The 63213-nt window shown below is 36.8% G+C and overlaps 1 pseudogene; it reads left to right on the forward strand.

Annotated features, from left to right (window-relative positions):
- Window positions 1-35784: 35784 nt before the first annotated feature.
- On the forward strand, window positions 35785-37445 carry LOC140963125 (spermidine hydroxycinnamoyl transferase-like; annotated as a pseudogene).
- The last annotated feature ends 25768 nt before the right edge of the window (window positions 37446-63213 follow it).

Consider the following 63213-nt stretch of genomic DNA (forward strand, 5'->3'; position numbering starts at 1 on the left):
TTTCACCTTCATTTGTTCCAACAGATAGCTGATAGAGGCAACGAATCCTAGTGATTGGCCTCCATTCTTCGCCATGATTACGAAGGTCTTGAAAAAGATGTCAAACCGGTTGAAAACCAATTAGTAGGCGATGGTGCCCATGAAAAAAAAAAATTCGTTGTAAAATTATCAAAAGCTCATGCTTTGGCCACCAACGGCTTGGAAAAAATATCTGTCAGCAGCGTATACTCCACCTTCAGATCTTTTTTTTGGCTGGTAGGAGCAGTGAGTGGAGATCCGGACAATGAGAATTCCACCTTTCAATAGGCAGAGTTACCTTATGGAAGACTTGAGAAGGATGTAATTCCAACCGTTGGCTGATCAAACATTTCCGCGAACAGCTTCTGGATAATACAGAGTGAAGTTCCCTAAACTGAGCAAATGATGGATCCATTTTCCATTATGGCTATAAATAAAATTTCATTTAGCATTGTCTCTGAGTATCTTTCACTAAATCCCAGAAACTTCTTGAGGCCTGAAGCCTCGAGCATCTTGAACATGGTGACCATGGACTCATCTTTCATTTTTTAGTACTAAGACAAAGTTCACTGCTAGAGTGTTTTGTGGGAAGCTTTCCATTTGATAGATTTAAAGAAAACGACTTGAAATTTTTCTGCAGAAGCGGTTAGAAAACAAGAGAACAACAATGCTAGAATTCCAAGAGTTTGATTATGCGAGTGTTCGGAAAAAATAACGTTGATAAACTTGAATCATATACACAGTCCAATGTGATAGACATGTCGGTCCATGTGTCTGAATGTCATTAGTGTGTTTTAAATTTTGAAAAGTCAAAAAATAACTTTTAGGCTGTTCATATCCGATTAAAAAAATCATTTAAAATTGGATAATAATCGTCAGAAAGTTAAAAATACACAATATAAAATCATTCAAAAATTTAACTTTTTGAAATATAAAAATCGGACCGTTCTATAATTGATTGATATGTATTGAGAGGAAACAGTCAGAAAATATGATAATATTAAGTTTACACAAATTCGAGTCGAACCGGTTGGAGTTGTGTACTTACTTAATACACTGTACATCAGTTCGACTTTCGTTCCCCATAAATTCATGCATTAATTTAAATCAACTAAACCGAGAATGTTCTAAAAGTAAGAAAACTTAGCGTATAATAACGGCTTAGTGAAGATATCAGCAGCTTGATTGTCTGTTGAGATATACTCCAACCGGATGTCTTTCTTCATAACATGATCCCAGATGAAATGATGTCTGATGTCAATACATTTTGTAGAGCCCAAATTCAGTACACGTAAAACCCATTCATTTATTTAAATTGTTAAATTATTTATTCAAGTTTAAAATGATTTTAGTGATGCATAATTTGTGAAATTTTATTAATTTAAATTATTCATGTTCATGTGATGCACGTTAAAATATTTTCTTGAGATTCATGTTTCATGCGATTATTCAATACGGGATCGAGGAATAGAGACCGAATACGATTTTTGGTAATTTTTAAATGTGGTAATTTATTTTAAGTTAGGGTTGGGGCATTTTAAAAATTTTATTTAAGTTTTAGCATTTTAAAAGTATATTTTAATTTATTAGATAATTTTGAGGTATTAAGCTTTTCAGAATTCAAAGTTTAGTAATAGGGAATTTTAGGTCTTGAAAATGATTTTTAAAACTTTGTTTGGATTCAAATAAGTAGTTTAATATTATTTTATCACTAATTACCTAATTAACCCATTTATTAGCCCCTAATTATTCCCCCACTAACTCACACACACACGTTACAATTTTTACACTAAACTCACGCACACACCCATTTCACACACACACATTCACGTTAATTACACACACCTTTCATTCCATTCCCTTTCAATTCTTTGAGAGCAAAAGTAGGGTTCTTAGAACAAGAGCAGCAGCCGCCCCTCCCTCTTCAAGAATTTTAGCAATTCTCGTTGAGTTTTCTTCAAGAAATAAAACCACAAATCGTCCCGGATCAACCATCGCATCCTCCCCGCTTCTGTGTCGTCGTTTCGATAATTTTAAATATCAAAAGGCATGTATATTCTTTCATTCTTGCATCGATCTCCTCATATTATACGTATTGTTGTTTATTATGCGTGAAAATTCATGTATGTTGTGCAAAGTTTGAGCAAAAATTTGCTGGATCGATTTTTAAACGCTTTTGGATAAAAAAACTCAAAGTTTGCTGTCATTTTAAATACTGCGACTTTTTTGTCAATTTTTTGGAAAAACTTCCAACATATAAAACGTAGTAATTTTTGATACCTTCGATTTGACAGTAAATTTGTAATTTTGGATAAGAAACGAGTGAATTAAGATCGTTTTTGTGAGACTGCTCAAACTGCAATTTTATGAAAATATGTTCTTGACACGTTCTTGAAGTTTGTTTGTTGCAGACTTCGTTGAGAATCACCGGTTGATCACTGATGCATCTAAGTATGTCAAGTGTCGTGTTTAGATGATTTTTGGTGCTTCGCTTCGTTTCTTTAGGAGCTTTGTTGCATTTGTAATCGAAGGAAGCATTTTGTGTCAATTTTTGGGTTTATGGGTTATGTTGCGTTGCTTATGGTGCGTCTTTTTGGGGATGTTTGGGACGTTTTGTGGAGTGGAGTCAGTGCCATAGTGTCCTAGGACGAGTCTCGAGGCATTGTTCAATGTCCGAATAATCGAATTTGAAGAATTTAAGCTTCTAAGTCGCGGAGTCCAGTGCACTCGACGCCCGAGCGGTAACATGTTACCGCCCGAGCACCACCTTCACTGTCGAGAGTAAAATTTTCGTGGGCTCGGTGCCCGAGCGGTAATGTTTTACTGCCTGAGCGCCACTCTTTCTGTCCGAGTGCAGGTTTCTAGAAGACCTGGCGCTCGAACGGTAATATGCTACCGCCCGAGCGCGGCCCCAGCTGGAAGAATGTTTGGTTTCCAGTTATTTTCAAGTTCAAATAGTATGTCCATGTCTTTTATTGTTGGAAAATGTTCACACATCTTTTTAAAGGTTGTTCGGGGTTCGATGTCCTGGTTAGTACGATGATTAAAAGAGGTCAAATCCCGAGAGATCTAGAATGTCATAAGCTATTTATTTACTTCGGTGGTGAGCGCGATTACCTACATTTAAGTTATGAAAGTTAAGTGCTTGAAATGTGTTAGTATGTGGAGCAGTGGCCCCAAGTGAGATCCAATGAAACCCTCAACGCCATGTAAGTATGTTCGACGTGTAAAATGAGAAAATGTTTTATTTTTGAGGTATGCTAAAAGTCTTGTGACCAATTATGAACGGGTTTGGAAGTCGGTGAACGTGGCCGAGGACCTCTCCACCCCGATAAAGCATGACCGGGTTTAGATCAGGATTGAAAAGCGGTAAAACATGACCAGGGACCAATCCACCCGGTAAAGCATGACCGAAGATCTCATGTATGTGGTAGTGGACTTTTCCTGCCAGCCCAGTACTGTGGTTTATTCTGATCAGGCGTATTTATGAATGGGTCACTTGTTTTGAAACATATCTCTACGCAAAATGATGAAGTTTATGCATGTTCAAGTATGTATGATGCAAGTATGTTTATGAAAAGTTTTATGATGATGGCATATCTATGTTTATGTATGTATGTTCAAGTTTCTAGAATGTACGCTCTATTTTAAAGATGCATGTGGTTTTATTACGTATTACTTGTTATCTCCAGTTTAAACATGTTGAGTCTTTAGACTCACTAGACTTGATCGATGCAGGTGAGGGTGACTTTGAAAAGACGAGGGGTGGGGACCAATGAGCCTGCTTGGACTGCACAGGAAGCTAAACCCGAGGACCGCCCATGTTTTAAGACTTTATGCATGTTCAAATACTTGATTTTTATGAGTTCTGTTGACAATATTTAAAAAGTTTACTTTCCGCAACTTTGTTGGTAGTTGTTTTATTCCAAATATTTTAGACGATCAAATGTTTGTTAACGCATGTTTATGATTACGATTTATTTAAAAAAATTTATATTTTCCGCAAATTTTAAAGTAGTTCAAAATACGGTACGTTATAGTTTGTATCAGAGCCAGGTTCTTGTAAAGGGTTACGCCTACTGCCAGTTGCGAGAAGCTCACGAAGCCACACCTCAAGTCTGTAAGTTTTAAAGTTTTAAATTATTTCATGTAGTAAGTACCAAGTCAGGATTTAAGCATATACATGTTTTAAGTTCAAATTACGTGCACCTTATGATATTGATATTATGTTCATGCATATTGGGTTTACGTGTTGGGTAAATTTTGGAACAGTATGCCTCCTAGACGTATGGTTGGCCGTGGAGCAAGGGATGAAGAAAGGGAAGCTCAGGATGGGGAGAGGGTCATTCCTCCTCGTCCACCCCTAGATATTCAAGCTCAGATGCTTGCATGAATGACTCAGTTCTTCGCACAGTTTGCGGGGAACCAAGCTGCAGCGGATGTAGGGGCGAGGCCCAGACCAGAGGCTATGTATGAGAGGTTCAGGAGGATGGACCCAAAAGAGTTATCGGGGACTACTGACCCAATGATAGCTGAGGGATGGATTAAGTCCATCGAGGTGATCTTCGCTTTCATGGAACTGCAGGATGCAGACAGGGTTAGATGTGCCACCTTTTTGTTGACAGGGGATGCCAGGCTGTGGTGGGAGAGCGCGTCTGTGTCGGTGAATCTGCAGACTCTGTCATGGGATGGCTTCAAGGATGTCTTCTACTCCAAGTACTTCACTCAATAAGTACGATCCAGACTGACCAGTGAGTTTATGACACTGCAACAGGGAGACAGCAGTGTTGCTAAGTTCGTGAGAAAGTTTGAGAGGGGGTGTCATTTCGTGCCCCTAATTGCAAATGATGCCCGGGAGAAGCTAAGGCATTTTATTGATGGGTTACAGCCGATCTTGCGCCGTGATGTGAGGGTTACTGGCCCTATTACTTACACAGTTGTCGTGTCTAGAGCTTTGGTGGCAGAGCAGGACCAGAGGGACATCGAGAGTGATAGACAGGACAAGAGGCCCTATCAGGCACCTCAGCAGCAGCAGCAGCGACCCTAGTTCAAGAGGCCCTTCCAGGGGCAGCAGGGGAAGAGGCCATATCAGGGACCGCCGAAAGGCTAGGGTCCTATTCCTCAGCAGAAGGCTCCATAGAAGCCTGACGAGTACCCAGTGTGCCCGAAGTGCAACGGCTAGAATCCTGGATAGTGTTTATGGGGATCAGGCAAGTGCTTCAAATGCGAAGCCAGTGACCATATGCTGAGAGATTGCCCACAGTGGAGGCAGCCGACCCAGGTGAGAGTGTTCGCCATGCAGGAAGAAGAGGCGAACCCAGACACGACCCTGTTGACTGGTAACTTATTTAATTCAGCACCGCATTATTTTGCTATGCATGTTTCAAATCTTTATTTGGAATTATTAATGTGCTAGTTAGTATTTTGGGGGATTTGGGTAGAGATTTTCTACTATGCTAGTGGTTAAGATTAGAATTTGGGATGAAAGTTTGTTTGTTGTGCTAACGTCTCTCGGGAAATATTTTCATAAAGAGGGTAGCCAACGAAGGCCTTGATAGAATCAGGGGCCACTCACTCTTTTATTTCTGAGACGTTCGTTAATCATTTGGACGTCAAGTCCATTGGGCTCAACGTGAACTATTCAATGACAGTCCCATCAGGGGAAGAGTTATCAGCTACTAGTGTGGTCAGAGACATCGATCTAGAACTGCAGGGCCACCTAGTGTATGTCAATCTGATTGTGTGGCCTATGCCAGAATTTGATATCATTTTGGGAATGGACTGGCTGATGAAGAACGGAGTTCTTATTGATTTTCAGAAAATGTCAGTGCTGGTAAGACCATTGGGCATGGATCAATTTCTCTTTGAGCCAGATAGATGGAGAAGTTTTCCTCGTATGATCTCATGCATGCAGGCACAGAGACTTATTCGCAAGGGGTGTCAGGCTTTCTTGGCCAGTATTATTTTCGCACCTGTTGTGCCCACTTCGCCTATATCTGAGGTACCAGTAGTCAGAGATTTTCCAGACGTCTTTCTTGATGACGTCACAGGCCTTCCACCAGAGAGAGGTGGATTTTGCTATTGATCTTATGCCAGGCACTGTGCCAATCTCTAAGGCACCTTACCGTTTAGCTCCAGCTGAGATGATAGAGCTCAAACAGTAGATTCAGGAACTTCTTGACAAGGAATTCATCTGCCCTAGCTTCTCACCATGGGGCACACCAGTGCTCTTTGTAAAGAAGAAAGATGGGAGCATGAGCTTGTGTGTCGATTACCAAGAGTTGAACAAGGTAACGATTAAGAACAAATACTCACTACCAAGGATCGAGGACTTGTTTGATCAGCTGAAGGGAGCTACAGTGTTCTCTAAGATAGATATGCGATCAAGGTATCATCAGTTGAAGGTAAAAGGTGCAGATGTTCATAAAACAGCCTTCAGAACCAGATATGAGCATTACGAGTTTTTAGTGATGCCGTTTGGATTGACAAATGCTCCGGTGATATTTATGGACCTCATGAACCGAGTATTTCAGACCTACCTAGATCAGTTCGTCATAATGTTCATTGACGACATTCTCATTTACTCGAAGAGCCATGAGGAGCACAGTCAGCACTTGGGTACAGTTTTGCAGGTCTTGCAGAGTCGCAAGTTGTTTGCAAAATTTAGTAAGTGTGAATTTTAGTTGGAGAATGTAGCGTTTTTGGGTCATATAATATCTAGTAGTGGTATTGATGTTGATCCAGCTAAGGTAGCAGCAGTTAAGGAATGGGTTGAGCCGAAGAATGTTTCAGAGATCGGCAGTTTTCTAGGCTTAGCGGGATACTACAGAAAATTTATTCAAGAGTTTTCTTCGATAGCAGTGCCACTCACTTCATTGACTAAGAAGAATGATAAATTCTTATGGAGTGAGGAATGTCAGAAGAGCTTTGATACTTTGAAGCAAGCTCTTATTTCAGCGCCAGTGTTAGCCATTCCAGCAGGGCAAGGGAATTTGTGTTATACACCGATGCTTCTAAGCTCGATTTAGGTGCAGTTTTGATGCATCATGGTCGGGTTATAGCTTATGCATCCAGACAGTTGAAGGTGCACGAGAAGAACTACCCGACTCATGATCTTGAGTTAGCCGTTGTTGTCTTTGTGTTGAAGATATGGAGACATTATTTGTACGACGAGAAATGCTAGATATTTACTTATCACAAGAGTCTCAAGTATTTCTTCAAGCAGAAAGAGCTGAATATGAGGCAAAGACGGTGGCTGGAGTTAGTGAAAGACTACGATTGTGAGATTAACTACCATCCGAGAAAAGATAATGTTGTGACAGATGCTTTGAGCAGAAAAGTAGCAGTCGTAGCACAGTTGTCAGTGCAGAGATCTCTTCAGTCAGAAATTCAGAGGTTTGGGTTAGAGGTTTATCCTAAGGGCAGGACTCCTAAGCTATCTAATCTGACATTCCAGTCTTCTTTGGTTGACCGAACCCGTAGAGGCCAGCCTTCAGATGAGCAGTTGCAGAAATGGAGAATGAAGGATGAGGCCAAGGACAGTGTACTCTACACAGTGTCTGATGGTATTGTGAAGTACCGAGGAAGGATGTGAGTGCCTAGTGTTGATTAGATCAGAGAGGATATTCTGACAGAGGCACATACATCTCCGTATTTCATCCATCCAGGAGGTACCAAGATGTACAAGGATTTGCAGACTTTGTATTGGTGGCCAGGTATGAAGAGAGACATCCGTCGATTTGTGTCTGAATGCCTCACTTGTCAGCAAGTGAAGGCAGAGCACCAGAGACCAGCAGGATTGCTTAAGCCGCTCCCTATCCCCGAGTGAAAATGGGAGAATATCACCATAGACTTCGTTGTTGGTTTACCGAGGTCGGTCAGATGATCCAATGCCATTTGGGTTATAGTGGATCGACTTACTAAGTCGGCACACTTCTTTCCAGTGAAGACGACTTTCTCCATGACGCAGTATGCGGAACTCTATATCGGGGAGATAGTCCGATTGCAAGGGATCTCAGTTTCTATTGTGTTTGACAGGGACCCGAGATTCACATCGTCCTTTTGGAAGAGTCTACATGCAGCCATGGGGACGAAGTTGCTATTCAGTACAGCATTCCACCCTCAGACAGATGGCCAGTCTGAGCGAGTGATTCAAATTTTGGAGGATTTGTGGAGAGCTTGTGTGATCGACTTCCATGGGAATTGGGAATCAAAGCTACTTCTAGTGGAGTTTACCTACAATAACAGTTTCCAATCGTCTATAGGTATGGCTCCCTACGAGGCACTGTATGGAAAGAAGTGCAGATCGCCGATTCATTGGGATGAAGTCGGAGAGAGATCAGATCTTTGTCCAGAGATCTTTCAGCAAACTGCAGATGTGGTGGTCAAGATTCGAGATAGGATGAAACCGCTCAGAGCTGTCAAAAGAGTTATGCTGATAAGAAGAGGAGAGATCTTGAGTTTGCCGTAGGAGATCATGTTTTCGTAAAGATAACACCTATGAAGGGTGTTATGAGATTTGGGAAGAGAGGCAAGCTTAGTCCAAGATTTATTGGACTGTTCGAGATTCTTGACAGAGTTGGGACACTAGCTTATCGTGTAGCCCTACCGCCGAATCTGGTCGGTGTACACAATGTGTTCCACGTCTCGACGTTGAGGAAATACATAGCAAATCCTTCGCACGTTTTGAGCTTTGAGCCGTTGCAGTTGGCTCCAGATCTGTCGTATGAGAAAAGACTAGTCCAAATCCTAGACCGACAGAAGCGAAGACTTCGGAACAAGGTGACAAAGTTGGTCAAAGTCCGGTGGCTGAATAAATCAGTGGAGGAGGCCACTTGGCAGATAGAAGCAGATATGAGGAACTGCTACCCGGAGTTGTTTGGTATGATTTAATTTCGAGGACGAAATTTATAAAAGTGGTGGAGGAACTGTAGAGCCTAAATTCAGTATACGTAAAACTCATGCATTTATTTAAATTGTTAAATTATTTATTCAAGTTTAAAATGATTTTAGTGATTCATAATTTTTAAAATTTCATTATTTTAAATTATTCATGTTTATGTGATGCACATTAAAATATTTTTTTGAGATTCATGTTTCAGGCTATTATTCGATGCGGGATCGAGGAATCGAGACTGGCGACGATTTTTGGTAATTTTAAAATGTGGTAATTTATTTTAAGTTAGGGTTGGGGCATTTGAAAAGATTTATTTAAGTTTTAGCATTTTAAAAGCTTAATTTAATTTATTAGGTAACTTTGAGGTATTAAGCTTTTCAAAATTCAAAGTTTAGTAATGGGGAATTTTAGGTCTTGAAAATGATTTTTAAAACTTCGTTTGGAGTTAAATAAGTAGATTAATATTATTTTATCACTAATTACCTAATTAACCCATTATTAGCCCCTAATTATTCCCCCCACTAACTCACACACACGTTACAATTTTTACACTATACTCACGCACACACCCATTTCACGCTCACACATTCACGTTAATTATACACACCTTTCATTCCATTCCCTTTCAATTCTTTGAGAGCAAAAGTAGGGTTCTTAGAACAAGAGCAGCAGCCGCCCCTCCCTGTCAAGAATTTCAGCAATTCTCATTGATTTTTATTCGAGAAATCGAACCACAAATCGTCTCGGATCAACCCTCGCATCCTTCCTGCTTCGGTGTCGTCGTTTCGGTAATTTTAAATATAAAAAAACATGTATATTCTTGCATCGATCTCGTCATATTATACGTTTTGTTGTTTATGCGTGAAAATTCATGTATGTTGTGCAAAGTTTGAGCAAAAAATTGTTGGATCGATTTTTAAACTCTTTTGGATCAAAAAACTCAAAGTTTTTTGTCATTTTACATATTGCGACTTTTCGGTCGATTTTATGTAAAACTTCTAACATAAAAAACGTATTACTTTTTGATACTTTTGATTTGATAGTAAATTAATAATTTTGGATAAGAAACGAGTGAGTTATGATCGTTTTTGTGGGACTGCTCAAACTTTGATTTTATGAAAATATGTTCTTGATGTGTTCTTGAAGTTTGTTTGTTGCAGGCTTCGTTGGGAATCTCCGGTTGATCACTGCTACATCTAAGTATGTCAAGTGTTGTGTTTAGATGATTTTTGCTGCTTCGCTTTGTGTCGTTAGGAGCTTGGTTGCATTTGTAGTCGTAGGAAGCATTTTGTGTCAATTTTTGTGTTTATGGGTTATGTTGTGTTGCTTATGGTGGAGTCGAGTCAGTGCCATAGCGTCCTAGGATCAGTCTCGCGGTGTTGTTCACAGTCCGTATAATCGAATTTGGAGAACTTAAGCTTCTAAGTCGCGGAGTCCAGTGCACTCGACCCCCGAGCGGTAACATTTTACTACCCGAGCGTCACCTTCGCTGTCGAGAGTAAAATTTTCATGGGCTCGGCGCCCGAGCGGTAATGTTTTACTGCTCGAGCGCCACTCTTTCCGTCCGAGTGTAGGTTTCCAGAAGACCTGGCACTCGGGCGCTAATATGCGACCGCCCGAGCGCGGCCCCAGCTGGAAGAATGTTTGGTTACCACTTATTTTCAAGTTCAAATAGCGAGTCCATGTCTTTTATTGTTGGGAAATGTTCACACATCATTTTAGAGGTTGTTCGGGGTTCGATGTCATGGGTTAGTAAGATGATTAATCGAGGTCAAATCCCGATGGATCTAGAATGTCATAAGCTATTTATTTACTTCGATGGTGAGCGCAATTACCTACATCTAAGTTCTGAAACTTAAGTGCTTGAAATGTGTTAGTTTGTGCAGCAGTGGCCCCAAGCGAGATACAACGAATCCCTCAACGCCATGAAAGTATGTTCGACGTGCAAAATGAGAAAATGTTTTATTTTTGAGGTATATTAAATGTCTTGTGACCAATTATGAACAGGTTTGGAAGTCGGTGAACGTGGTCGAGAACCTCTCCACCCTGGTAAAGCATAATCGGGTTTAGATCAGAATTGGAAAGTGATAAAGTATGACCAGAGACCAATCCACCCGGTAAATCATGACCGGAGATCTCATGTATGTGGTAGTGGATTTTTCCTGTCAGCCCAGTACTATGGTTTAGTCCGATCAGGCGTATTTATGTATAGATCACTTGCTTTGAAACATATCTCTACGCAAAATGATGAAGTTTATGCATGTTCAAGTATGTATGATGCAAGTATGTTTATGAAAAGTTTTATGATGATGGCACGTCTATGTTTATGTATGTATGTTCAAGTTTCTAGTATGTACGCTCTATTTTAAATATATATGTGGTTTTATTGCATATTATTTGTTATCTTCAGTTTATACACATTGAGTCTTTTGACTCACTAGACTTGATCGATGCAGGTGAGGGTGACTTTGAAGAGACGAGGTGTGGGGACCAATGAGCTGCCTTGGACTGCGCAGGAGGCTAAACCCAAGGACCGCCCATGTTTTAAGACTTTATTCATGTTCAAATACTTGATTTTTATGAGTTGTGTTGACAGTATTTAAAAAATTTCCTTTCCACAACTTCGTTGGTAGTTGTTTTATTCCAACTATTTTAGACGATCAAATGTTTGTTAACGCAATTTGATGATTACGATTTATTTAAGAAAATTTTTATTTTTCGCAAATTTTAAAGTAGTTCAAAATACGGTACATTATACATGTGGTCCAAGAATAAAGAACAAGATTGTAGGTGATTGCTATTACACTTGGGTTATCACAAAAGATTGAGGATTCAGTTACTTGAATTCCATAATCTCTAAGATGTTGCTAAATGCAGAGTAATTGTGCACAACTGCTCCCATCGGCTAGATATTCTGGTTCAGCTGTTGATATGGCAATGAAAATTTACTTTTTGCTAAAACATGATATTAATCTATCTTCCAAGAATTGAAATGAACAGCTATTGCTCTTTTTGTTGCAAAAACTTGAGTTTTTGAGATACTAAAATCCCACACTTTTAGTGTCTTTAAGATATGTACAAGTTTAGCTGCAGTATAATGATATTGCATAGGACTAACTTGAAAACGAGCATATAAACAAACACCAAACAGTTGGCGGTCAGATATAGAAGTGATCATAGTAAGCCTTTATACATTGTGATGTCTGCTGATATTTCTCTTTCATCTTTGTCTATCTTGATTGAAGAGCTCATAGGGGTTGTGGTAACAACACAATTCTTCTTGCCAAACTTTTTGAGTAGTTCATTTGTGTACTTAGCTTGGTTGATGAAAATGTCATTTTCAGGGTGTTTGACTGGCGACTCGAGAAAGAATGTGAGTTCTCCCATCATGCTATTTTCAATTTTTTTTTTTGAATTAGCTTGGAAAATTTCTCACACAATTTGGGATTATTGGAGCCAAAAATCATGTCATCAACATAAATTTGTACAAGTAAATTATGATCACCCTTAACAAATTTAAATAGAATTTTATCGACAGTTCCAATTACAAAGTCATGCTCAGTCAAGAATTTATTCAAAGTATCATACAATGAACGAAGGGCTTGTTTTATACCATACAAGGCTTTATCAAGTTTGTGCACATAGCTATGATTAATGTGATTAACAATGCAGGAGGTTGTTCAACATAAACTTCTTATTTATGCAAACCGGTTAGAAATGCTGATTTAACATATATTTTATACACTTTGAAATCTTTAAATGCAACAAATGCAAGAAATATTTTAATAGTCTCAAGTCTAGCAACAAGAGAAAATGATTTGCCAAATTCTCTGTCTTCTTCATGTCTAAAACCTTGTCACATAACTGACTTATGCTAATCAAGTTGTAACAAAGATTTTCAACTACTAACACATCTTTAATTATTACCTTGCCATGAATAATCTTACACTTTCTCATGACCTTACCCTTGGAAATATCAACAAATGTGATTCTTTATCTTTGTAATCAATCATTTCTGATAACAGCTTGATGTCACAAATCATGTGCTTGTAACACTCACTGTACAAGAACCAAATAGATTCTTTAAGAATCATCTTTTGTACCTGCAATCATTAAGATAAAATTATGGTACCCTATACTAGTTGGGTCTTGAATGGATTAATCATTTCAAGACACACACTTGAATTATCAAACATAATTTCTATTGTGTGTTCCTAATATGGTGTGGTTGTGTGCATAAACATGTGATATGTGTTGTATTCTCTGTCTTACTAAATGTTCTTTGGGCCGTTCATCTTTCCCTTCTAATTTGTATTTCTTTTGAACTGACCGGTAGTTTTGTCAATGGTTTGATTTTCCATTTACAGAGTAAAGTCCGGTTGGACTTGGCTTTTGCGAGACCATTTCATGTCGTTGTGACTGGATTGATTTTGTCTACCTTTAGCCATGATCGGTTGGACTTAAAACTCTCCAGTTCAATGTAACCTAATCAACAATGTCTGCCTTTGTTCTCAAAATTTACATTTCGGTTGGGTTGAACTTCAAGTTGATCATGTTCATATATCATGATAGACCTAAAAAAATTAATATTTTTTATTTTCTCTCCTCTAGGAACGATTGAGTACTTATCTCAGAATTACTGCACTCATTATTGTCAAACTCTAGCTCAGTTCTAACACTAGATGGTTTTTGCAATTCATGCATATCCTCTAATGAAGCAAAAGACTTGTTCCAAGAGTTGACTAAGAGTGTCAACCATTTGTTTTCATTCAAAATTGCTTGGATCACTCTCTGCATATCATCATTCTCAGCCATTAACAGATTAACTTTTATTTTCAGATCGTTAACCTTATTTCGCTGTAGACAACTAAAATTGATTGACTTATCTTTTAAGTTTTTGCTTTCTATCTTGGCTTTATGGAATAATTACGAGAGTCTTTTGTACTCATCTACACTGTCATGCAGAGGCGTGACAAGATCCTCACGTGTAAATTCAATTGAATAGAAATTAAATAACATATCGGCAGTTTCCATCTCAGCTTCAGAAGTCTTCGGCTCAACATCTACCATGAGACAATGGATTTTCTCAGCATCACTTGCAATTGATGAGTTCCCCGAACTGGATTGTTCTGAGTATAAGTTGGCCCATTTTCTTTTGCTATCCTTTGAAATAAGCAATTTTTTATCTTTCTTCTTCTTGAAGACCTTATTTCATCTTTGGACCGCCGTCTCTCAAACGATTTCTCTTCATCATTCTTTGGCATATCACAATCTACAATGAAATGACCTTGTTTCCCACAGTTAAAACAAGCTTGACTTTTATCAGCTCGTCTCTTTTTTACGAAAAGAATTAAATTTTGACCGATTCTTTTCCATAAATTTAAAAAACTTCTTAACAAATAAAGACATAGCCTAATTGCTTATCTGGTTAGCAGAGTTTCTACAAGAGGCTTCTTCCTTAAAGGTCGGAGTTGATGTTGTGGGGGCCAAAACTTTTGTGTGTTGAGTAGTGGATGACTCCTTTTATGTTCTGATTCGTAGTTCAAACTTGTAAGATTTTAGGTAACCGAACAAATCATACAGCTCTAGTTCGCTGAGTTCTTTGGACTCCTCTTGGACTCCGTATTTACATCCAGCTCAATGCGAAGTGCTCTCATTACCTTCAAAAAAATTTCACGGTTAGATTATTCTTTACCAAGAGATGCAAATTCTATAATTGAAACGTCTACTACATTTTTTTATACAAATCATAAACTCGAAAATTACTAATTAAAATAACTTAACATTTTCATAAATCAAACTAATTTAACATTTGAAATTCCAAGTGCGTAAAAATCCCTAGATCGTCAACTAACCAAAAATTCCTATATCGACTTTAAAAAGATCAACTAACAATAAAATAAAGCATAATAAACTCTAATAAAATCATTGAAAATAATCCTTTAAATATTTTATCTATCAAGCTAGTGTGGCAAATAAATGTCCCTCGGGAGTGTACTTCCGCACTCGATCCAACGTTAGCACCTCTCTCAATATCCTCAATTCCTGCAACATTCAAACCTAGTGAGTCTAATGACTCAGCAAATTCTAAACATGAGTAGCAAATAATACATATACAATCACATGCATTAAAATCATATTTTTATTTAAAATAACTTTTAAGCATAAATAAATCGTAAATCGTAAAATCATTTAATCGTAAAGATTTCAATCCTTTATCATTTTGGGTGAAGTTTGATCCTGGAAAGTGACTAGCATTTATCCTCTGGTCTACTGATCAGTCTTCAGCTCCACATGGCCCATGGGGACGGGCACTAGGCACCGCCATGGAAATACGATCGTCGGCTCCATCTGGGGCCTTTTCCCACAAACGGGCTCTCTCTGGGACGGGCTTTTTCCCTCACGACATTTTCATAAAATTGTAAGTTCACCGTTCCTTTTTAAAAACGGATCCCCCACATATCCTTTATCCTTTGTCACAGTCAATTCACCTCAAAAATAATTTTCCTTTTCTTTTAAATCATAAAATATCATAACTTTCCAAAAATAGTATTTAACAGTAAAAATTGTACAGCTTTACCATAAATCATAAAATGTCATATTTCCATCAAATTCATTATTTTAAATCATTTAACATGCGTTATGACCCTTCGGGTCGCTGCCAACCTTATACGTACTACCCCAAGTGTAAAATGACCGTTTTGTCCCTAGACGTAAAATTTCTCTATTTTCATTTTTTCTTACTTTTAATGATATGGGCTTATCCCAAATAATTATTTAAGCTTAAATCTAATTTTTGATAATTTTATTTAGCTTAAATTCGAGGCTTTCGATTTAATTTCCTAATTAATTATTCATAGAGAGTTTTAATTCCGATTTAATTCAAATTCGAATATTTTCTTTCCAAATTTTAAACATAGACTTTTTATTACCTAACCTACCCTCGTGAGCCATGAACCACCCCCTTGGACCCATGGTAGGAAACTTGTTCATTAATTTAGCATTTTTGACCCTTGAATGAACTTACCGAGCCAACTCCCTATTTCACCTAGCGATGGCCGAGCCACCTCGAGCCAAACCCTGACAAACTCCTCTAGGGACCCTACTGACTAGCCCTGACCCCTGGAACCAGCCCCTAGTTCACGCACGAACCCTGCACAAGGATAGAAGAGCTGCACGTGTTACCTTCCCTCACGAGGACTCCTATTCGAACTAGGACTCCTCTTGCTCGAGCCACCACCGAGCACACCTAACCCTCACCAACCTTGGACCATGCTCAGACAAAACTGAACCTAGCCCAAGCCCTTAAACCACCGCTGCAGCTGCTGCAACAGAACAAGAGCAGAGTTCCCTACTGCCGCGGTCAAGCCACCCGTGGACCAAGCCACACCAGCCCCTGACCCAACCCTTTACAATCTTCTCTAGACCCTGATGGACCATGCTCCAACCCCTGCTCGCCAGCCCAAGCAAGTGCCGAATCCCTGCAAACCTGTGCATACACATCTCGCGCGAAAAGTCCACAACCCGAGGGAGTCCTCCTAGGCTGCGACCGAGGATTCCGAGCCATGCTATGACTCTACCTTACACCTATACACGTCTAGCCCAGCCACCTAGCCGAGCCCTACCCAACCGTGCACTGAGCCGCCCCTTGAATCAAGTGTGCAAATCGTGTCCCTTCTAGAAAACCCTAGGTGCTTGTTCCCTTGACATGCTTGATTCCAGCATGTAATTTAGCCCCGACTCTTTTCCCGTCCCCAAAACATGTTCTAATGGCAACGTGTCCTTAGGAATCATAGCGTTTTTCATATAAGCGTAAAATCGTCATATGTTTGAAAATAATTGTTATAATGTAAAAATAATCGAACACAAGTATTTTTCATGCAAAAATAATTAAAACATTCATATTATGGTTTGAATGATGCTTCAAAAGAGTTTAGCAACGTGCCTTTGCGTTTAAAACACTCGAATACGTGATCGTCGACGAGGAAGGACGAACGGGCGACAAAGAACCCTAGCTTTTCTTCCCTCTTATTTTACGAATTTAGGTGTGTGCCATTGTGTGTGATTCGGCTGACACAAGCTCTCAAAAGACCTAAGATTGTATTTTTATAGATTTAATTTTGCATGGTAATGGGTTTAGGTTTTGGGCTTCCAAGTATAAGAGCAATTGGGCCTACTCCATTTGGTTAAATTGGGCCCAATAACTCTTATTTAATTGAAACATAAAAGTTTACAAAATTTAGTTTCCAAAAATAATATTTTTGATCTTTTAAAAACTCCTTGTTTGCCCAAAACCGGTTTCTCGGGTAAAATCGAGCTTGATTCGTAAAATAATTCAAACTCTATCATTTTTTAAAAAAATTAATCATTTTTTTAATCATATTGAGAAGCCTTGAAAATATTTAGTGAAAAATAATTATTCTTGTCTTGGTCGTCCCCGGTATCCTTTCCCCGGCCTATTATCGAATATTCGGGTAAAATTCTTCTATTTCATGAAATCATGTCATATAATCATTTAATCATGCAACCATACCTTTAATCATTTAATAATTATAATGCAAGCATTTAAAATCAATTATATAAAACAATTAAGCAATTCAAATAATTTGCATGCATGTGGTTTACGTAGGTTGGTTTTTCGGATGTTACAATAATGATACTGATAAACCGTTTATCAAACTGATTTAGAGTTTTGCCGGGCTTTTTTTTGGTATTATCGAACTTCTAGATGTCAAAGTTAGCTTGTTCTCCATGGTCCGATAGTTTCCCTCACAGATTTAGGTCAGCTTATCCCAAGTCTCTTTGGGTGTAGAACAAGTCTTGATTTTATTAAATATGTTATTTTCCAGAGTCTTGTAAAAGATATCATTGGCTACATTATTGAGGTTGGTCATTTTATTTTCTTCATCCAACAACTGAGACCGGTCTTTCTCCACAATTTGTGGAGCACCATAAGATACTGCAATGAATGGATTGGCTTTTAAGATCTTCATTGGACTTTCTGTGATGACATATCACATATCATCATCTTGATCCGCTAAGTGTGCCTGTATATTTTTCAGACATCATAATATTATTTGAAAAACATAGGAATTTTGTTATATGATTCCATTTGAAAATATAATTATCATAGTTCAAGAAAAACCCGATCTAATACTACTTGTTGGGATCGTGTTAGAGTTTAGATAGGATGAATAAACTCTTTAAAAATTCTGAACTTTAAACCATTCTTAAGCTTTTAAGAAATATTTTTGAATGGCTAACTTTTTATTGGACCACTATAAAATAGAGTAAGTGCAGAATTGATCTGGTTTGGCTAGTAATAAAGAAACAGTTGACGGTTTAACAAGAAAGGGCCTGAAATCTTGAATATGCGAAAAGGTAAATTGCATAAGTAAATAACACAAAGTTTTTATGGATGTTCGGAAAAAGTTATTTACATAGTGCGCTCTCTTCTGGGAAGAAGAAAAGCCCACGAGGAAAGAGAAAGAAATGTTCTGCTCCTTCCAAGAAACACAAACCCACAAAAAAGCAAGCTCCAACTTTTAAAGTGCGCATAAATCTCGTCAAGACATTAAATGTTTGCTTCCACTTCAAGAAGCATTGACACTGGAAGTACAACTGTAAGGAATATCTAGCACATAATAGTTCGAGCAAGGGTATGTTTTATATTGATGCAAATATCTCAATTCTTTCAAATTCTTGAGTATTAGATACTGCAAGTGGTTCTCATCTATGCAATGATTTGCAGGTGATGAGAAGAAAGAGAAGACTAAGGGATGAGACCTTCCTATGGATGGGCAATCGAGCAAGGTTTGCTGTGAAGGCCATGGGAGATATTTACTTATTATTAAACAATGAATTAAATTACTTTTGAGAGATGTTTTATATGTTTCTAACTTAGTTAAAAACATTGTTTCTATTTCTACGCTTGATAAAGATGGATTTTTTTATTTATTAGTTAAAGATGTTTGTAATATTTTCAAGAATGATTTTTTAATTAGAAAATGAGAATTACAAATAATCTCTATAACTTAAATATAAAAGATATTCCAACTAATGATGTCCAATTGAATATGATCTCTCAAAGTGAACCCAACCAGCCACACCACAGTTGAATGGTGTGTCAGAACATCGTAATCGGACATTGATGGATATGGTTGAAACTATGATGGGATTCACTGAATTGCCACAATCATTTTGAAGATTTGCGCTTGAGACTGCGGTAATGTTGTTGAACCAAGTCCATACAGTTGTTGAACCAAGTCCATACAAAGGCAGTGGATAAAACTCCATATGAGATATGGATGGAAAAGCCTCCCAAATATTCTTTCTCAAGAATATGTGGATGCCCTGCTTATGTGAGCAAGCAGTGAGAGACAACTGTATGGACTATGAGGAAAAGAATATTTGGGAGGCTTTTCCATCCATATCTCATATGGATCTTCAGAGCAAGATTGGTAGCTAAAAGATATACTCAAAGGCAATGTATTGACTATGAGGAAACATTTTATCCAGTCTCAATGTTCAACTCCATTAGGATATTGCTAGCCATAGCAGCATGGTATGACTATGAAATATGGCAGATGGTTGTGAAGACAACTTTACTAAATGGTGACATTAAAAAAGATATTTATGTGTCTCAACCTGAAGGATTCACGTCAATAGGAAGTGTGCATAAAGTATGAAAACTTTAAATATCCATCTATGGACTCAAAAAGACATCGAGGAGTTGGAACCTCGGATTTGGCAGCACTATCGAAGAGTTTGACTTTGTTAAAACCCCTGAAGAACCTTGTGTATACAAGAAGATTGGTGTGAATGCAGTGACATTCCTAGTACTTTATGTCGATGACATATTACTCCATGGGAATGACGTAAGGATGTTGCAATCAACTAAATTATAGTTAGCCTATAAATTTCATATGAAGGATATGGGTGAAGCATCCTATATATTAGAAATACAAATCTATAGAGATAGATCAAAGAGGATGTCAGGGCTAACCCAATCCAACTATATCGATACCATACTGATGAGATTCTCTATGGAGGAGTGCAGAGACAATATCTCTGAATGTGTCATGGTGTGACTCTATATGTGTCTAAGAATGATGAGGAGATAGAAACCATGACTCACATTCTATGCCATTTTTAGTATTATATATGATATCATATCTACTCGACCTTATATTGCATTTGCACTGAGTGTTTCAAGCAAATATCAATCGAATCCCGATCCATTATATTGGAAAGTAGTGAAGGATATTCTTAAGTATTTAAGAAGAACTAAGAATTTGTCTATGGTTTATGAGAGTGGATAATTAAAATTGGAATGCTATATTGATTCTAGCTTCCAATCAAATGTATATTATTCAAAATCAACATCTGGATTTGTATTCAAGTTCAATGATGGTGTTGTCTCTTGAAAGAGTACCAAGCAAGACACCACATCGGATTCAACCACTGAGGCTCAATAGTAAGCGCATTGTATATTCTAAATTGGTTTCTAGTCGATTCAGCTGCCTAAAATAAGGATAAAAGTCGCTCGAGTTTGATACTAGTATCCGTGATGTAAAAGTCATGTTTCATTGGTAAGGGTATGAAGATGTCTATTCATACATATGAGTGATCATTTGATGATGCACTGAACAACAATCCAAAGGACTTTTCAAGTAGTTATCACTTATCGAGTTGAATAGTCTACGGTTATGGTTGTACACTATTAGTCTTTTGACCTGTGACAACGTATAGGCTCTACGTTCTAGCATACACTTTGATCCATTTACCGAGTCCATTGAGGGTCATAAAGTGGCAATGTTTTGTAGTTTCGAAATACATATGATTCAATGTATTATAGTCAGGGATTCATCGCTCACTCATAGGTGAAGATATCCTATGTGATCTGTTGAGTTAATAGTGCAAGGAATCTCTGGCCACAGTAAGACATATACATTTTGGAAAGGGTTTTCCTCAGTTGCACTTATCATGTCACTATTATTACTCAAATATACATCTCATTGTTTTCGAATCATTTGCAACTCTTGATTTATCAATGGTTGCAGATTCGATCGGGATTAATGAGTTGAAGAGACCATAATGTGTGCTAACCATAACTTAAGGTTCTTGTAGACACTATCATTTATACATAGAAGATCATGGGAGGATGCTACTAGACGGTCTTACCATGATCTGATGGGTGCAATCACACATGAATCCTTACGTTCTTGATCAATGGGTTGATGAAAAGAATTAGACTAATTAGAGTAAGCTCAAATATGAATAAATGTTGTTCTGAATCATATGAAGTTGTGAACTCATGGTTAACTGTATCCATAAACCATTGAGGGTCACACAAGTATAAGATTATGTGTTCTCGTTGAGATAGTCAAATTCAAATATTGAATTTGGTGTGTAGAACCCGTAAATCAGACTACGTATAAACCATGCATAATTTCTAGTATTTTAAATTAAAAATGATTTCTTTATTATTTAAAGCATTTTTAAATTGTTAGTAATGATTATTTATTTTAAATCGCATAAGTTTAGTTTTATCTTGTCAGTTAAATAAGTGAGACCAGACTGGAGTTGGAGTATGAAGATAAAATTTAATATTAAGAAAACATTCCTAGAATTTATTTAAGATAAATAATAAGTTATTCTAATATAAAAGAATCTGTAAGAATCTATTTAATTAACTTGAGATAAGTAGTAAATAAATTCTTTATATCCAATAATTTAATTAAAAGCCTAAAATAAAATATGTGACCAATTGAGATAAGTTAATTTAGGCTTATTTTATTTAAGAAATTGTAACTTAACATGTTAGTAAATTTAATTTAAAAAAATTAGCCATGCATGCAAGATAATTACCATCCTAAATTAATTTATTTATTCACTAAAATACTTAATGGGTAGATAAAACTCTAAATATTTAAAATACAATATTTAAGCAATATTCCACCCCATTTTGATAAGTATAATTCGGCCACCTCATGAAGATATGATGATTATTTGGCAACTCACCATTTTGATTCTTTCCTTATTATTTTCTTGGTAGATAATTCCCCCACCTTTTAATCACCAATAATTAAACGTTTAAGCAATATTTCTACCTTGTATCTAGACTAGAAATCGGTCCTCTCACTCCCTCAATCAAATAATATCAAATCATTTCCTTATCCCTCAAACTCTAGGATAGAAAAGATTTGATCTTGCCATTTAACCTCCCATCTATTTTGCAACCTTCCCATTCATTTCCTAGACATTTCCCTCACCACTCCACCGAAAATTTCAGAGCATTTTCAGAGAGAAAATCGTGAGGCTTGAGAGAAAATAAGAGAGAAAACAAGATAGTAAAGCAACTCCGTCTCCGCCGCGCCGCGTCGTCGTATCTTTTGTTTTCTTCAAAACAAAAATTTAAGGCATGTTTCTATCATTCTTTTCTCTTCAATCAAGTCATATTATTTTTAAAACATCATATGTGCATGAAACTTGAAGCAAAAACCGAAATCATGTTAGTTCGTGTTGGTTCGTGTTGGTACGAAGCCATGATTGAATACTGAGTTCGTTGGGCGTAATTGTTCCGTTGTTGGGTTCAATTACGAGGTTTTGGTCAAGTTAAGTTTGGTTGTATGTTCTCATGTTAGGATTAGGATGCAGCGAGCCTGGGAACGATCCAACTCAATTGGTAAAATAAAACAGGATAATAATTATATTACGTGCATAAAATATAAAAGTTTATATTTTTTAGATATATGCGATATTGCTAGTGGTCGCCTCACGTTCATGGGATTGCAGCTTATGGTATTATTACTCCATCCGGTGGCTACTGACCGGTTAAGTTCATGTTCATGTATGGGTATGGATATCCAGTCCAAGGGCTGTGATGATCTCTACTGCCCAGTATGCTGTGGTTTAGTCTGATCAGACGATTCAGTTCATGTTATGGGCCACTTGCGTAGAACATATTCTCAACAGAAAACTTTGATATGCTATTACATGACAGGGCTCTATCGAGCAAACATTTCACTTACGATTTTCAGTTCAGTTATGCACGTATTTATAATTATTCATGACAAGATTTTCACGTTACGCTCTATGATACGATATTTTTGCATTACGCCAGATTTTACGATATATTTACTTGCTATTCATGATATATGCATTCCGAGTCTTTAGACTCACTAGACTTGATTATTGTAGGTACTGATGAGGTCGGGGCCGAGGGCGGGGATCAGTGAGTTAGCTTGGGTCGGCAGTAGTAGGAACCCGAGGACCTAATGCTTCAGTTTATTTATCATTTTTATGCAAACTCATTTTTTTTATCACGATGAATTATTTTAAGTTTTTGTTTTGAAACAGATATTTACGTCTGCTGCTATTTTGAACATTAAACCTTTTTATCAGTATATTTTATGAATGAGGCATGTTATTTATTTTTAAAGAAAAAATTTTAAATACTTCCGCAAATTTACAAATACGAAATACGGGCCTCTACATGGTGATTGTAGTTTGATGTAGATCAAACAAAATGCTTAAAAAGGAGTTTATTAGTTAATTTCATTTAATGGAAGTTGTGGAATTTAACTTAACTGCTAATTAAGTGAGAAAAGTGGAACTGCCTATTTTAGTGAAAGAGTTCAAAAAAATAGCAACTGTCAAAAATGGATCCGTGAGAAATTTTGTCATTTGAAATGTTCATTTGTTCATTATATGAACGAGATTTGTACCATCGACACATCGGTACTGTCTAATAGTTGATCAGGTTTATAATGAGTTTACAATTATTTATTTAGTAAATTTAAAATATATTAATCAAATAATGAATTAGTAATAGTGACTACTAAGTGCATAGAAGAGTCTAGAATAGATTAATCAATTAAATAATTGAGTAATTAAATAAAAGTTATTCAATTTAATATATATATATATATTTATATATATTGTATTATCAAAAGTAGATAATAATTTAATAATATGTAATATTTTAATAGTAGAAAATACATACATAAGAGTCTTTGAATGGTAAAAATAGTATCATGGAAATTGAGAGTCCTGATTAGATCATTAAGATATTTTTAATATATGTGTATTTAATAGTTGAATGACACACATAACTTTTACACACTAATTTTGTTAACAAAATTTCTCTCTCTCTAACAATATTTCGGCCACCACCTATATTTGGAGGAAAATTTTCGGCCACCATCCTTCCACCGTGCCGTCACACAGTCGCTAGATTTATGAAATTCCGGCGATCCAATTTCGACGCAAATTTCGTTTAGATCTCTAGCGCAATCTATAAGAAGAACAAAATTTCTGATCGTGGACCTGATTATGAGACTGAAGAAAATTAGTAGAGATTTATAAGAAATGATATTACCGCCTAAACACCGAGATAGTTTGAGTCATCATTCTTAAAAACAAGGGTGAATCAAATCTAAACACCCTGCGAATGGTTTAAATCATACGATACCCAAGAACGTTTTGAACGTCAAAAAAAATTTAAACTTCCACTGCGCTTTGTGTGCGAAAAACGATACACCGACATTACAACTCAAAGTACCACATCATTTCTATAAAAGTACGCATTGATCAACATTTTATATATATACTCAGTCACCAATCAACATGTGTAGATAGTAGGGACTCGTGGGTCAAATTGAAATTATATANCACGTTGCTGTTGGTTTAAAATTTTAAAATTATGGCTGATCAATTAAAAATATCATGTAGAATGCGGAGTGCTTTCACGAGTTTGACATTTGATTTTTGATTTATCTCATAAGATTCATTTCTAAAAATTTAATGAATACTTATTTATTGAGATCAAATGTTTTCGATGAGATCCTCATAACCGATGTCCAATCGTCTATGAGATCCAGTACATCAAAGTTAAGCATAACCTCGTAACGATGTATTGGTTCCAAAACAATTTTTCAATAGAGTGTTTGGTGCAAGGGGATTTCAGTCCTCCTTGACCGTGTCCCCGTTGGGTGTCATTCTACACCGATCTGAAAATTTGTTCGGGATCTTCCTATGTTTGTATCATAGGATCCCACAATTTTCCTTTGTGATTCATGAGAAGGTATCATGTTAATTAGAGAGATTGTTCACTTTCTCCAATTGTGTTCATTTTTATATTTACAACCTTGAGGTTTGCAAAAGACTATGTCAGGTCTTGTAGACCATTTAGATCAATTATTTCTCTAGTTTTCATCTTATTGTTTTCTTGTATGTGATAATTTTAATAAGATTTTTCATTTTTTTGTTGTAGATTAAATTTTTTTGTAATACTTTGGCTTTCTCTCTTTGATGTAATAAGGGTTTAATACCGAAAATGGCGGTGACATTCATTACAATATCTTTTTACTAGAAGTAGATTGTTGTTCTAGGTTCTGGGTTCTTGTTTTAATATCTTCTAATGCTCCTGGAATTTGTTCTTGTTTTTCAAAGATTTTTTCAATTTTACGTGGTACATAATATAGCTGATTGTCAGAATTTTATACTGTCTTTTGAATCTCTCTAAGATCTCCTGAGAATTTAGAAGAATCAGAGATTATTTCTTGGAATATATTACTTTGAATCATAATTCTACCCCAGTACGTAATCTGATCAGTTCCTAGTTTTTACTTGTATCTAACCTTGGTTAGATCTTCTTGTTTTAAATATTCCAAAATGTTGGAATAAATCATGCAAAGAATAAATCTCGAATGTATGTCTGGATCCATAATTTGAGAAAAATCTCATCCTCAGCACGAAAATTTACTAAAAAATAATAATTTTGTGTCTGGAATAAAAAAAAACATAGGCTTTGATAACATTTTTATGGCTCAGTATAATGATTTTCTAATAATAATAAAAACCAATGGTATTTTTAATATTTTCTGAAGAAAATTATGCTTAATTGACCAATTCGGGAAAAACTTTGAAAGATAAATAACTATTTCGGGAGTGTCCAAAGAAAAAAATATCAAATTGATATTCGGTTAAATATTAGAGATCAAATTGAGTTTTTTTTCCCCAATTACAATCCATCAGTGCCACATCATTTTTATACGAGCACCTACTATTAGGGATGACAATGGATAGGGTATGGGTCGGATTTCATACCTCCATCCCCATACCCATTTATTAAATTCATCCCCATACCCATACCCATATCCATCGGGTATTGAATTTCATCATCATCCCCATACCCATTTATTAAATTCATCCTCATACCCATACCGTTTGGTTGAGTATAATAAATAAAGATAGATTAATAGTCAAATATTTATCGTTAAAATTTTAAGATGTTTTAATAATCATTTTGACCCGATTTAAGATCCGATTTTATGGATAACTATTTGATCAATAGTATTGGATCTTAAACCGGATCAAAATGATTATTAAAACATCTTAAAATTTTAACGATAAATATTTGACTATTAATCTATCTTTATTTAATCCACTCAACCAAACACACCAGATCGGGTATTAAATTTCATCCCCATCTCTATACTCATCGGATTATCGGGTATTTTCTTCTCTTTTAATATACAAAGCATCGTTTTCTTTAATTTTCAAATTTATGATTATATGTATTGAAAACTCCGAAAATCGGTGGATTGACTGATGAATTTTTAATATAAATAAATATAATTACTATATATATACATATATATATATATATATTTATATATATTAATTTAAACGGGTATTCGGGTCGGGTGTGGGTCGGATTTTATCAAACCTGCCTCCATACCCGAACCCGAAAATACCCATACCCGATTACCCAATTATTTAATCGGGTCTAAAAATCCCTCAATTCCTCTTTTATTCGGGTCGGGTATCGGATCCTCCAACGGGTTCGGAGCAAATTGCCATCCCTACCTACTATCTACATATGGTGATTGGTAACTAAGCAATATAATAACAAAAATTTGTGTGAGAAGGTTTCACGGGTCGTATTTTGTGAGACGAATCTCTTATTTAGGTCATCCATGAAAAAATATTACTTTTTATTTTGAATATCTGTAGGGTTGACTCGTCTCACAAATAAAAATTCGTGAGATCGTCTCACAAGAGACCTACTTTACATTGATAAGCAACATCATCATATATATAAATATATATATGTATATATTCACTGTTATATATAGATACACGATTAAAATGATAATGACAAAAGATCAACATTTCACGTTGCTGCAGGTTTAAATTTTAAAAAATTATGGCTGCTGAATTAAAAATATTGCGTGGGTTGTGGAGTGCTTTTCACGTGTTTGACATTTGGATTGTGGACTGATTGACGAGAAAGATCAAAATTTTATACTATTGTTTTACATTATATTATTATGATTTTATCCTTCATACTAACATATATACGGGTCTCTTGCTGTAACGATCGAAAAATCAACCTACGTAAACCACATGTATGCAAATTATTTTAATTGTTTAAATTTTTATTTAATTGATTTTAAATGCTTGCATTGTATTTATTAAATGATTAAAAGTATGATTGTATGATTAAATGATAATATGACATGATTTCATGAAATTGAAGGATTTTACCCGAATATTCGATAATAGGCAGGGAAAAAGGAGACTGGAGACGACCAAGACAAGAATATTTATTTTTCTTTAAATAATTACAAGGCTTCCTAATATGATTAAAAATGATTTAATTTTTCTAAAAATGTCAGAGGTAGAATTATTTTACAAGTCAAGCTCGATTTTTCTCGGGAAGTCGGTTTTGGGCAAACAAGAAGTTTTAGAAGATCAAAAATATTATTTTTGGGAAACTAATTTGTAAACTTTTATGTTTCAATTAAATAAGAGTTATTGGGCCCAATTTAATTAAATTGAGTAAGCACAATTGCTCCTATACTTGGAGGTCCAAAACCAAAACTCATTATCATGTTAATTAAGTAAATCAAGCCTTCTTTCACCCCATAATCAGCCATATAGCAGCCGAAATACACACACCAACACACACAATAATTTCGAAAATATCAAGGAAGGAGAAAGATAGGGTTCTTCGTCGTCGGGTCGTCCAACTTCGCACCCTCACCGACGATTGAATATTCGACCGTTATAAACGCAAAGGCACGTTTTCTAAACTCTTTTAAACATCATACAAATCATAATATGCATGATTTAATTGTTTATGCATGAAAAAATAGGTGTTTGAATATTTTTACGGTGGAACGTTTATTTTAAAAAATACGATGTTTTTACGATTATATGAAAAACGTTATGATTTCTAACGAATATGCTACCAATACAAGATGAAATATGGTTAAAATATGATTAAACTAAAAGCAAATAACATGCTGGAATCGAGGGGAACAAATCAGGAGAGAAGCCAAGAGTTCATGGGTTTTGCTTGAGTCATGGGGTCGGCTAGTTTGCATGGGCACTTGGGGCTCGGCCAGAGCTGGTTGGAGCTTGGCTAGGGTCGTGTACTAGGGCTAGGAAGAGTCCTAGCAGGGCTAGGACTCTTAGACAATAGCCAAAGGAAGAGCCCTATCGAGCTAGGACTCTTAACATGGCATGTGTGCGTCGGTTTGAACTAGCAGGGTGCTGGGCGAGGGTTAGGCTGGCTAGGTTGGTCCTATAGGGTCTAAGGAAGAGGGTCAAGGGCTGGGCCAGGGGTTGGTGCGTTTGGTGCGCTGTTGTCTCGTGGTAAACATGGAGAACACAAGGTGCGCGCAGCTTGTATCTTCGGACAGGGCTTCGTGCGTGAGGTCAGGGGCTTGGGCTGGGCTTGGTTGGGTCTGGACGTGGTCCAGGGTCGGTGAGGGTCAGGTGGGCTCGGTGGTGGCTCTAGTAGAAGAGTCCTGGGTTGGCTAGGAGTCTATTAGCATGAGTAGCAAAGATGCGCAGCAAGGGTCTTGTTCCATGAGGCTTGTGCATGAGCTAGGGTTAGGTTCTAAGGGTCAGGGTTGGTCAGAAGGGTGCCTAGGTGGGTTGGCTCGGGTTTGGCTCAAGGTGGCTCGACCATGGCTGTAAGGTCCAAAAATAAGAAAACGTAATCCAACTGCATACAAATCTAGGAAAATGAAAAATGACTATTTAAATGATTTTAATGGCATAAATTAATTGTGACACGCATGATTATATGTTAAATATGATTTTATTGTCATTATGCATAAACTGTATTTTTAAAAAGGTTGTTCGAGATGCGATCGAGAAACGGAGACCGAGGGTTGAAAAATGGAAAATATTTTTATTGAATAATTGTTTTTAATTATTGAAAATAGGGTTGGTGCAATATGATATTTTTAAGAATAAAGGGTTTTGAGGTGCTTTTATATGCCGGGACGTAAATTTTATCGGTGTTGGTTTTCAACAAAAATACGAGCGTTTTGACAACCCGGCTAATAAATTCACAAACTTTATTAAACAAAATAATTTTTAATATATTAATTAATCACTAATGGGCCTAAGCTTGTTTAGTGATTATTTAGCTATATAATATACAAAGAAACCTACCCATAACCCTACAATCCCACGCCCCACACCCCATCAGATTGTAAATTCTCTCCCCTCCCCTCATAACACACGCACACACAAGTAATTCAGCAAGGTGAGGCCACGGTTTCTTAAGGATTTCAGCCTAGGGTTTTTTTCACCGCCGTTCTTCACATCGTCATCAAATATTCGTGCGTTTAAAATGCAAAAGCATGCAATACATATCCTTTTTCACATTTATCTCATCATAATAATTGTGTAAATTTTGTTTGCATGGAAAAGAGGAGGGCCTTGTTTTTATTTTCGTTTTTATGCTTTAACATGTCAAAAACTCATGAATTTATGGTGCAAAACTTGATATAATATTGCATGAAGGGGCTGCCATGACAGGGTATCAAGGAGTGACGCTTTTGCACGAGTTTTAGGGCCATAGGATGCACGGCTAAGGGTATGCACATGCCTAGGAGAGAGCTTGATCGAAACTTGCATTGTATGGTTCTCAAGGGTTCGGCTAATGGGCTCTACACCGAGGACTTGGCCAGGGCTGGGCTGGGGCTCGGTGAGGACCATGGTTAAGGGGATGGAAGGGGCCTAGCCCTGCTAGGACCTGTGGCAAGCTATAGGGAAGAGTCCGCGATCACTAGGACTCTTCCCGAGCGTGTTGCTGCGGACCGACGATCGTATTTCCATCAAAATTATATGATGATATGTAAGGTCAAGACTCAGTTGAAAAGGGTGAGAGTGTGGCTGATGTCCCCGTCGTCTGGTACCATGGTTATACGTAGATGGATCGATCGAACTACAACTCATACGAAATCACAATTAACGATCTGAATTCAATAAAAGGAAAACATATACATATATGTGAAAAGAATATTTATGATGAAAGGTTTAACATCATTGGCCATCAAGGTCTTCTCATGTAAAATCAGTGAGTAGGTCATTGACAAGGTCTTCTCGTGCATCAAATACCTACTCACTGGTAGATTTCAGATCAATCATTGGCCATCAAGCACTTCACTTCCTCATCATCACTTGAACTGCTTGAATCTTCTGATTTAGATGTTTGACATTCTGAGTCAGCCCACTTTAACTTTCTTTCCTCGGCCACCAACACCTTCTGGTAATTCTTCCTTTTGAAAGATTTCTTCTCATCTTTGGATCTCCTCTTCTTATCAAACGATCTCTTTCCTTTCTGAGATGACCTCCTGTTATCCTTCTATGGTTTAGGACAGTCTGCTAAGAAGTGGCCAGTCTTGCCATAGTTAAAATAGGCATTGGAGTCAGTTGAATTTTTCTTTTGATAAGATCTTTGGTGGGATCCTTGACTCTTCCTTAGGAATTTTCCAAAATTTATAACAAACAATGACATTCCATCATTGCTTAATTTTTATTTTTCATTTGAAATTGATGGTTCCAGTTTCACACCAGTTAGGACCTTAGTCAATTGAGAGGTAGACTGATCATCCTCTCTGGTTTACAATTCGAATTCATAATCTTTTAAATCCATAAAAAATTCATGAAGTTTCATCTTGCTAAATCTTTGGATTCAATTATTGATATAGTCTTGATATCTTTTTTCTTTGGAGTCCTCTCATCACTCTCAAAATCACTTCTCGATTGTTGTACACTTTTCAAAATGCACTGAGTTCAATCACAATTCCACTTACTCTCTCATAAAAGTCAGACATTGATTCTCCACGTTTCATCTGGATATTTTCAAACTTCTATATGGCCACAGAGAGTTTGTTTTCTTGGTTTGTTAATTACCTTCGCACAACTGAATCAATTTTTCTCAAACTTCTTTGGCAGTCTTACACATTTTGATTTTGTTTAATATGTTCTTGTCAAGAGTTTCGTACAGAATGTATTTAGCCACATTATCAAGATCGACTTTTTTCTGTCATCATTCGTCCATTAACATTTGAGGAGTAACTTCAGTGATGACTATTGTTGCATTGGCTTTCAAAATCTTCATTGTTCCATCAGTGCTCAAAGTAAAATGTACGCAAGTTTGTTTCTGGATATTCGGAGAACTCAAGTTCCTACGTCACTTTTTCTTCCTTTTTGGAAGGCTCACACTAGAAGGCTTTGATTCTTACAAACAATTTACAAAAACCCAGTTTAGTTTGGATTTAAACACTGTCAAAACTGAAACTCCTAGTACACCTCGATTGAATGAAAACAGTAGACAAATTATTGTCAAATACAATAAATTATAACACTACAATATCCTAGCACTTAATGACTGTGAATGATCGGGTATAATTCTTTGCAAAGTGTACTTGACTAATTGTGTTTAGCTTAAATACTTGAAAGCTTGAATTTGTGTAGAAGTAGAAATTTACTAAACTGAACTCATTCTCTATTTATAGACTCTGAATCCAACGGTCTCGAGTTTCAATAAGAATCAATTCCAAATAAAAGTGTATGTTGGCTTGTCTTTTGTCCATGTAAACATTATCTGACAATCGTACACTTGGTGGTTTGCTTGGATTTCTGTTGCGGTCAGTTTTGTGCCAAAAAACTTATTCAATCATCGGTTTAGCTTTCTGGACCGTAAATTGATTTCTTTTAGAATGTATGTTAATTTTCTCGACTGATAAACTTGCTAAACTTGATAAATTTCAGTCTGCGTTAGTTTAGTCTTGACTTAGTCCAGTCTAATTAATTCTGTTTAGTTTGTGGAGTTGGTTACTTCAATTCAGTTGATTGATTCATTTTAGCATATTTCAGTTTTGCCTTAAGATTTTTTTTAATACCAAAAGCTTAATTGATCCAACAAAAACAAATTAATTTTTAAATTATCATCGACCCCCTTTTCCGAAATAATAAATTGCACATATATTTAATATTTTAACTAATTATTTATGTTAAAAATTACATATCATCTATTATTATTATTATTATTATTATTATTATTATTATTATTATTATTATTATTATTATTATTATTATTATTATTATTATTATTATTATTATTATTATTATTATTATTATTATTATTATTATTATTATTATTATTATTATTATTATTATTATTATTATTATTATTATTATTATTATTATTATTATTATTATTATTATTATTATTATTATTATTATTATTATTATTATTATTATTATTATTATTATTATTATTATTATTATTATTATTATTATTATTATTATTATTATTATTATTATTATTATTATTATTATTATTATTATTATTATTATTATTATTATTATTATTATTATTATTATTATTATTATTATTATTATTATTAAGATTATTATTATTATTATTATTGAGACACCAAAAGTAACTAATTTTGGTGTCATGATCTGGTTTTGATAAACCGAAAATACCTTTTTTTCTCAAACTACAAAATATTCTGTTTTTTTAAAATAAAAATGCCATTAAACCCATTTTAGCAAATTTGCATCTTATTTGTCTATCATCTGAATATTTTTATTAAAATTTAAAATTAAAAAATCATATAACTCATAACATAAAAATTATTATAAAAAATTTTAAAGTTTTAAATTTTAATATAAATTCTCGAAAATATTTTTAAAGTTTTAAATTTTAATATGATATCTCGAATTCAGCAAAAAAAAAAATTATTTTTAACAGCAAATTTTTTAGAGTATGACTCTTGTGAGACAGTCTCACGAGTCTTTATTCGTGATACGGTCAACCTTACTCATATTTACAATAAAAAAGTAATATTTTTAACATAAAAATAATATTTTTTCATAGGTGAGCTAAATAAAATATCTGTCTCACAAAATTGACCCATGAGACCGTTTCACAAGAGTTTTTGTGAAATTTTAATATGTATATATGTATCAGGTGTGAAATGGCACTGGTTATATATAATACAAGATCACACAAATTATATTGAATCTTGGTGTGATTTTAGATTTTCCTAAAACACATCAATCTTATCAAATTAACTACAAGATTTTATTATATTTTAATAACATTTTTCTTTATATTTCATTTTATATCCTTTTCCATATCAATTTCAGAAAATTCATAACTTTTATTTTTAAATAGTAAAAACACACATATCGTGTGTGTCACGATTAGCTAATCTATATACATTTGCAAAGATTTTTTACAGAGCTGCAATATCATTATTCATATAAAAAATCCCACCCATTATCCAAATAATAATTAGACACTTTGTTGGAATAATTATAGTTATTCACATACAACCTTTGTGAAATCCTAAGTTTATAGAAAACTCTTCAGGATTATTAATTCCTCGTGTTTTTAACTACTGATCATACATACCCTTCAAAATACATACGGATAAGGGTGTTTGTCTTCAATAATTGAAAACATGAAGATGTGTGTGTTAAAGATTTGAAAACATGAGAGTTAATAAATCATTTTTTTCACGAGAATTAGCAATATCTGGATTTCACAAGAGTCATATATACAATTAACCCAATAATTAATTTATTCTCAATGTAATTGCTCATTTTTTAAATAAAAATTTGCTTAATTCAAAAAATAATATCTACACAAACACGAGCACATGGTTCCAAAAAGTAATATTGATAAGTTATGTTCTTTTTTGGGAAAGTGGCTTTTAACTCCTTAAATCCAAACTAACATGAATGTATGGTCACTGTAAAAATGTTTTTGTATTCTCTTATTCACTCATAAAATTTGTTTCCACTCATTGGGCTGACGTATCTTTCATGGATGAAAGTCGATACATAACATTGAAAATAAAGAACTGATATATAATATTTGAGAACCAACTGTTTTAGATTTGGTACAAAAAATAAGATTTTGAATATAAAATTGAAACAATTAGTATAATAATATCAACATTTTTTACACTTGTTTTAATACTTAAATATCATATATTATAATCAAATCTGAAAGATTTAATATACAGATATAATATATTAGTACTACATTTTCAATTTTTTGTATCTATTTTCATATGAGAAAAGACATGGGTCATAATACTAATACTTGTTATACATGTTTGGGTATCAAAAATCATATATGAGTACAAGATCTGAGACATTTATCATATATTAGTATCACATTTTCTATGTTTGTATCATTTTCATCCGAGAAAATAAATGGCTATTACTACCAATACTTGTTATACTTATTTGGGTCCTCAAAAATTATATTTAGCATCATATATGAAATATTTTGTACTCAAATATCATATATTTGGACTATACTTTCAATGTTTTGTATTAATTTTCATCCGAAAAAAATGTGGGTCCAGGATGTGAAAAAATATTTTTTTGTTGATAAAGGAGTGCAAACACATTTCTTCTGACAGAAACTGGCAGCAAATAAAAGTATGATGTTGGGGTGATAGGTGTTGATGTTATTTCGCGTAGTTTTGACTCCGTTGTTGCGGATTTTATAGCGTCAAGTCCATAATCTATTCATTTATTTTATAATTTGTGTATTTGATTCACTCCTCATTTGTGTTGATTGTTTTGTGGGAAATATTGTCAAAAGGATGGACTTACAAAACAATTAACACAAATATGGTGTGACTCAAATATCTAAATTATAAAATAAATTAATAAAATACGGACTCGACGCTACAAAATACCGCAACAACGTTCTTAAAACAATGATAAATAACACCTAAAGGTATAGTTTGGTACACGGGATAAGAGAGAGATTGATAAATAATCCTCCTTATCACACGTTTGGTACCTTTTTAGAAAGCCCATGATAATATCATGGGTCCGTGATAAATAGTTTTATACAAAGATAATGTATCCCTTTTATGACATGTGATAATTTTAATCTAATGATAAAAAACACCACAAATGACTTAATTGTCCTCAATATATAAAAATATTAAACTATATCGTTCTCTCATTTCACCGCCCCATCAAATAAATATTTTTATATATTATATAATATGATAATTAGATAAATGAACTCGTAATAATTATATAAATGATTTTTATAAATCTCAATAAATTATTAGTATAACTCGATTAACCTTAAAAATTGATATTTGACTTGACTCACAAAATCAATGGCTCAATTATCATATTATATAATATATAAAATTAGGTAAAAATAAATAAATCATGCAAGCACTGTCGGCGCATGAACAGATAAGAAATATGAACTCAAGCAACAACTTTGAAATTATAAAATTTATTATGATAAGGTTAATTTTGTCATTACAATCTAATATATAAATTTAATCACTCTTATTAAAATCATACCAAACATTAAATATAATATCCTACATCTTATATATCCTTAACTTATCCTTATATTATATATCACATGTTTATCATATCATGTGTACCAAACTATGCCAAAATGGACACCGGCTTTATTGATCATTTCCTTTTTTTTTAAAAAAAATATTATTAATTATCATATATTAATTAATGGAGATTAATTATAGAGGATTAGTTTGCCTGTCTCCATCCCCTTCTCCAAGCTTTGCCTTAAAATAACCTCCATTTTCTGCAAATCTTCTACCATCTGCATCTCTACTTTTGTTCATTGTTTCGTTGTAAGGAGACGGAACACTGCCTACCTAAAGATCCATTATCAATTATATAGCTAGAGATATGCAAGTTGTGTTGAAGAATTCTTGCCTAGTGCAGCCAGCAGAGCCAACGTGGAATGGTGTTATGCCCTTAACCGAATTCGACCAAATCGGAATGGTTACTCACACCCCAGTTATATACTTCTACCGGCCTACGGAAACTTGGCTCGCACAAAAAGAGATCATCTTTACAACCTTAAGAGACTCTTTGAAGAGAATCTTGGTGCATTTTTACCCTTTGGCAGGTCGTTTGCGATGGCTAGATGGGTCTCGCCTCGAGCTCGAGTGCAATGGGGAGGGTGTTCAGTTCACGGAAATGGAGAGTGATGCTTCATTAGATGATCTTGGTGATCTCACTCCATCTCCAGCTTTCCATCACCTTATTCCTCAAATAAACTACGAAGCCCCCATTGAAGAAATCCCCTTGGTCTTTGTGCAGCTAACTAGATTCAAATGTGGTGGGATTTCTCTAAGTCACGCTCTATCCCATGCTGTCGTTGATGGGAAAAGTGCCTTCCATTTTTTCTCCGAATGGGCTAACCTAGCTCGCGGAGAATCATTAGGCAACACACCTTTTTTGGATAGGAAATTGCTGCGGGCTGGGGATCCCCCATCTGCGCCAACTTGCGTCGAGCACGAGAAGTATGAACCTTCGCTTCTGATACGCCAATCCGGCTATGAAAATGAGATGAAAGAGAAAAATGCAGTTGCCATGTTGAAGTTGACAAAGAATCAGGTTGAAATGCTCAGGAATGAAGCTAACAGAACGAGGCCGTTTGATGATGGTGATCGCGTCTTTAGCCGACACGAATCCCTTGCAGCGCACATATGGAGGTGTGCATGCAGAGCTCGTAGGCACTATATGAGCAGCCAACTGGACTGGGAATTTGTTTAGATATACGTAATCGAGTCCAGCCACCATTACCTCAAAATTACTTCGGCAACGGTATAATCTGTGTGATTGTAACTGATTGTTCAGGGGATCTCGTAACAAAGCCCTCAGGCTACGCTGCAAGCAGAATAAGACAAGCAATAAACAAGGTCTCGAGCGAGTTTGTGTATTCCTCTCTTGATAACTTGAAAAATCTAAAAGATTTATCAAGGTTACAAGATATTCATGCCTTAAAGAAGAATGAAGGGCTGTTCACTGGGAATCCGAATCTATGGGTAACAAGCTGGACGACACTTCCGCTTTACGGCCATGATTTTGGTTGGGGGAATGAAATCTGTATGAGCCCTGGAATTCATGATTGTGACGGTGATTCGTTGATCATACCAGGGCATGATGGGGATGGCTCTGTGGTCGTTGCACTGTACCTGCAAGCTGCTCATATGGAAGATTTCAAAAAACTCTTCTACGAAATATTTAAATAATTCTGAATTGAAACTACGACAGAAATTAAATATATATGATAAATAACTCAAGTACCATGTTCTTGTTTCTCCATGTATATTATTATTCTGGGAATTGTGACTATTTCGTCAATAAGCTAAGAAGGCAAGCTAGTTTCTACTGATCCCTTGAGCCCCATTATTAATATTTTTCTTTTAGCTAGGCAACATTTGACTGAACATAACCAACAAGTTTAGTTTCATTCAATCTCAACAATTTGTTATGCTACTTTCAGAAAATGTACTTTTTGTTGGTTCATAACCTAACAGGAAGAAAAAATGAGACAGCCGAAAAATTTATATATATATATATATACACACACACACATTGTTCATATCAGAAGCAGCACAGTAAAATAATCCATTTATCACAAAGGTAACCACTCATCCAATTCACAGAGGAAAATCATAAAAATATTCCATTTCGATCGATGGCCACCAAGAAGGAATGTCACGCTCCGAGACCGAAATGTAAGACATCGGCATTGTTTAATAATTTTCATTGAAAACAATAAGCCATGTAGCAAATCAAATAGCCAATACCAGTCTATTGCATAAAAGAACGTCATCTTTACATATGCATAATCAAAAATGTGGAAGTTGTACTTACACTGATAAAGGGACAAAATGCGGACACAAAATTACAACTAAACTTAACAATTAAGGAAAGGAATTAAAACGAGAAACTTGATCTCTTCATTCTTCACTAGCCCCAAAATATATGATGATTGTCATCCTCCAATTGTTCTTCATTCTTATCTAAGGAAGGAAGTAAGGTGTGACTGTTTTGTGTAACACTCAACAAGTGAGGGTCGATCGAATATCATAATAACAAATTATACATGTAACATAACTTTAAAAGGATTGTATAGCATAACAGAAGTCGAAAACGGAGTAGGCATTAACTCATTTCATATCAGATGCTCATCATAACAGAATCACATAAAACATTGAAGACATCTTATCGTAACAACCATGGGTTATCTTGATATTGGGTTCCTCTAGCCCTTTACCCATTAACAGGTTCTCTCTAAGACCTTTTCCCATGCATAGGTTCTCTATGGGACCTTTTCTCGTAAACAGGTTCTCTATGAGACATTTTCTCAAAGGCTTTTTCAATGTGTCATTACTCAAACCATGACAAACAGACCTATCTCATTGGAAAGAAATGAGCGTATCAAATCGGATGGAACTTAGCGAAGGAAGCATAACAAAACATACAGTAATTCAAAATGAAGCATAGCAAAGCATACAGTGATTCAATCTCAAATAGGAACTAAACGAATGGAAACAAACGGAGCATAAAGAAGCATATGTAAATATTTTTTTTACATAACAATTTTTGATTATTGATTATAATTATATGTAAATAATTTTTTGGTATAAGTGTATCATCTGTAAAAAAATTAAAAGATTAGAAATTTAGAATATATATTTATGTGTATTTTTATTCGCCGGGTCATATTTTCAACCGCTACGCAAAATTTAACGAATCGGGGGCTTTTTGAGGGTTCGAGCAATATTTTCAAAAATGTACCTAAACGAAATATTTTTCTGGAATGCTTTTGGGCTTAATGGGATTGTTTTATTACTTAATGGGCCCAAAATCCTTTTAATCCTTTTATTTTTAATTAAGGACCCATTAGTACTTAATATTATAACTTAAAACTCTACAACTAAAACTCTAAACCTAGTGCAACCATTCGGCCGCCCCCTCCACCCTCTACTAGTAGCATTTTTGAAAAAAGTTGCAGCAGCCACCTTCGATTTTCCCCAAGGTCTGGCAAAAAAATCCCTACCCATCTCTCCGGTACACGTTCTACGCGTTGGTATCAATGTTTTCGAGCAAAGGCATGCCTATATCTCGTTTTTCTCATCATTCACATCAATATATGTTGGTTTGTATGTTTTTGCGTGATAAAATCTTAGTCGTATCATGTTGTGTATGTTTTAATAGATTTTGACATGAAATATGCCTACATTTTTTATGTAACTCATGTTTTCAAGGTTCTTGTGCAAGGGGCTGCTAGGGCTAGGTGTAAGGGCTGTGTTACATCATGTTGGAAGGGGTCCAGGGGTAAAATGGTCAATTAGGGTTTTCAAGAGAAAAATGGTCATTTTGCACTCGGGTCGAGTTAGCAGTCTTGCAGCGCCCTGATCACAAATTGACATGTTATAAATGTATATGTTATCACGAACTTGACTTTTTATGGAAATACAAAAAATACGTTGCATGCTTGGTTTGAAAAAAATTACGTACATGCATGATTTTTATAAGTGATGAATATGATGATATGTTTTGAAGGAAGGGAGTTGGTTGCTAATACGAACACGAACATGTAATGCCAAGGCTCAATGGATGGGTAATATTGTCGCTGATGTCCCCGTCGTCGGGTACCGTGGTTATATGTAGACGGATCCATCGACTAGAGCTGATATGAAAATCACAACTAATGAACGTAATTCAAATAAAGAAAATTGAACACGTATATGTTGATATGATGCGATATGGACACGTTTATGCTTTGACATGTCATGTTTTTGCTTAAATTTTTAATATCATGAAATGTATTTTAATTACAATACTTTTCACTATTGCATTTTGTATATGTACTTGCTATCATGGTTCAGGTGTGTTGAGTCTTTAGACTCACTAGGTGTGATTGATGCAGGTGAGCACATTGATTTGGAGACTGGAGGCGGCGAAGACTGGGTAGGAGGGGCTGGATGTTTGTACGCTAACCCGAGGACCATATTTTTCCGTACATTATGTTTTTTAGTTAGAAGTAAACATGGATATTTTTATACAATTTCATTTTTAATATGTTGATGGATGTCAGGACTTTGCATGTCACTTATTTGAATTATTTTAAATAACAGTCTAGGGTTTGATGTTGAGAAATTCTTTTTAACTGCAGTATTTTTACTAGTGATCGAATACTTTTATTTCAAATGTATGATTGACAGCTGTTATTGCATGCATGCGCTAAAATGTAATTTTCAAAAAATAGTTTACAAAAAATAAAAATTCTAATATTATTCTAGTAGCACGAGTAATTTCAGTTGGTATCAGAGCAAGAGTTCTGTAAAGGGTTGTGCCACCGCCAGCTTCAGCCGCTCAGTCGTCAAGCCTCAAGTCTCTAAGTTTGCATGTTTTAAATGTTTTAAATAGTTTAACGCTATCACCTGCATATGTACATGATAAATGTTTTTCATTGAATTACAGCATATGTTTAGCTGTTTACATGATTCAAGGATTAAATGTTTTGAAAACTAGATTAAATTACATTATGGGTTACGTTTAGAATTTGGACTATATTCAGATACTATGCCTCCCAGACGCGCCCCCAACACCGACAGACAGGATGATACTTCTCGTGGCGACAGAGGCCTTCCACCACAACCGCCGCTAGGAGATGCAGCTACCCGAGTCTTTGAGGGTATTGCGAGACTGATGGAGCAGGCGCAGTAAGCTCCTAGACCCCAGACGAACATCTATGAGCAGTTAGGACGGCTCAACCCGAAGGACTTCGGGGTTACTACTGACCCTTTTGTGGCGGAGGGTTGAATACGGTCATTGGAGCTACACTTTCAGTACTTAGAGATGAGGGATGTCGACAGGGTTAGATGCGCTGCCTACGGTGGGAGGGAGCAGCACACGGGGTGAATTTGACTACCCTTACTTGGGGTCAGTTCAAGGACATATTCTACAACAAATACTTTCCAGCGGATGTCAGAGGACGCCTGACGAGGGAGTTCATAAGTCTCCGACAGGGAGATCTATCTGTGACGGAGTTTATTCGGAGGTTTAATTGGGGTTATCATTTTGTGCCCTTTATTGAGAGGGATGTAGTGGAGAAGCAAAGGCAATTTATGGATGTCCTCAGACCCACTATTTGCCGGGACATTATGCTAATGAGACCGGCGACCTATGATGCTGCCACCGCCTGTGCTTTTCAGGCGGAACAAGATTTGAGAAATATTGATGCCGAGATGCAGGAGGCATCAGGCCCATCACAGCTCGCAGCCACAGAAAAAGCAGTTCACAGGGCCACACAGTCCTCAGGGGCAGCAGAAGCCTCAAGGTCAGTTCAAGAGGCCCGGACAGCAGAGGCCACCGCAGGCTCCAGGGGCTCCTAAGCCGGAGGAGAGCTAGTCGTGCAAGCAGTACAACTGGTTCCACTACGGCAAGTGTACGTGGGGGAACTTCAAGTGCTTTATATGTAAAGAAGAGGGCCATAAAGCAGCTGACTGACCTAGGAACAAGGGCTCCACGACTTGCAGGGCCTATGTGATGCATGCCGAGGAGGCGGAGGCTGAGCCAAACTCGACACTAATCACGGGTAACCTTGATGTTTAAAATTTTTATTTATCGCCTCGATTGCATGGGATATTATGTTGTTCATCAGAATTATTTTTGGGATTGAGAACTTAGAATAAAATAGGTTGCATGTTCTAATAGGTGGACTTAAGGTTTGAATTGATTTAATTAAGAGCTTTAAGGACCAAAATGCAATAACCAAAATTATAGGGACCTAATCGCAAAATTCAAAAGTTGAGGAGCTGTTTCTCATTTTTCGAAATTTTGGGATCAAATTAATAATTTTCGAAAAATTTAATGTCTAAATTGAGTAGTTTCAAATTTTTTTGGGGACTGGAATGCAATTTTTTCTAAAATTGAGGAACTAAAATGTATAGAAACCGAAACTTTAGGGGTGAAACTGGAATTTTCAAAAAATTTCTAAGGGCAAATTTTGTAATTTTCGAAGGACTTTTAGGACTAAATTGGGGATTTTTGAACATTTTGTGTTAATCAATGACAGAAAATTTCTTAAGCTTCAACACGATCAGGTTTGATGGTATGTTTTGTCGCATGAAGGATATATATTTCAAGTCTAGCCACGTATGCATTACTAGCTTCTAGAACTACACGTTTATTAATATCCGAGTCATTTTTCAAGCGATTAGGAATCATACCAGAGGCTATGGACTTGGGATTCAGAGTTTCGATTCCGTCTGGAGATCAGATGTTTACCTCGCAGATAGTGAAGAGATTCGAGCTTCGGTTACAGAAAAATATGGTGCATGCAGATTTGATTGTGCTACCATTGCCGGAGTTCAATAATATTTTGGGTATCGACTGGCTATCTTCAAACAGAGATGCATAGTGATAGAAGTAGTTTTTACGTGTTTTATTGCATTAGTTGGTGTGTGTTTGCATTGTGCATGCGTACATTTTGTTTACATGTTGTTCATTTTAGAGTAAACATTTGCATTTGGTCATGTCTCACCTGGGCGTAATGAATTGGCAGGTAAACTGGCCGGAAAAAGGAAATCGGAGCAAAGTGTACCAGCAAGAAGACAATGGACAGAAGAAACGGCGCTCGGGCGGTAAAATTCTACCGCCCGAGCGCGAGAAGTAATTCACAGAGAGAAGTTACAGAATATGTGGCGCTCGAGCGGTAATTGGCTACCGCCCGAGCGCCGGAAGCCGCACTCCCCAAGTGTTTTACAGAGAGTGTTGCGCTCGAGCGGTAATTCTTTACCGCCCGAGCGCCACCTAAGTTTGGCAAGATTTGACAGCCGATTCTTTACCTTATTTTGGGAGTGTGGCTGATATGGGAAGGGGAGGTACGAGATTGGAGATTCATTCAGACATATTTGGAGAGCCGCCACAAGCTTGGGAGAGAATTGGGCGCTTGGATTGAAGATTCGACACTTTCCGGGCACTGTTCTTCACGTTTTCGTCAATTCTAGTATTTCTAACTTAGTTTTTATCTTCGAAACTTTGTTTTGCTGATTTCAATCATGAATTCTAGTAGCTAGCTTTAGTATTTGTTGGGATTTGAGGGGATCCTACCCCAAAACTTTGATTTAATTTAATTCAATTCCGATTTCGGGTTTATTCTTGATTATACTATTGTTTTTTCTTCGTGTTGTTAGAGCAGAGCTAATTTTGACAACGAGTTTATATCATGAGTGAGTTCGAGAGAATAACTTGTGATAGGAACGAGTAGTATAATCCGTGGATCTACAATTTACATAGACATATGAGATTGGATACGCGCCGATAGTCATAGTCCTAAGGGTCGAAAACTAGGGGATTTCACAGATCGACATGCGATTCACTCTTGATAAATAATTAAAGACATTTAATTACTTCATTGAGTCGAATTAGTTTGTCATAGCTCGAGAGAGTATGTTCAATTGAATAGGAAATCCTGTCGGAAGCGTAAATCAATATCGAACGAATTAATTAATTAACGAGGGGTAGGTGAACCGATGTTCCCAACAAATCTTTCTTTTCATTGAATTTTAATCAACCATTTTAGATATTATCTTCCATCAGTTAATTATTGAATCTTTTTATTTGCATATTTGCTTAAGAATAGTAGTGTTAAAACAATCAAATCAATTTTCGTTGCTAAATGTTCAATCACTGAAAATAACCATTGTTAAATACAGTCTTCAGTGGAACGATACTCGTACTCCGGTACATTATACTATTACTTGACATCGTGCACTTGCGATAAATTTGAGCATACAAAACCATATTTTTATTAAGGATTTCACAGTGCAAGTTTTGCTCGAACACATAGATTTTCAACGGAGGTCAGTATCTGTCCGACCGCCCAGCGGTAAGCCATTTATTTTTGAGGCAGCCAGACAACAGCATATGCCGCACGTCATTTCTTGCATTTGTGCGAGGAAGCTCATGAGGAGAGGCTGCCAGGAATTTTTGGCGAGTATTGTGACATTGACCGAGCCAGTCAGCCAGAGGCTAGGGGATGTTGAGGTGGTCAGGGATTTTCCCAGCTTTTTTTGGATGATGTTTCAGGCATTCTGTAAGGACCATGTATCGTATTATCATAAATCCTATGTTGATTATCAATAATTCATGAAATTGTCATGTTATTAAGTGTATGAAGTATATAATTGACAATGAAAGAGAAAAAATAGGTGGTGATAATGAAAAATTGTATTAGAAATTGATTTGTATTTGAAACATATGCTGAACCACAATATAAAAATGACACATGTTACGGTTTTTAGCATAATTATTGGAGTATTAGTCCAAATTAAATGAGAACAATTTCATTAGAAAGCTAATACATGGTACTAAAACTTTTATGTTTTGAGTTTTATTCAAATCCATTTGAAAATAAGGGCAAAATCATCTTGAAATCTAACGTGTGCATTGCAGTACTGCACAAACACAATTTGGAAAAATGACCATAACTCTCGCGTCCAATATCCAAATTGCGTGATGCTAGTGGCAAAGAAAATCCAAGACATAGATCTACAACTTTTATGTTGACCACTTTGGCATTATATGTTAGAGTAGATGCCCTGCAAGCCAACTGTTGGCTAGGAATTTTATTGACTCAGTTGTTATAAACAATATTTATTTTAATATAATTCATTATTTCATGGTTTGTTATTTCTTTATCTGTATACCCATGTGAACAACGTAGATAAACACCTTGATTATACTTTAATACAAATGAATCGTAATTCGATGTTGAAACTCATTTGTAAACATTGTATGATCTAAATTTGTTCCTAGTCGATTCAGCCGCCTAAAATATGGATAAAGGTCGCTTGAGCTCGAGACTAGTATCTATGATGTCGTGTACCGCGTTTCTTGGTAAGGGCATAGAGATGTCCAAACATTCAGATGGGTACTCATATGATGATTATACCGAACAACCCTCTCTCCGACTTTCCAAATGGTTATCATTCATCGAGAGGATAAGTCCGTGGTTATGATTATAAACCATTAGTCCTTATGACCTGGGACAACACTGAGGCTCTAAATGCTAGGGCTGTGCTTTGACTCGTTTACCGGTTCCAGGAGAGTCATCAGGTGCGAGGTTGGGTACAGTTGCGACACATATAGGAGCCAGTGCATTGTAGTCGGGGATTCACCACTCACCTGCGGGTGTGGATATCCTATGTGATCTGATGAAATTATAGTGCATGGAATCTCTGGACAGAGTATGAGTTGTACGTTAGAGAAAGAGTTCTCCAACAGTACATGCGATGCCACTATTTATATTTATCACATAGTTATCGAATTAAAATGCAACCCTCGGTGAACCAATGGTTGCAGATTCGATCGGGATATATGAGATGAAGGGACCGTACTGTACGTTAATCATAATCGACTGGTTCTTGCAGGCACTATCAGTGATACCTATGGAATCATGGGACGATGATACTAGACGCTCTTACCATGGTTTGATGGGTTTAATCAGAAATATGATTTCTGACATTCTCATGATCAATTGTTGATACATAGAATGGGGCAAATAAGGGTAAGCCCGCATAAAAGATTATGTCCTGAATCACAAGGAGTTGTGAACCCACAGCTAAATGTATCCCTGAACCATTGAGGGTCACACAAGCACTAGATCGTTTGTTCCCGTTGAGAGAATAAATTCAAGGAGTTGAATTTATATTATGATATGAGAAATTCAAGAAGTTGAATTTATGATAATTAAATTTTGAGAGAATAAATTCATGGATTTGAATTTATATAATTTGAGATTTTAATTTATTAAACTCAAAAGTTGAGCTTTTTAAATATTAAATTTTTGGAGGTGATAAATTCAAGGAGTTGAATTTATATTTTAAATAATAAATTAAAATGTTGAATTTATAATGTATTTAATTTATTAAGATCAAAAGTTGAGTTTATTAAATATTAAATTAAATATGATGGAAAGTATGTTTAATGGGCTTGTAGGAGTACAAGTCCAACATACTTAAATAATTAAAGTTCTTGATGGACTTTGATTAATTAATTAAACTATTTGGACTAGCTCAATTAATTAATCAAGCTCATTAATGTTAATTATGTGTATTAAGGTCATGACTTAATTATAAATAAGAGTAATCAAGCCATAACCCTAGCCTCCGCACCTTCGAATTTTCGAAATTCCTTCTCCTCCAACTCTAAAAATTTCGGCCACTCCTCCTTGGGAAAAAGTTTGAGTCGTCTCTCAAACTTTGATCTCCAACGTAAAATCTCTTCTAATTTTTCTAGTGCAAATTAGAAGATGAACAAATCATCTAGTCGTGGACCTGATTAGAAGTTTGAAAGAAGGAGTTTTTGAAGATCGTTCGTAGGGATTCATCAAGAGCTAGATCTGCCTATACCGGATTAGTTGGAGCCAAGTGATTTAATTCAACAAAGGTATAAAATTCTAACGCCCTAAGAATGTTTATTCATAAAACCATACAAATGCTCAAACAAATATATTTTGATTGTCAAAATAAAATAAAATTTTAAAACTTCCGCTGCGTTTGGGCACGTAAAAACCTTTATCCAACATTATGTGGCCCTTAAAAATATTCATTAGTAGTCCCGATGATTGATTGATATTTGGGATTTGATGGCGATTTGTCGACGCTATCATACGATCATCCCTTAAGGCCGGTGTGCCAGCTCGAGCATTGATTTGATAATGATTCGATTGATTCTGATATATGCTCAGTGGATGGGCATTTGACCTGATACCTCCACGACATACATGCATTGCATATCATATATCATTGTTTAGATACTTGTGGTATATATTGTGGTTGTTTCATACGGAGCTTTGCTCACACCAGAGGGGGCTGTTGTTGTCTTTGTATGTGGACAATGTCAGGTACTCCAGGATATAAAGAGACAAGAGAGTGTACTTCTGGAGGGAGTCACAGTTGTGCTGAGGTTTTATGTTTTGTTTCCCAGTATATATATACGTATCTATATATCGGGGCCTATCCCGATGATATGAGTTTTTTTGTATGTAGTTGTTTTGGATTACGTGTGGGCTTGCTTTATATTGTGAGTTGATGAGACGAGACTATATTATATACTATTTTCAGTATCATAATTATAGTTGAAACGTTTTGGGCTCATTATAAAGAAAATTTTTAACCGTTTTCCGTTGTAATTAATTAACTCTAATTATATTGCATTGTAATAACTATTATGAGTTAAGAGCCCCACACATTCCACCAGACAGAGAGGTGGACTTTTCTATCGAGCTGATGTCGGATACAGTGTCGATTTCTAAGGCACCCTATCGCCTAGCACCTGCAGAAATGAAGGGGCTGAAGGATCAGATAAAATACTTTCTAGACAAGGGTTTCATTCGCCCGAGATTTTATCCATGGGGCGCACCGGTACTATTTGTTAAAAAGAATGACGGCAGCATTGATTACAAGGAGCTGAACTGGGTCACTGTTAAGAATAAGTATTTGCTACCTAGGATTGAAGATCTATTTGATCAGCTTCAGGGAGCATCAATGTTTTCAAAGATAGATATTCTATCAGGATACCACCAGCTGAAGGTGAGAGAGAATGATGTACACAAGATGGCTTTCAGGACGCATTATGGGCACTATGAGTTTATGGTGATGCCCTTTGGACTGATGAACAATCCATCGATCATTTTGAATCTCATGAATCACGTGTTTCAGCTGTATTTGGATCAGTTCGTCATAGTTTTAATAGACGACATCCTGATATATTCGAAGAGCGGAGAGGAGCATAGCCAGCATTTGGAGACTGCGCTACAAGTTTTGTAGGACCGCCGACTGTATGCCAAATTTAATGTGAGTTCTGGCTAGACAGAGTGGCATTCTTGGGCCACATCATATCCCTATATGGAGTGGAGGTTGATCACAGTAAGGTCGAGGCAGTCCGAGATTGGCCAGCACCTAAGAGTGTGATAGAGATCCGCAGTCTTTTGAGGTTGGCTGGGTACTACAAGAAGTTTATTCAGGACTTTTCTTCTATTGCAGTGCCAATGACCGCCTTGATGAAGAAGAATGCCAAATTCATTTGGAGATCAGAGTGCCAGGAGAGTTTTGACAGGCTGAACCAGGCATTGAATTCAGCACCAATTCTAGCTATGCCATCAGGGCAAAGGGAGTTTGTGTTTTATAGAGATGCTTTGAAGCTTGGTTTGGATAAAGTTTTGATGCAGCATGACAGGGATATAGCCTACATGTCTAGGCAGTTGAAGGTCCATGAGAAGAATTATACGACTCATGACCTCGAGCTAGCAGCAGTGGTATTCGCCTTGAAGATATGGAGGCATTATCTGTATGGGGAGAAGTGCAGGATTTTCACCGATCACAAGAGCCTGAAGTACTTCTTCATGCAAAAATAACTGAACATGAGACAGGAGAGGAGGTTAGAGCTAGTGAAGGATTATGACTGTGACATTAGCTACCATCCGGATAAGGCTAATGAGGTCGCAGATGCCCTGAGTACGAAGCATGCAGTGGTTGCTCAGTTGTCGGTACAAAGGCCATTGCAGGCAGATATTCAGAGATTTGAGCTTGCGATGTATTCCAGAGATGACGCCCCTAGTCTTTCTACCCTGACAGTACAGCCGACACTGAGAGACAGGATTTGAGCAGGGCAGACTTCTACCGAGCAGTTGTGGGTTCCTAGCGGTGATTCCCTGAGATCAGATATCATGAAGGAGGCCCACAACACCCCGTACTCCATTCATCCAGGGAGTACGAAGATGTATAATGATCTGTAGTCTTATTATTGGCGACCGGACATGAAGCGAAATATCTTGCGTTTTGTGTCTGAGTGTTTGACGTGTCACCATGTTAAGGCCGAGCATCAGATACCTGCAGGGAAACTGAGATAACTCCCTATTTCCGAGTGGAAATGGGAGAACATTACCATGGATTTCGTGACAGGGCTATCGAGGACAATTGGAGAATATAATGCCATTTGGGTGATAGTTGATCGGCTCACTAAGTCAGCACACTTTCTACCGATCAAGAAGACTTTCACCATGGCTCAATACGCAGAGCTGTATATCAGAGAGAAAGTCAGACTACATGGGATTCCAGTGTCCATCGTGTCAGACAGGGATCCGAGGTTCACGTCTGTATTCTGGAAGACTCTGCATTAGGCATTGGGTACTAAGCTGATATTCAGTACTGCCTTCGATCCTCAGACCAACGGACGGTCAGAGAGGTTGATTCAGATTTTGGAGGACCTACTCAGAGCTTGCATGATCGACTTCTAGGGAAGTTGGGAGCCGAAGTTGCCTATCGTGGAGTTCACGTACAAAAACAGCTACCAGGAATCTATCGGTATGCCTCCATGCGAGACATTTTACGGGAGGAGGTGTAGGTCGCCAGTTTATTGGGATGAGGTAGGAGAGGGAGCAGAGTTGGGGCCAGATATTGTCAGAGAGACTGCAGAGTTAATGGTCAAGATTCGGGACATGATGAAGACCGCTCAGAGCGACAGAAGAGCTATGAAGATCAGCGGCGCAGGGATCTAGTGAAACATCTACTAAAAAAATTATTTTTTAAAAGTTAAATTTCGAAATAAACATTTTATGCATGCATGCGATAAAAACTGAAATTTACGCATTTTAAAATAAAAGTAATTCAAAACATCAACCCTAGACGATCGAGCATCGTGATTCATTAAACATGCAAAAATCTTGACAACCATCGACATATAAAAATGACAGAGTATGAAAATATCCATAATCTCTCCTGACTCATAAACATGATGTGCGGAAAAATAAGGTCCTTGGGTTAGCGTGCGCACATCCAGCACCGCCTACTCAGTCATCCGCACATTCAGTCTCCTCATCAATATGCTCACTTGCATCATTCACACCCAGTGAGTCTAAATATTCAACACACTATAAACGTTATAACAAGTACATACACATAACATGCAACAGTGAAAAGTACTGCAATCAATATACATTTCATGATCTTAAAAAAAACATGAACGTAAACGTAACGTAATAAAGCATAACATGTCAAAACATATCTCAACATATCATCATATACGTGTCCATTTTCTTTAATTGAATTATGTTCTCTAGTTGTGAGTTTTATATCAGTTCTATTCGATGGATCCATCTACGTATAACAGTGATACCCGACGACGGGGACATGAGCGACAGAATTACTCATCCACTGATCCATGGCCTTACATGTCATCGTATTCGTGTTTGTATTAGTCACAACCAACTCTTATCCTTCAAAACAAGTCATCATCTCCATCACTTATAAAAAATCATGTATATATGTAACTTTTTCTTAAAATCAAGCATGCAACGTGATTTTAATATTTTCGTAAAAATTCATGTTCGTGGTAGCATATACATTAAAAACGTGAAAATTTTGAGTAGGACGCTGCCAAGACTGCTAACTCGACCTGAGTTAAAAATGATCATTTTTCTCCTTGAAACCTAATTGATCATTTTACCCCTGAACTTCAAATTTTCGACCCGAAGCCAACCGAGCCCCTTAAAACACCTCAAAACATATTTATAATCGATTCTTAGATGTAAACTCGAGCCCGTTTCATAACTTATATGATTTGTTTTAAAACTTGGATCGGAGTCCCGTTTTTAACCCGAATCAACCCAAACCACAACAAAACTCTCCCAAACTTAAACCATGACTTAACGACACCTAACTAAACCTCGAACACCCAAGTTCAGACCACACGAAGCCCTCGGTAACCCTCGACCAACTGCTGGAAATTTCGGCTTTTCTTAGAATTCAAACCCTAGTGCACTTAGCCTCCCAAAACTCGATCCTAGGACCAAACCAACGTAACCAGTCCTTAACCAACGATCCTATGACCAAAACCAAGCCGCGAACTCCCTAAACCCATGCACACGGACGTGCGAGCTTCTCACAAACAACACAAATCCGAGCTCCAAACGAGTCTATCACCTACCACCTGCCACTAGCTCGCAACCAGCTATGCTCGAGCCATCCTAGGCCATGTCTCAGACCCACCAGAGCCTGGGACTGCCCTTGAACCACTGCACACTCAAATATTTTGATCTAGCCACACCCGAACCAACCACAAAGGTAACTAGCTCTTGGCCTTCATTGACCCTCGACTACCTAGCGTCTCCAGCCCGTTGACACCATACTCACAACGTGTACAGCCCCTTAACCCACGGCCATAGCATCCCCTTGCATAAATATCAAGAAAAACGCGAGTTACAAACCAAAAATATGCATAAATCATGTCAACCTTTACAAAAAAGATACCACATGCTGGATTAAATAATTTCTCATTCAAACACACACACACATCAGCAATAAGTAGCTTGAATGATGAGTAAAACGAGATTTAAGGCGTATCTTTGCGTTTAAACGCTCGAAAACTTTGATATTTTCGCGTAGGACGAGCAACGGAGAGACGAGGAAGGAACATTCTTGAAAAACCTTGAGAAATTCGAAGGTTGGCTGCTGGAGTTTTTCGAAAGGGAGGATGCTGAATGGGGAAGGGGGGCCGTGTGGTTAGGGAGAATTAGGTTTAGGGTTTAGTTGTAGGTTTTGAATAGAAAGATTAGTGTATAATGGACCTTAATTAAAATAATTAAGTTTAAAAGGATTTTTGGCCCATTATGAAATAAAATAAACCCGTCAAGCCCAATAACACTCCCAAAAAATATTTCGTTTTGTTATGTTTATTGAAAATATTGCCTGAACCCTCAAAAAATCCTCCGAATCGTTAAAATTTGCGTACCGATTAAAAATATGACCGGAGAGTAAAAGTACCCAACCAAGGCCAATTTTCAAAAATCATACTTAACTACATCATATATTAATAAGTAAAAATAATTATTTAATAAAAATATTTTCTTGATTATCCCCGGTCTCTGTTCCTCGTTCGAGTGCGAAATGCAACTTAAAGTCCTAATGCATGTAATTTTAAATAAAACATGAAATGACATACATAACCATGCAATAATCACATCTTTAAAGCTTTAAAATAATTAAACACATATTTTAGTAAAAACCCTAAATTGCATGCAATCAGGTTACGTAGTTCGAATTTCCTAGACCTTACAATTCTCCTCTCCCCCTCCCCCTTAAACAGAATTTCGTCCTCGAAATTTAAGATGTACCGAATAACTCCGGATAACGTCTCCTCATCTCGGTTTCCGTCTCCCAAGTAGCCTCCTCCTCGGAATGATTCAGCTATTTGACTTTAACCATGTGGATCACCTTGTTCCTGAGTCTCCTCTCCTACCTATCCAATATCTGAGTGGGACTTTCCTCGAAACACAGGTTCGGTGTCAACTGAAGTGGCTCATAGTTCAGTACATGCGAAGGATTCGACATGTACTTCCGTAGCATAGAGACATGGAACACATTATAAACTCCCGTCAGATTCGGCGGTAAGGCGACTCTGTAAGCTAGTGTCCCTACTCTCTCTAGGATCTCGAACGGTTCTATGAATCTAGAGCTGAGCTAGCCCTTCTTCCCGAATCTCATCACACCCTTCATTGGTGCGACTTTCACGAATGCATGATCTCCAACTGCAAACTCAAGGTCCCTATGCCGCTGATCTGCATAACTCTTCTACCGGCTCTGTGTGGTCCTCATCTTGTCCCGAATCTTAACCACTAACTCTGCAGCCTGTCTGACAATATTTGGCCCCAATTCTGCCCTCTCTCCTACCTAATCCCAATAAACTTGTGACCTACAGTTTCCCCCATAAAGAACCTCGTATGGAGCCATGCCAATAGATGTCTGGTAGTTGTTGTTGTATGTGAATTCCACGAGAGGAAACTTCAGCTCCCAGCTGCCTTGGAAGTCGATCATGCAAGCTCTAAGTAGGTCTTCCAAAATCTGAATCACCCTCTCTGACTGTCCGTCGGTCTGAGGATGGAAGGCAGTGTTGAATAGCAACTTAGTACCCAATGCCTGATACAGACTCTTTCAAATTGCAGACGTAAACCTCGGATCCCTGTTTGACACGATGGACACTAGAATCCCTTGCAGTCTGACTATCTCTCTAATGTACAGCTCTGCATACTGAGGCATGGTGAAAGTCTTCTTGATTGGTAGAAAGTGTGCTGATTTAGTGAGCCGATCAACTATCACCCAAATGGCATCATATCCTCTTGTCGTCCTCGGAAGCCCCGTCACGAAATATATGGTAATGTTCTTCCATTTTCACTACTCTCACTTGGAATCAGTTCAAAGAGATTTTCTACAACAAATATTTCCCAGCAGATGTCAGAGGTCGCCTAACGAGGGAGTTCACGAGTCTCCGCCAGGGTTACTCGACTGTGGCAGAGTTTATTCGGAAGTTTGACAGGGGCTATTACTTTGTACCACTTATTGCTAGAGATGTCGCCCAGAAGCTGAGGCACTTCATGAATGGCCTGAGACACACTTTGTTCCTGGATGTTATGCTGATGAGACCTGTGAGCTATGACGAGGCCGCCGCTTGTGCTTTTCAGGCGAAGCAGGCTCTGAGAGACATTGATATAGAGATGCATAGAAAGAGGCATCAGGCCCAGTCTAACTCACAGCCGCAAAAGAAGAAGTATAATGGTACACCGAGGCAACAGAGACAGCAGAAGTCCCAAGGTCAGTTCAAGAAAGCCCGGACAGAAGAGGCCACCACAGGCTCCAAGGGCTCCTAAGCCGGCAGAGAGGCAGCCATGCAAGCAGTGCAACCGGTTCCACTTCGGCAAGTGTATGTGGAGAACCTTCAAATGCTTCATATGTGACGAAGACGGCCACAAGACAGCTAATTGCCCTCAGAACAAGGGCCCCACGACTAGCAGGGCCTATGTGATTCACGTGGAGGAGGCAGAAGCAGAGTCAGACTCTACACTGATCACCGGTAAGCTTTATGCTTAAAGATTTTTATTTACCTCCTTGATTACATGGATTATGGGATTTTTGTGGGAATTATTTTGGGATTGCGAACCTAGCATGAATTAGGTTGCATGTTCTAATATGTAAACATAAAGATTGAATTGAATTGATTAAGGGTTTTAAGGACCATATCGCAATAACCGATAGATTTGGGGAACTAATTGCAAGAATTGAAAATTGAAAAGGCTGTTTTAGCAATTTTCGAAATTTTGGGGGGCAAAATTAGTAATTTTTGAGAAATTTAAGGTTTAATTGGGCTAAATTCGAAAAAAAAATTAGGACAAAAGTGGATTTTTTGAAAGTTGATGGCCCAAATTGTAGAGAATTCGAAACTTTAGGGGTTAAATTGTATATTACGAATATTTTGGGGCTAATCTTGAAATTTTAATGGAACACCATAAATGAACTAGTTTTTTTTTTTTTTGAGGATTTTGGGGACTTTTGCCGATAGAAAATTTCTTTAAGATTCAACACGATCAGATTTGATGGTATGTTTTGTCGCAGTAAGGATATATATTGTAGGTGTAGCCACTTATGTATTGCTAGATTCCGGATCTACACATTGGTTTATATCCGAGTCATTTGTAAAGCGACAAGGAATCATACAGGAGGCTATGGATTTGGGATTTAGAGTTTCGATTCCGTCCAGAGATCAGATGTTTACGCCTCAGATAGTGAAAAAATTGGAGATTTGGTTACAGAACAATGCGGTACAGGCATACTTGATTGTGCTATCGTAGCCGGAGTTCAATATTATTTTGGGTATGGACTGTCTTTATTCAAACTAAGCTGTCATAGACTTTCAACGGAGGTCATTATCCGTCGACCGTCCAGCAGTAAGCCGTTTATCTTTGAAGCAGCCATACACCAGCATATGCAACACATCATTTCTTGCATCTTTGCCAGAAAGCTTATGAGGAGAGGATTCCAGGCATTCTTGGCCAGTATCGTAATAGTGACCGAGCCAAGAAGTTAGAGACTAGAGGAGGTTGAAGTGGTTAGGGATTTTCCCAGTGTTTTCCCTGACGACGTTTCAGGTATCCCACCAGACAGAGAGGTGGAGTTTTCTATCGAGCTTATGCCAAGTACCATGCCTATTTCTAAAGCACCTTATCGTCTAGCACCTGCAGAGATGAAGGAACTGAAGGATCATATACATGACTTGCTAGATAAGGGTTTTATTCGCCTTAGCTTTTCTCAATGGGATGCATCGGTACTGTTTGTTAAGAAGAAGGATGGCAGCATGCGGCTCTACATTGATTACAGAGAACTGAACAGGGTCACGGTCAAGAACAAGTATCCACTGCCCAGGATCAAGGATCTATTTGATCAGCTTCGAAGAGTATCAGTATTTTCGAAGATAGATCTTCGATTGGAATACCACTAGCTGAAGGTAAGAGAGTCTGACGTACATAAGATGGCCTTCAGGACGTGTTATTGGTACTATGAGTTTTTTGTGATGCCTTTTGTAACGTACCGTAATTTTAAACTACTTGAAATTTTTCGAAAAATTAAAATTTTTTTTAAATAAGTAATGAACTATGAAAATGCAATATAAATAAATTGTTTGGATAAATATTTGCAATAAAAACGAGTACAAACTAATTTAGTGTCAACATTGTCACAAACAAAATGATCTTGCAAAAATACTTGTTCAACCAACATGAAGATATTTCGCTAAAATCAGAGTGAATAAAATTAACATGCGTAAAATTCTTGAAATTTAGCGGTCCTCGGGTTAGGCCTCCACACAGTCCAAGCCAACTCACTGGTCCCCGCCCCTCGCCTCCTCATACTCGTCCTCACCTGCATCTATTAAGTCTAGTGATTCTAAAGACTCAACGAGTTTAAACTGATAATATCAAGTATTACATAATAAAACCACATGCGTTTTAAAGTAGCACGTACATACTCAAACTATGAACATACATAAATAAACTTAGATGTGCCATCAATTCATAAACCTTTTCATAACCGTGCTGCATCATACATACTTAAACATGCATAAACATCATTATTTTGCGTAGAGATAAGTTTAAAAACAAGTGACCCATAACATAATGCGCTTGATCAAACTAAACCACAGTACTGAGCTGGTAGGGATCATCACAGCCTTTCGACCAAACGTCCACTCCAACATACATAAGATCTCCGGTCATGCTTTACCGGATGGATTGATCACTGGTCATGCTTTACTATTTCCCGATCCCGATCAAAACTCGGTCATGCTTTACCGGGGTGGAGAAGTCCTCGGACACGTTTTCCGGCTTCCAAACCCGTTAATAACTAGTCACAAGACAATTCGCATACCTCAAAAACATAAAACATTTTTTTTTGCACGTCGAATATACTTACATAGCGTTGAGGGCTTATTTGGATCTCACTTGGGCGACTGCTGCACATACTAACACATTATTCATGAAAATTAAAATTCCATAACTTAACCATACCAATCTTACTCACCGGATGATTCCCAACGAAGCCTGCAACAAATAAAACCCAAGAAACATGAAGAACACATTTTGAAAACGTCATAGTTTGAGCAGTCACACGAGAATGATAATAACTCACTAGTTTCTTGTCCGAAAATTACGAATTTACTGTCAAATCGAAGGTATCCAAAAGTACTATGTTTTATATGTTGAAAGATTTCCAGAAAACTGACCAAACATTCGCAGGATTTGAAATGACAGCAGATTCGGTTTTTTATATCTAAAAACTTGTTCAAAATCTTTTCAACCATTTTTTCTCAAAATTTGCATAACATACACGGATTTTTACATACAATATGCATCAAAATATTTACTATGACAAGATCGATGTGAAAAATGAAAAAATATACATGCCTTTGTGTTAGAACGCACGAAGATAACGAATACCGACGTGGTGGATTACGGGAGACGACCGAGTGACGCTTGCTACACGATTTCTTGCTAGAAAAGGGACATAAATCTCCAGAAATTTGCAAAGGGAAGGGGTGGTTGTTGCTGAATATTAAGAACCCTAGTTTTATTCCTCCAAAAATGAAAACACAATGTGTGTGTGTGTGTGTGCGCGCGCGTGCAAGTGTGTGTGTGTGTATAAATTAGGGAGTTAATTTGGGGATAAAATATACTTAGTCAAATAATTAGTGATAACATAATACTAATCTAATTATTTAATCTCACTCAAGGATTTAATAAAATAAATTTCAAGATTTACCTAATAAATTAAATTAGGCTTTAAAATGCTTAAATTTTCATAAATCAATTAAAAATCAATTTTCTTGACTTGAAATAAAATACTACAATATTCAGACATCGTCTCCGGACTCTTTTCCCGATCCCGTATCGAATATTCGTCTAAAACATAAAACTCAAGAAAACGTTTTAACGTGCATCAATTAAACATGTAATAATTTAAAATAATGCAAATCATAAATCATTCATGGTTAAAATCACTTTAAAATTAAATAAATGATTTAACAATTTAATAAATGCATGGGTATTACGTGTTACTGGTTTTGGGCTCTACACCCTTCAGAGTGACGAACGCGCCAGTGATCTTCATGGATCTCATGAATCGCATGTTTCAGCCGTATTTGGATCAGTTCATCATAGTTTTCATAGACGAAATCCTGATCTATTCGAAGAGCATAGAGGAGCACAGTCAGAATTTGAGGACCGTACTGCAGACTTTTCCGGATAGACGGCTGTGTACCAAGTTCAGCAAGCGCGAGTTCTGGCTAGACGGAGTGGAATTCTTGGGTCACATTGTATCCCGAGATGAAGTGGAGGTTGATCCCAGCAAGGTTGAGGCAGTCCGATATTGGCTAGTGCCTAAGAGTGTGACAGAGTTCCGCGGTTTCTTGAGTCTAGCAGGGTAATATCGAAAGTTCATACAAGGTTTTTCTTTCCATCGCGGTGCCATTAACCGCCTTGACGAAGAAGAACATGAAGTTTGTTTGGGGCCTGAGTGCCAGGAGAGTTTTTACAGACTGAAGCAGGTGTTGACCACAACACCAGTTCTAGCTATGCCATCAGGGCAAGGAGAGTTTGTGATGTATACAGATGCTTTAAAAATCCGTTTGGGCGCGATTCTGATGCAGCATGACAGAATTATAGCCTACGTGTCTAGACAGTTGAAGGTCCATGAGATGAATTATCAGACTCATGACCTCGAGCTAGCAGCAGTGATATTCGACCTGAAGATATGGAGGCATTATCTGTATGGGGAGAAGTGCAAGATTATAATTGATCACAAGAGCCTGAAGTACTTCTTCATCAGAAAGAACTGAACATGAGACAGCGGAGGTGGCTAGAGCTCGTGAAGGATTACGACTGTGACATTAGCTATTATCCGGGTAAGGCTAATGTGGTTGCAGATGCCCTGAACAGGAATAATACAGTGATCACTCAGTTGTCGGTACAGAGACCGCTGCAGGCAGAGATTCTGAAGTTTGAGCTTGCAGTTTATGCCAGGGGGCGATACCCCTAGTGTTTCTACCCTCACAGTACAGTCGAAACTGAGGGACTGTATACAAGCAGGGCAGGCTTCTGACGAGCAGTTACAGAAGTGGAGACAGAGGGATGAGTATAAGGGCCTGAGGTTGTACACAGTTGAGGACGGCATAGTCAGATATCGTGACCGACTGTGGGTTCCTAGCAGTGATTCTCTGAGAGCAGATATCATGAGTGAGGCCCACAGCACCACGTACTCCATTCATCCAGGGAGTACGAAGATGTATAAGGATCTACAGGCTCTGTATTGATGGTCGGGCATAAAAAGAGATATTATGTGCTTCGTCTTTGAGTGTTTGACGTGTCAGAAGGTCAAGGAAGAGCATCAGAGACCCGCATGGAAGCTGAGACCACTCCCTTGTCCCAAGTGGAAATGGGAAAACATTACCATGGATTTCGTGACGGGGCTTCCGAGGACAACAAGGGGATATAATGTCATTTGGGTTATAGTTGATCGGCTCACTACAACAGCTATCAGGCATCTATCGGTATGACTCCATATGATGCATTGTACGGGAGGAAGTGTAGGTCACCAGTGTATTGGGATGAGGTAGGAGAGAGGGCAAAGTTGGGGCCAGATATTGTATGACAGACCATAGAGTTATTGGTTAAGATTCGGGACAGGATGAAGACCGCGCAGAGCCGACAGAAGAGTTATGCATATTAGCAGGGTGGAGGTCTTGAGTTTGCAGTAAAGGATCATGTATTCGTGAGAGTCGCACCGATGAAGGTTGTGATGAGATTCGGGAAGAAGGGCAAGCTCAGTCCTAGATTAATAGGACCGTTAGAGATCCTAGAGAGAGTTGGGACGCTCGCATATAAAGTTGCATTACCGCCGAATCTTGCGGGAATTCATAATGTGTCCATGTCTCTATGCTACGGAAGTACATGTCGAATCCTTCGCATGTACTGAAATATGAGCCACTTCAGCTGACACCGAACCTGTCCTTCGAGGAGAGACACACTCAGATATTGGATAGACATGAGAGGAGGCTTCGGAACAAGGTGATCCACGTGGTCAAAGTCAAGTGGCTAAATCATTCCGAGGAGGAGGCTACTTGGGAGATGGAGACCGAGATGAGGAGTCGCTACCTGGAATTATTCGGTATGTTTTAAATTTCGAGAACGAAATTCAGTTTAAGGGAGGAGAATCGTAAGGTCTAGGAAATTCGAACTACGTAACTTGACTGCATGTAATCTATGGTTTTTATTCAAAATATGTTATTAATGATTTTTATGTATTTATTGCATGATTATTTCATGGTTAGGTGTTTATTTCTTGGTTATTTAAAGTTTCATGCATTAGGGTTTTAAGTTGCATTTCGCACTCGAACGAGTAACGTAGACCGGGATAATAATGAAAAATATTTTTATTAAATAATTAGCTTTAATTATTTAATATATGGTGTATTTAAGTATGAATTTTGAAAATGGGTCTTGGTTAGATATTTTTACTCGCGAGGTTATATTTTTACCGGTACGCAAAATTTAGCGAATTGGGGGACTTTTCGAAGGTTCAGGCAATATTTTCTAAAACATACCATAACGAAATATTTTTTCGGGAGTGTTATTGGGCTTAATGGGTTTATTTTAGTGCTCAATGAGCCCAAAAACCTTTTTAACCCTTTAATTTTTAATTATCATTAGAGTATTATTTTATGACTTAAACCTATTAAACTAAACCCTAAACCTAATAACATCAAGTGGCCGCCCCTTCCCACATTCCATCAGCATCTTTTTCGAAAACTTCATCAGCCCCTAGGTTCTTCTCTCAAGCTTTCAAGAAAAAATTCTTTCCCGCCTCTCCAGTGCAAGTCCTACGCGCAAATCTTCAAGTTTTCGAGCACACAAATGTTAAGGCACGCCATGTATCTCTTTTTCTCTTCATTCACACCATTTATATGCTAATCTATATGTATTTGCATGAGAAATCATTTGTTCAAGGATGATGTTACGTTTTTGCAAAGGTTTTGACGTGAGCATGCACATATCTTTTATGCAACTCACGTTTTTCATGTTCTTGTGCAAAGGGCTACCAAAATGGTATGTTAGGAGACTGCTTAGGACGAGAGTGAAGGGGTCACTGGGCTGGAGTCGAGGCTTGGTTGGGTTGGATGAAATCCGAGTGATTTTGGTGAGGCGGCTAGGGTTCCTCGGCTCGTCCGAGCCTTGGGCATGCATGGTGTGTCGACGTGCTTAGTTTTAGTCCAGTGGGGGTCCTATGTGGTCGTTCAGGTGACTTGCTAGGGTCCGGTCATGGCGGTTTGGGGCTTGGGCCGAAGGGTTAGTGCTATTAGCCGAGTAGGGTGTGAAGGAGAGCACATGCAGAAAAATTCCAGCAACTTTCCGGGGCTGGTCGAGGGCCTTAAGTGGTCTGGTCTAGGTGGTTTAAGGGCTAGTAGGGCACGGTTAAGTCATGGTTTAAGTTGAAAAAATTTTGATTAAGTTTCGGGTTGATTCTTGTTAAAACCGAGACCCCGGTCCAAGTTTTAAAAAGAATCGTATAAGTTACGGAACGGGCTCGAGGTTACCTTTGGGAAATGCTTATAATTATGTTTTTGGGTGTTTTAAGGAGTTTGGTTGGCTTCGGGTCGAAATTTTGTCGTCCAGCATAAAATGGTCAATTAGGATTTCCAAGAGCAAAATGGTTATTTTGCACTCGTGTCGAGTTTTTGGTCCTGGCAGCACCCTAAACATGATTTGGCATGTTTTAAATGTTCACGTATGACTTTTTATGTAAATATGAAAAATACGTTACACTCTTGATTTTAAATAAAAATTATATATATGCATTATTTTGATAAGTGATGAAAATGATGACATGTTTTGAAGGATGAGAGTTGGTTGTGACTAATACGAATATGTATACGATGATATGTAAGGCCAATGCTCAGTGGATGGGTAATACTGTCGCTGATGTCTCCGTCCTCGGGTACCACGGTTATACGTAGATGAGTCCATCAAATAGAAATGATACGATAGAGTTGATACGAAAGTCACAACTAATGAACGGAATTCAATTTAAAAAATGAACACGTATATGATGATATGTTGAGACTTGTTTTGACACTTATGCTTTATTATGTTTACGTTTACGCTTTTAAGATCATGAAATGTATNTAAGATTATGAAATGTATTTTTATTACGGTACTTTTCACTGTTGCATGTTATGTATATGTACTTGCTATAACGTTACAGGTGTGTTAAGTCTTTAGACTCACTAGGTGTGAATGATGCATGTGAGCATATTGATCAGGAGATTGGAGGTGCCGAAGACTGAGTAGGCAGAGTTGGATGTGCGCACGCGAAGCCGAGGACCGTATTTTCCGCACAATATGTTTTGAGTTAGGAGTGGGTGGATATTTTCATACTCATTCTTCTTATTATGTTGATGGTTATCAGAAACTTCACACGTTTCATATTTGTTTTATTTTTAAAATGTATGTCGAGGGTTGACGAACTGTCTATTTTTAAACTGTGGCATTTTCATATGTCCGTTGATCTCTTTTATTTTAAATGTGAAATTTTCAGATACTATTACATGCATGCATAAAGATATAATTTTTGAAAATGAGTTTTCAAAAAAAAATAAAAAAAAAATTTATTACACCTTAATTATTTTTATTATATTAGTGTCAATTAATTATATATATAATAAAAAGCCATTCATATGTAAATTAAAATTAAAATATTACTAATAAAATTAATTAAGATGGAATTTAATTTGAAAGTAAAATTTTCAAATATTTAATATAAATAATTATGATGAAATTATATAAGAAATCAAATTAAAATAATATAAAAACCATCAAATTTTCGTTTTTAAATTAAAATAAATTATTATACAAATAAAATAATTAAATCAATTTATATAAGCAGTATTAATAAAAAGGTAAATTTAGAATGTTTTAGAGCTTTATGGATATATTACATATTTTTTAATAAATAAAATTTGTCAAATATTTAAAATATAAAAACTTCTTAAGAAAATAATTATGAAAATATTAAAAATTAATTTGTATAAATATTAATAACAAAGGATAGATTTGTAAAGTTGTAGGGATTTTTGAATTATAAATTCTTTTTATTAATATCTTCATTGAAAGAGCTAATATGTTAGATATTTAAAAATATTACGGGTGGTTTATTTTGTTGAAAAATTATTTAAAAATGTGTTAAATATTTGTGTTGAAAATGTGAATGTTGAATGTTGAAAATTAGGTAAAATTAGGTGTTGAATATTGAAAATTAGTGTGTAATGATGTAGGTAATGATGTATTTTATTTTTGGATTATTTGTAAAAATTTTCTATAAATAGATCTCTCATTTGTGAAGAAAATCACAATTGAGTTGAGAGAAAAATATTATAAAGTGTGTAGTGTGATAATTTTGAGAGTTTGAGATTTTTACTTTTTTACCGTAAATTTTTACTTTTTCACAACACGTTATCAGCACGAAGCTCTAAAAGTCCTCCATATTTTTCCAAGCTCCGAACAGAAGAAAAAGGTAACAAAAGTAATAATATTTATTTTACTGTTATTTATTTATTGTTTATATATGTAATATATAATATAATGTTATTGTTAGAAATAATAAAAATAATTTTTTCAAAAACTTGTTATAAATCCTGGGAGGATGTTAAGACGACATCCCACACTCCCGGTAAGGGATACGACAAGTATAAAAGCCTATAAGGTTTTT

This window comes from Primulina huaijiensis, chromosome 17 (genome assembly GCF_012295235.1).
Source record: "Primulina huaijiensis isolate GDHJ02 chromosome 17, ASM1229523v2, whole genome shotgun sequence".
In the NCBI taxonomy this organism is placed as follows: domain Eukaryota; kingdom Viridiplantae; phylum Streptophyta; class Magnoliopsida; order Lamiales; family Gesneriaceae; genus Primulina; species Primulina huaijiensis.